This window comes from Lotus japonicus, chromosome 4 (assembly GCF_012489685.1).
Source record: "Lotus japonicus ecotype B-129 chromosome 4, LjGifu_v1.2".
NCBI lineage: Eukaryota > Viridiplantae > Streptophyta > Magnoliopsida > Fabales > Fabaceae > Lotus > Lotus japonicus.
The window spans coordinates 64,799,674-64,863,278 of record NC_080044.1 but is presented as its reverse complement, the minus strand read 5'-3'; the positions used below and the strand labels follow the sequence as shown (position 1 = coordinate 64,863,278).

Sequence of the window (63,605 nt, the reverse complement as noted above, 5' to 3'; positions counted from 1 at the left end):
CTGGGTGCAGTCTCCCTGATATATAATACTAGATTAAAAGTGAAGTCCAAGGTTAACTCTTAACATAACCCTGTCTCCTAACAACACTTAACATAACCCTAATCTCCTAACACTAACCAATCTGTAAAAAGAGGAGTTGCCTTGTTGCAGATTGTTGGGGAGACAGGGGAGCTCATGGGCCGAAGAGCAAGACACTTAGAGATATCGACGTCACATCTTAACCCAAAACTTTAAGACATTGGTTTTATGAGTCACATCTCTCATAAAGTCTTCACCTCATTCATGCTTAACTAATGTGTTGGTGCTAGTTGTATAGTTTGGTCTTGGGGCTTGCTTGAGAGCTTTTATTGTGTTGCCTTTATTTAGCTGTTGTTCCCCTCTTTTTGGTTGGTGGTTTGTGTATTTCTTACTATATTATCTTATATATCATTTTGCTTTCGAAAAAAAAACTAATGTGAGACTCCTACTCACACTTGAATTCTCTAATGTAATAAATTTGTGAAAAAAAGTTCTTTCTACCAAAAGGACCACATTTCAATTTTAGTTGGGACCATTTATGAAATTTCACAATCATGCATTTCTCTTCCTCTCACTTTCCACACAATCAAACAAGAGGTGAGATGAGTTTTAACTTTCTTCCTTCCATTTTATCTCCTACCAGACCCTTTTGACCATATATTATAGGATTTCTCACCTGCCCACTATTCTTGCTATCTTCTTGGATCTTCAAGGGCTTGTCAAGCTTCGACCACACATATTTTACTTTACCAGGTTGAAGTCCACTAAGCTGTATCTTAGCACAACCAGCAAATTTAGATGACGGGAAATGCTTAGATTTATAAACTTCAACAATCAAGTGTTTAGTGGACACGTCTTCGACGTTAAATTCAAATCTTTAATTCCAAATTGGATTAAAATCATTTTCCTGGAGAGAGAAAAAAAAATTAGTGTTATTTCTTCCACAATTGAGTACCAATTAAAAAAATGCTTGAGAAAGAAAGACAAACAATTAGGAAAAGGAAACTAACTTACAATTGTCTTGCTTTCTTTCTCTCTCTCACCTGAAGCTTGTATGTATAGTACAACAGATGGATCCGGTTTTCGAATAATATACTTCTTTCTTAATTCCTTTGCTTGCACAAGCTTTACTTGTAATATCCCCTTATCACTGAACAAGAAAATACAGTACGGTTCAAAATGACAAATCTGTTTTTAACCAGCCAAGACCGTGAAAGTAATCTTATGATCAACAAGAAGCTATAATATCAAGGAAATATCTCTTAATATCATTACATTTCATAATTACCCTTAATCAAGATTAGGAATAATAATAATATAAATAAGGGTTAGTATCATAGTAGTACAAGAAGAATAACCATGTGGAACAAAAAAAGAAATTTTATTGCTTAATAGTCTCAAAATTTTATCAGAAAAATGGCCCATACGGGCATGCCACAATGTTATTGGAATAAAAAACAGTGTTTACAAGTGGAGTTGAAACAGAAATAGAATTGTTAGAACATGTTGCCTTACATTTTGTCAAAACAACCGATTGTCGAAGCAGATGCCGTGACATCTGACCTCGTGAAGCTAGGGCATCAGTCCTCAGCTTGTGTTTCTGTTGTGGGCCCTCTGAAGATTTACTGAAGATATGTTTTTGAGTTACTTGAGGAGCAAGTAGCTATTCCAGAAGGGTTTATTTGTTGGGTTGTTATTTGTTGAAACAATCTTTGTTAAAAGATTGGTTTCTATCTTTACTTGTGCAATGAGAAACCGAATCTATCAAGATTGCGTTTTGAATTGCTGTTACTGCAATCTGTTTCTTCAGCCCGTGCCAACCCTAAAGCCCATGCCACCGTTGCTGAAGTCTATAAAAGGATGAAGACCTAAAACATGAAGGTGTCGAAGCTGATAGAGAGAGATCGAGTGTTTTAGGATTTGTTAATTGTGCTTTGTCCTTGTTAGTTGTGAATCTGTCTTTGCTCACTAATTCTATAATGCAAAGAGAGATTCTGTGTGTTTGATTGCGATCAAACTCTACTTGTTCATTGTGTTCACCAATCACTGTGGCAGTGATTGAGAGAAAGTGAGAGGGGCTCTCATACTTAGGTTGAGATTCTAAGTAGAAATACACTAGGTAGATTAGGAAGTGAACTATGAACTGAGTTGTTCATGAGTGTCTGTAATTCCTGAATCTTGAGATAGTGGATTTCCTTTCTTTGGGTGCAAACCCTCCAGACGTAGGTGAAAGTTTTTCACCGAACTGGGTCAACAATCACTGTGTGTTATTGTTTCTGTTGTTAAGCTTTGTTTTATTGTTAAGCGATTGTCTTACCTCTGGTCCCAGCATCGTGCAGGACAATCGTATCAGATGGAACCTGAATTACAATTGGCATCAGAGCAGACACCCTGTTCTGGTTGGGTGAGCTCCAGGGAGTTTTATTCAAGTTCTCATGGATAACAAGGATGGAGGATCAGTCAATAGGCCACCCATTCTGGATGGTACTAACTATGACTACTGGAAGGTTCGCATGACAGCCTTTCTCAAATCAATTGACAACAAGACTTGGAAAGCTATTGTCAAGGGTTGGAAGCACCCCACTAAGGCTGAGGTTGAAGGCACCTCTACTACTGTTGTGGAAAAACCTGAAGAAGAATGGACCAGTGTTGAATATGAAGCTGCTCTTGGAAATTCAAAGGCTCTAAATGCTATCTTTAATGGAGTTGACAAGAATATGTTTAGGCTGATCAATACGTGTACTGTGGCAAAGGATGCTTGGGAAATTCTGAAAACTGCACATGAAGGAACTACTCGAGTAAGGATGTCAAGGCTTCAGATGCTTACTACTCAATTTGAAAATTTGATGATGACTGAAGAAGAGACTATTTCAGAATTCCACATGCGTGTCCGTGACTTGTCTAATGCTTCATTTGCTTTGGGAGAACCTATGTCAGATGAGAAGCTTGTAAGGAAGATCTTGAGATCTCTTCCTCAGAAGTTTGTTATGAAATTCACTGCAATTGAGGAGGCTCAAGACATTGAGAACATGAAGGTTGATGAACTTATTGGCTCTTTGCAGACATTTGAGTTGAAACTGAGTGGAAAATCTGAGAAGAAGAATAAGAGTATTGCTTTTGTGTCAAACACTGATGAAGGTGATGATGAAGATTGTGAGGGTGAAAATCTTTCTGAGGCTCTGGCCATGCTAGCAAGAAAATTCAACAGAGCATTGAGAAAGATTGACAAAAGAACCAGGCCTAATGTCCAGGACATGAAGTTCGATAACAAACCCAAGTTGTCCAATTCACAGAGGAAGACCAAAGAAGAAGAAAGATCTGGTCAGAATAAAGGAGTGCAGTGTCATGAATGTGAAGGATATGGTCATATCAGGTCTGAATGCGCCACCTATCTAAAGAAGCAGAAGAAAGGTATGATGGTAACTTGGTCAGATGAAGACACTGAAGATGAGGAGGAGATATCTGTAAACAAAGTCAATGCTTTCTCTGGAACCATCTATGAGTCTGATACAAGTGATGAGGACATTACAGATGAGGAACTGGCTGAGACTTACAAGCTGCTACACATCAAGTGGGAAGAAGCATGTAAACTTGTGAGAGAAAAGCAAAGTGAGATAGAACAACTTGTCTCTCAGAATGAAAGGCTGAAAGAGCTCAGCACAAAGCTGAAGGAAGATCTGGAGGAATGACAAAGTAAGTTTAATAATGCTGATGTTATGGAAAAAGCTAATCTAGTGTTGATTAATGCAGGACTTCAAGAGGAAGTGGCAACTCTGACAAGAAAGCTTGAAGCTACTCACAAATCTTTTAGAATGTTGAACAGTGGTTCTGATATGCTTGATGAAATTCTGAAAGAGACTAGCAAGCAAGGAGGGAGTTTGAAGGGAATTGGCTTTGACTATAGAACAGCAAACAAAGAAAATCAGAAGGGTTCAAAGAAATTTGTGTCCGCTGCAAAACAAACTGAGTTCAAGAAGCTCAGAAATTATCAGTTGTCAGATTCATTGCCTCGACATGTACCTCTGCATGTGAAACCCCAACTTAAGCTTGACAAAACTGTACCTTGGAAGTGTCACTACTGTGTTAAGAATGGTCATATTAAGCCTTACTGTTACAGGTTATATGGTTATCCTCAAATGTACGATAAAAAGCCTGTTCAGATGAGGAAGCAATGGAAGCCCAAGGGTGAAGTCAAATGTCAGGTAGCCTACACGTCTTTCAGAGCATCATCAAAGGAAGATTGGTATTTTGATAGTGGCTGCTCAAAGCACATGACAGGAAACAAGAGCTTCTTGCAAGACATCAGAAGTCACTCCACCAACTATGTTACTTTTGGAGATGGAGCTAAAGGAAAGATCAAGGGAGTAGGAAAACTTGTTAGCACAGAATCTCCTAACTTGAACAATGTGCTACTTGTAAATGGTTTAACAGCCAACCTAATCAGCATAAGTCAACTGTGTGATCAAGGATATGATGTGAAGTTCAATAAGATAGAATGTGTTGTGACCACTGATGATGAGAGAGTTGTGATGAGAGGAATCAGATCAAAAGACAACTGTTATATGTGGACATCAGAAGAAAAATGCCATGTTTCCAGATGTTTGTTAACTAAGGAAGATGAGGTGAATGTATGGCATCAAAGACTAGGACATCTCAACTACAAAAGCATGCAAAAGATTCTTGCAGATGAAGCAATAAGGGGGCTGCCAAATTTGAGCTTGGGAGAAGGAAAGCTATGTGGAGAATGTCAGATTGGTAAGCAAACCAAGGTGCTACACAAGATGCTCCAGAATCAGACCACGACAAAGGTTCTGGAATTGCTTCACATGGATCTCATGGGTCCTATGCAGGTCGAAAGCTTGGGAGGAAAAAGGTATGTGTTTGTCTGTGTAGATGATTTTTCAAGGTATACATGGGTTGAATTTATGAGAGAAAAATCAGAAACTTTTGAAATATTCAAGAATCTATGTATGAGACTTCAGAATGAGAAGGACTGTGTGATTGTGAGAATCAGAAGTGATCATGGAAGGGAGTTTGAGAATTCAAAATTCTTGGAGTTCTGTGGAACAGAAGGTATTAGCCATGAATTTTCTGCCCCCATCACTCCACAGCAGAATGGAATAGTAGAAAGGAAAAATAGAACTCTCCAGGAATCAGCTAGAGTAATGTTACATGCTAAGAAGATTCCACACCAGTTCTGGGCTGAAGCTATGAGTACTGCCTGTTACATACATAATAGAGTCACCATCAGAGCAGGGACATCCTCCACACAGTATGAGCTATGGAAAGGTAGAAAACCGTCTGTAAAATACTTTCACATATTTGGAAGTAAATGTTATATCCTTGCAGATCGTGATCATAAGAGGAAGCTTGATCCTAGAAGTGATGAAGGAATTTTCATGGGATATTCTATGAATAGCAGAGCGTATAGAGTTTTTAACTCTCGCACAAGGACCATGATGGAATCTGTAAATGTGACTGTGGATGATGAACCAAGCAGGAAGGAAGAAGCAGGTTTGAATGAAGATGATGATGGTGCTGATGTTCCAGCAACTTCCCTCGACAATGAGTCAGAAACAAGTGCTGATGAAAAGGAAGACAAAGATATCACATCAAACAAAGCTCCATCAATCAGGGTTCAGAAGAATCATCCTCAAGAAAACATTATCGGTAATCTTCAAGAAGGGGTGACTACCAGATATAGAAGTATAATTGCTCACAGTTGTTTCATCTCTAAGATAGAACCCAAGAATGTCAATGAAGCTCTCACTGATGAATACTGGATAAATGCTATGCAAGAGGAACTAGAGCAGTTCAGAAGAAATGAAGTGTGGGAGTTAGTGCCTAGACCAGAAGGAGTAAACATCATTGGTACTAAGTGGATCTTCAAGAACAAATCAGATGAAACTGGAACAGTCACAAGGAATAAAGCAAGGCTAGTTGCTCAAGGATATACTCAGATAGAAGGAGTTGATTTTGATGAAACCTTTGCTCCAGTAGCTAGACTGGAATCTATAAGACTCTTATTAGGTGTTGCTTGTCTCTTGAAGTTCAGACTTTATCAGATGGATGTGAAGAGTGCTTTTCTGAATGGCTATTTGAGTGAAGAAGTTTATGTTGAACAGCCTAAAGGATTTACTGATCCACATCATCCAGATCATGTGTACAAGTTGAGGAAGGCCTTGTATGGCTTGAAGCAAGCACCTAGGGCTTGGTATGAAAGGTTAACTGAATTCCTTGTAAGCAATGGTTACAGTAAGGGTGGAATTGATAAAACTCTGTTTGTGAAGAATGACAAAGGTAAGCTCTTGATAGCACAGATTTATGTGGATGACATTGTTTTTGGAGGAATGTCGAACTCAATGGTGGAGCATTTCGTCCGACAAATGAAATCTAAATTTGAGATGAGCCTAGTTGGTGAATTGAACTATTTTCTAGGACTACAAGTGAAACAAATGGAGGATTCTATGTTCATATCACAGAGTAAGTATGCTAAAGGGTTAGTCAAGAAGTTTGGCCTTGAAAAGGCTGGTCACAAGAAAACTCCTGCTGCTACACACATCAAACTTTCCAAGGATGAACAGGGGGAAGATGTTGATCAAAGTCTCTATAGAAGCATGATTGGAAGCTTGTTGTATCTCACTGCTAGCAGACCTGACATCACATTTGCTGTCGGAGTTTGTGCTAGGTATCAGGCAGCTTCTAAAGCCAGTCATCTGCTACAAGTCAAGAGAATTATCAAGTACATCAATGGCACAAGTGACTATGGTATTCTCTATACTCATGATACAAACTCCTCTTTAGTTGGATTCTGTGATGCCGATTGGGCAGGAAGTGCAGATGATCGAAAGAGCACATCTGGTGGATGTTTCTTCCTAGGGAATAATTTGATTTCATGGTTTAGCAAGAAACAGAATTGTGTCTCATTGTCTACAGCTGAAGCAGAATATATTGCAGCAGGAAGTAGTTGTACACAACTCATGTGGATGAAGCAAATGCTAAAAGAGTATGATGTTGAACAGGATGTCATGACATTGTACTGCGACAATCTCAGTGCAATTAATATTTCTAAGAATCCCATACAACATAGCAGGACCAAGCATATTGACATTAGACATCATTTTTTTAGAGACTTGGTGGAAGATAAAATTGTTAATTTGGATCATGTTACAACTGACAAGCAATTGACTGATATTTTCACAAAACCCCTTGATGCAATCACTTTTGAAAAATTAAGAGGAAATCTAGGGATTTGTCTTTCTGATGCATAGCAATTAGCGTGCCCCAGTGTGTTAACGGCTAGTTTATTCTTGGTCATCATTAACTGCCGTTGTGACATCAGCAAAGAGAAAGTTTCTTCATGGTTCACTTATCCTATAACTACCTCTAACGGGCAAATTGTGTTCTCTCAACCGCCTGTGCATCTATCTACTTCCAGTCGTATCATCTCTCATTTGCAATTCTGTTTCGTTGTTCTGTACTCTGTTTGTAATTGCTTTCGATTCATCATGTCTCAAAGTTCAGGAAAGAAGGAATCTGTCAAGGCCAAGATTGAAAGAACTGCTAAAGGAGTCAAGTGTATGGGTTTGAAGAGTGATTCTTCTCAACCATCTTCTGTGTCCAAGAAAGCTCCCAAGAAGATGAGATCAAGAAACCCAACGTGTAAGGTCTACAAATCACAGGTCAAGAACAGCAAAACCCCAAATGTTCTTATCCTTGAGGATGTTCCTGACGAAGAGGACATCAATGATGAAGATTCTCCTGTGAAATCTCCCCCTGATGTTGTGCCTGATGTTGAGACATCTGGGTCTAAGAAAAGTTCTGGTCAAGAAAATTCTGGAAAGGATTCCACTTCTCATGAAGATTCAGGTGGTGCTACCCAGCCTGATATCTCTGTATCATCCTCTTCAAAGGATGCTGATCCAAAGAATGATAAATCTGCGGGTATCAATTCTGAAGAGCCAATCCAGGATCCAGCCTCTGTTCAGAACATCTCTGATGATGCTTCTGATGATGTTCCTCTGACTGAGACCTTTGCTGATAGTGTTGCTGCGAGGATAAAGAAGAAAAGAAGGATTTCTTCTCCTGAAGTCACTCCTACTCCTTCAAAGAGATCCAAGTCTTCACCTATAACCTACAAGTCCCGACAGGCCAGTATGAAGAGTAAGGGAAAGCAAAAGGAAGACAAGACTCCAACTGAGAAGAAGAAGAGGAAGATTCCAGTTGAAGTTGAAGACTCTGAGTCAGATGTTGAAGTCGGTGTTCAGGACATTCGATCTTCTGATAAAAAGAAGTTTTCTGGTAAGCGTATTCCTCTGAATGTTCCTGCTGTTCCTATTGATAGAGTGTCTTTCCACTTAGAAGAGAATGTTCAGAAGTGGAAGTTTGTTTGCAAGAGGAGAATGGCTAAGGAAAGGGAAGTTGGTTCTAATGTTCTTGAATGCAGAGATGTAATTGCACTAATTAAAAAAACAGGTCTGATGAAGACTATTCAAAATGTTGGAAGGTGCTATGAGAAGCTTGTGAGAGAGTTCTTGGTGAATCTCTCTATTGATGTAGGACTTCCTGATAGTACAGAATTCAGGAAAGTCTATGTCCGTGCTGAGTGTGTGATGTTCTCACCTACTGTGATCAATCAAGCACTTGGCAGAAGTGCTATTGAATTTGTTGATGAAGAAGTGTCCATGGATGATGTTGCCAAGGAGCTTACTGCAGGTCATGTGAAGAAGTGGCCCAGCAAGAAGTTGTTGTCTACTGGAAATCTCAGTGTGAAGTATGCTATCCTTAACAGGATTGGTGCTGTGAATTGGGTTCCTACTCAGCATACCTCTAGTGTTTCTGCAACTCTTGCCAAGTTGATCTACAGGATTGGCAAGTCTATTGCTTTTGATTTTGGAACTTTCGTGTTTGAGCAGACATTGAAGCATGCTGATACTTGTGCTGTGAAGCTGCCTGTTTCATTTCCTTTACTTCTTACTGAGATCATTCTGAAGCAACATCCTTGGATTCTCAGGGCTGATGATGTGGCTATGTCTCGTGGTGTTCCAATCACGTTGGATCAACGTTTGTTTATGGAGCCACATGTTCAAGACATTGCCTTACCAACCAGCAGAACATCTGCTCCTCCTGTGACTGAATCTGGTACTAAGGCCATCATTGCTGAATTACTGGAAGTCTCCAAGACTTTGGAGAAGACAATCAGGGTGAGCACTGTTAGGAAGCTCAAAGTTGATGCGTTGCTACACAAGCTTCAAGAAGAAGAACGTCAAGGTGGTGAACATAGTGCTGCTGCTACAACTGCTCAGAAAGCGAGTAATGAAGAGTGTAAGATCAAGTTTTGATCTAGTAGTACAACTCTATGTTTTGATGATTACAAGTTAACCTTTTGATATGAACAATTGTGGTACTCTAACGTGATTTTTTGAGTGTGCTATTTACAGGCTCTGACCTCAATTCAATCCCACACAAATCAGAAGCACTATGCATAAAGAGTGACCCAAGAAACGCTTTCGCATTCACCATGTTCAATATGAACAGTGGAAAAGCTTCAGAAGTTATGAAGCTACACAAACTCTGATGTGGACTCAGTCACTAGAAGCTCTGAAGATCCAGAAGTTCTGATAACCAAGAAACACTGAAGGTTCAGATGTTCTGATGGTGTAGAAGACTTTGAAGATCCAGAAGCTGAAAAGTGGAAACTCTGATGTCCAGAAGCAAGAAACTCTGAAGACCATGTACTTCCCTATGAGTTCAGAATCAGAAGATACAACGGTCAGAGGATCTGTGCTTTCCCTCTGACTCTAATCAACCACCTTCACAAGTTCCAACATGAAGCTTTCTCCTGATCAGAAGTCTCCTAGGTTTAAAGGTCAAGTCACTATCCAAGTACAAAAGCAACTGTACCTTCCTGACGACCTACCTAACGTTCTCAGCCACAGCAGAAGCTGGAATTTCCAGAACTGCCCTCCAACGGTAGCATTTCCCATGCAACGTTCAACCCTAATCCTTGGAGTATATATAGAGGCTGAAGATTGAAAGAAGCGGCTAGAAGCAATACATACGCGCAAGACATATTCAAATTATTCTAAGCTTTCTTTCATCTGAAATTCATTGTGTTTACTATTAGCTTTTTAGAAGCAAATCTCTTGTAAACAATTCTTTGATAAACAGTTTGTTTAGTTCCTTTAGGAGATCAAGGTTGATCGGATCCTAGAGAAGACTAAGAGAGTGAATCTTAGTGTGAGCTAAGTCAGTGTAATTGTTAGTCACTTGTAGGTTTCAAGTGCAGTTGTAACACTTTACCTGATTAGTGGATTGCCTTCATTCTAAGAAGGAAGAAATCACCTTAACGGGTGGACTGGAGTAGCTTGAGTGATTTATCAAGTGAACCGGGATAAAAATCCTTGTGTGCTTCTCTATCTCTTCATCTTAAGCACTTAAGTTCTCGAAAGATTTGTCTAAATCTTTAAGGTGGAAGTTTTATCTTGAAAACGTTATTCAAACCCCCCCCCTTTCTACCGTTTTTCATACCTTCAATTGGTATCAGAGCGCAAGTTCTGATTACCACACCTAACAATGTTCAGTGATCCGGGCCGGTGTGAAAAACAATGGGTACCACCAGTGAAACACAGAAAGATGGATACAACGCAAAGCCTCCTATGTTCGACGGTCAAAGGTTCGAGTATTGGAAAGATAGACTCGAAAGTTTCTTTCTGGGTTTTGATGCAGATCTCTGGGATATTATCATGGATGGCTATGAGCGTCCAGTTGATGCAGATGGCAAGAAAATCCCAAGGTCAGAGATTACTGCAGATCAAAAGAAGCTGTACTCACAACATCACAAAGCAAGAGCAATTCTTCTAAGTGCTATTTCTTATGAAGAGTACTAGAAGATCACAGATCGTGAGTTTGCAAAAGGCATTTTTGAATCTCTGAAGATGTCTCATGAAGGAAACAAGAAAGTCAAAGAATCAAAGGCATTGTCTTTGATCCAAAAGTATGAATCCTTCATCATGGAGCCAAATGAGTCCATTGAAGAAATGTTCTCCAGGTTTCAATTGCTTGTAGCTGGCATACGACCCCTCAACAAGAGCTACACAACAAAAGATCATGTCATAAGGGTCATCAGGTGTCTTCCTGAAAGCTGGATGCCTTTAATGACATCAATTGAGCTCACAAGAGATGTCGAGAATATGAGTTTAGAGGAACTCATTAGCATTCTGAAGTGCCATGAGCTGAAGCGTTCTGAGATGCAAGATATGAGGAAAAAGTCTATAGCCTTGAAATCCAAATCTGAAAAGGCTAAGACTGAGAAGTCAAAAGCTCTCCAAGCTGAAGAAGAAGAATCTGAAGAAGCATCAGAAGATTCTGATGAAGATGAGCTGACTCTGATCTCCAAGAGACTCAACCGCATTTGGAAGCACAGGCAGAGCAAGTACAAAGGCTCTGGAAAGGCAAAAGGAAAGTCTGAATCCTTAGGCCAGAAGAAGTCATCAATTAAGGAAGTCACATGCTTTGAGTGCAAAGAATCAGGACACTACAAAAGTGATTGTCCAAAGTTGAAGAAGGACAAAAAGCCAAAGAAGCACTTCAAGACAAAGAAGAGTCTGATGGTGACTTTTGATGAATCAGAGTCAGAGGATGTTGACTCTGATGGTGAAGTCCAAGGACTCATGGCTATTGTCAAAGACAAAGGAGCAGAGTCAAAGGAAGCTGTTGACTCTGACTCAGAATCAGAAGGAGATCCTAAGTTAGACGATGAAAATGAGGTATTCGCTTCTTTCTCTACCTCTGAACTGAAACATGCCTTGTCTGATATTATGGATAAGTATAACTCTTTGTTGTCTAAGCATAAGAAACTGAAAAGAAACTTATCTGCTGTTTCTAACACTCCTTCTAAACATGTGAAAATTATTTCTGATTTGAAAAATGATAATCATGCCTTGTTGAACTTCAACTCTGTGCTTAAGAACCAGATTGCTAAGTTAGAAGAAATAATTGCCTGCGATGCCTCTGATAGTAAGCATGAATCTAAGTATGAAAAGTCTTTTCAAAGATTCCTGGCTAAAAGCGTAGATAGAAGCTTGATGGCTTCATTGATCTATGGCGTAAGCAGAAATGGAATGCGTGACATTGGGTATTCTAAACCAATTAGAAATGAACCCTCTGTACCTAAAGTTAAATCCTTGTATGAATGCTTTGTTCCCTCTGGTACCATTTTGCCTGACCCTTTACCTGTTAAAGTTGCTAAAACCCCTCTTAAAAAGGGATCTTTCTCTATGTCTAAATATCATGCAAATATTCCTTTAAAATATCATGTTGAGACAGCCAAGGTGATCAGAACCTCTAGGGTAACTAACAAGAAAGGACCCAGAAAGTGGGTACCTAAGGACAAGATTATCTATGTTGCAGATATCCTTGATAGCTCCACTGAAACACCAATCATGGTATCTGGACAGTGGATGCTCGCGTCACATGACGGGAGAAAGGCGTATGTTCCAAGAGCTAAAACTTAGGCCTGGTGGCGAAGTTGGCTTTGGAGGAAATGAAAAGGGTAAAATTGTTGGTACTGATACTATTTGTGTAGATAGTAGTCCATGCATTGATAATGTGCTATTGGTAGACGGCTTAACACATAACTTATTGTGTATAAGTCAATTAGCTGACAAGGGTTATGATGTTATATTCTATCAAAAGTCCTGCCGGGCTGTAAGTCAGATCGATGGCTCTGTTCTGTTTAACAGCAAGAGGAAGAACAACATTTATAAGATCAGATTATCTGAGTTGGAGGCTCAGAATGTGAAGTGCCTTCTTTCTGTTAATGAAGAGCAGTGGGTATGGCATAGACGGTTAGGGCATGCCAGTATGAGAAAGATCTCTCAGCTGAGCAAGCTAAACCTTGTCAGGGGCTTACCCAATCTGAAGTTCGCTTCAGACGCTCTTTGTGAAGCATGTCAGAAAGGCAAATTCACTAAAGTCCCTTTCAAGGCAAAGAATGTTGTCTCAACCTCAAGGCCGTTGGAACTTCTGCATATCGACCTTTTTGGACCAGTGAAAACTGAGTCTATAGGTGGCAAGAGATATGGGATGGTTATCGTTGATGATTATAGCCGCTGGACATGGGTAAAGTTTCTAACCCGCAAGGATGAGTCTCATGCTGTGTTCTCTACCTTCATTGCCCAAGTGCAAAATGAGAAGGCTTGTAGGATTGTGCGTGTCAGAAGTGACCATGGTGGAGAGTTTGAGAATGACAAGTTTGAGAGTCTGTTTGATTCCTATGGAATTGCACATGATTTCTCTTGTCCCAGAACTCCTCAACAAAATGGTGTTGTTGAGAGGAAGAACAGAACTCTTCAGGAGATGGCTAGAACCATGCTCCAAGAAACTGGCATGGCTAAGCACTTTTGGGCAGAGGCAGTAAATACAGCATGTTACATTCAGAACAGAATCTCTGTGAGACCAATTCTGAATAAGACTCCCTATGAATTGTGGAAGAACATAAAACCCAACATTTCTTATTTTCATCCTTTTGGTTGTGTTTGCTATGTTCTTAATACTAAGGATAGATTGCATAAATTTGATGCTAAGTATTCTAAATGTCTATTACTTGGTTACTCTGAAAGATCTAAAGGTTTAGATTTTACAACACTGATGCTAAGACTATTGAAGAATCTATTCATGTTAGATTTGACGATAAGCTTGACTCTGACCAGTCAAAGCTAGTTGAGAAGTTTGCAGATATGAGCATAAATGTTTCTGACAAAGGCAAAGCTCCAGAGGAAGCTGAGCCAGAGGAAGATGAACCAGAAGAAGAAGCTGGTCCCTCTGATTCACAAACTCTGAAGAAGAGCAGAATCACTGCAGCTCATCCTAAGGAATTGATTCTGGGAAACAAAGATGAACCAGTCAGAACCAGATCAGCCTTCAGACCCTCTGAAGAGACATTGCTTAGTCTGAAAGGATTGGTGTCCTTAATTGAACCCAAGTCCATAGATGAAGCTCTTCAGGACAAGGATTGGATTCTGGCCATGGAAGAAGAATTGAATCAATTCTCCAAGAACGATGTTTGGAGCTTAGTGAAGGAGCCTGAGAGTGTCCATGTAATTGGAACAAAGTGGGTGTTCAGAAACAAGCTAAATGAGAAAGGAGAAGTAGTCAGAAACAAGGCAAGGCTAGTTGCTCAAGGCTACAGTCAGCAGGAAGGAATAGACTACACAGAAACATTTGCTCCAGTAGCAAGACTAGAAGCAATCAGACTGTTGATCTCTTTCTCAGTAAATCACAACATAGTTCTTCATCAAATGGACGTAAAGAGTGCTTTCCTAAATGGCTATATTTCAGAGGAAGTTTATGTTCATCAACCCCCAGGTTTTGAAGATGAGAAGAAACCAGACCATGTGTTCAAATTGAAGAAGTCACTCTATGGTCTGAAGCAAGCTCCCAGAGCATGGTATGAGAGACTCAGCTCATTCCTTCTGGAAAATGAGTTCGTAAGGGGTAAAGTAGATACAACTCTCTTTTGCAAAACTTACAAAGATGATATCTTAATTGTGCAAATCTATGTTGATGATATAATATCTGGCTCTGCTAATCAATCTCTATGCAAAGAATTTTCTAAGATGATGCAGGCTGAATTTGAGATGAGTATGATGGGAGAATTAAAGTACTTTCTGGGAATACAAGTAGATCAAACACCAGAAGGAACATATATCCATCAAAGCAAGTACACTAAAGAACTTCTGAAGAAGTTCAACATGCTGGAATCTACAGTGGCCAAGACTCCAATGCATCCTACATGCATTTTGGAGAAAGAAGATGCTAGTGGTAAAGTATGTCAGAAGCTCTATCGTGGTATGATAGGATCTCTTCTATATTTAACTGCATCTAGGCCTGATATACTATTTAGTGTTCACTTATGTGCTCGTTTCCAATCAGACCCAAGGGAAACCCACTTAACTGCTGTTAAGAGGATCCTAAGGTATCTGAAAGGCACCACTAACCTTGGCTTGATGTATAAGAAAACATCATAGTATAAGCTTTCAGGTTATTGTGATGCTGATTATGCTGGAGATAGAACAGAGAGAAAAAGCACTTCTGGAAATTGTCAATTTCTAGGAAGTAATCTAGTCTCATGGGCAAGCAAGAGGCAATCAACCATTGCACTATCCACTGCAGAGGCAGAATATATCTCAGCAGCAATATGCAGCACTCAGATGCTCTGGATGAAACATCAGCTGGAGGATTATCAAATCCTTGAGAGCAATATCCCAATTTATTGTGATAACACTGCTGCAATCTCATTGAGTAAGAATCCTATCTTACATTCAAGGGCAAAACATATTGAGGTAAAGTATCACTTTATTAGAGATTATGTACAGAAGGGCGTACTTCTTCTGAAGTTTGTTGATACTGACCATTAATGGGCAGATATCTTTACAAAGCCCTTAGCAGATGATAGATTTAATTTTATTCTGAAAAATCTGAACATGGATTTTTGTCCAGAGTGAAGATGGATCAGAACCTCTGACTATGATACTTCTTGATCAGAAGATGTCTAGTCCAGAAGGTAACTCGATCAGAGTGTGTGTACCCATTGGTACTGACTCTGAGTCTGAGACAGTAACACGTGTGTCAGTTTCTCTGATGCATAGTTCCTTGTGCCCGTGTGATAGTCTGTCATGATGCGTGTAGATGTGCTTTTCTCCTATGTGTGATACGTGTATTTACTGTTACTATAATGTCTTTAATTTTAAACCGTTGATTTTAACATGCTTTTTGAATCAACAACGGTTATTTGATAAAACCCACTATACACACACGATCTCCTACACTTTCGGTTTTCATTCTCTCTCTTCTGTTTTTTAAAACCGCTTACTCTCGATTTCTCTCTCTCGCACTCTATTCATCCCAAACCTTCACCTTCTACCCTAAACCATCAACCTCTTCAACAATGGTGAGACCAACCAGAAGAACCACTGCAGATGCACCCCAGTTTCCTCACATGGTAGTAGGTCAAGCAACAGGCCAATTGGGCCCTGAAGCTCCGGTTCAAAATCATGCTCAAGAGCAGACTATTTCGATTGCAGAACGGGGTTGTGCCGTTCACTGCGTTTATGCTCCTGAGGATCTTCAAGTACTGGCTGAATGGAGATTTGACTTCGTTAATTTGGCTGCAAATGGGTATGATCTTCATCCTGAAGTCCAAGCTCAAGGGTGGGAAAATTACTTCAACAGGCTTCGAGGACCGGTGTACGACAAACTGATTAAGGAATTCTGGAAGCATGCAGACTGCGATGATACTCAGGTGGTTTCTCACATTCTTGGCAGGAAGATCATCATCACTGAGAAGTCTTTTGTGAATCTGATGGGTCCAGAATCTGCTCGTGGGTATCGTTTCATATTCTCTGAATCGAAGCTGAAAACCAAAACGAGAGAAGACACAAACAAGGCCCTGTACACCAACTACAAACCGGGCAAGACAAACTACAAAGTGATGGATCTTCATCCCAAGCTCAGAATCTGGCACAAGATTCTGCTGAACTGCATTAACCAGAGGCCAAAAGGCAGTTCCCCAGATTACATCAACTTCTACCAGAAGGCCATGCTGATCTTCATCCAAGACAAGAGGAAACTCTGCATCCCCTTCTTCTTGTTCTCTTACCTGAAGGAATGTATCAGGAAATCAAGGACTACTGCCTCCATCAAGTCTGCGATCAAGTATATCCCTTTTGGGAGATTACTGTCTGATCTCTTCATTGAGAGCGGCCTGATTCAGGATTTGGTCAATGCCGGTTGTGTAGAGGACTTGACCACCATTGTCAGTGATGTCTTCACTGCTAATTCTCTGAAGAAGATGAGTCTAGTCAAGAAGAAAATAGCTCCTGCTCATGAAGACACATCTTCTGACATCAGAAAAAGAAGAGTCCCTCTGAATGACTTCCCTATGTGGACCCAGGCTGATAACCCTGAAGCTATCAGGTGTTTCGTTGAAGATCTGAGGAGTCAAGGCTTTGAGATTGACATAGATGCATTCTTCAGCATGCTGCCTCCTGCACCAGAGTCTGATTCTCCTCTCAAGAAAAAGGTCAAGAGGAAGATAATCTTAGATGAATCCTCTGAGGAATCAGATGTCCCTCTGGACAAGAAGAAGAAGGCTGGTCACTCCAAGAGAACACATGATGAAACCAGTGAGCCTGATGATGGTGACGATGGTGATAATGATGATGGTCCTCCTTCTCCTAAGAAGCAGAAGAAGCAGGTCAGAATAGTGGTGAAGCCTACCCGGGTGGAACCAGCTGCTGAAGTGATCAGACGGACTGAAACTCCTGTCAGAGTGACTAGATCATCAGCACAATCAAGTAAGTCTGCAATTGCTTATGATGATGATGATTTGAATTTATTTGATGCACTCCCCATCTCTGCCTTTCTCAAACAATCTTCAAATCCACTCACTCTTATTCCTGAGTCCCAACCAGCTGCACAAACCACCTCTCCTCCACATTCCCCAAGGTCTTCATTTTTCCAACCTTCTCCCAATGAAGCACCTCTCTGGAATATGCTTCAGAACCAACCCACCGGACCCTCTGATCCAACCTCACCCATCACCATCCAGTATAACCCATTAACCTCTGAACCCATCATCCCTGACCAACCAGAGCCCAACCAAACAGAACCTGGACCCAGAACCTCTGATCCCTCTTTCCCAAGAGCATCAGAACGTCTGGCTCCCAGAACTACTGATACAGACTCTTCCACAGCCTATACACCTGTATCATTTCCAACCAATGTTGCTGACTCTTCTCCCTCCAATAACTCTGAAAACATGAGAAAATTCATGGAGGTTAGAAAAGAAAAGGTGTCTACCTTAGAAGAGTATTATCTCACTTGTCCAAGCCCTAGGAGATATCCTGGCCCTAGACCTGAACGTCTAGTAGATCCAGATGACCCTATCTTGGCCAATCCTTTACATGAGGCAGACCCTTTGGCTCAACAAGTTCAACCTATCCCTGATCAACAAGAGCCAGTTCAACTAGAACCTGAACCAGAACAATCTGTGTCTAACCACTCTTCGGTTAGATCACCCAATCCTCTGGTTGCAACTTCTGAACCACACCTTGGAGCCTCTGAACCTCCTGTCCAAACCTGTGACATTGGCTCTCCCCAAGGTGTCTCTGAAGCTCACAGCAGCAATCATCCAACCTCTCCTGAACCCAACTCTCTATAATTCCCTACACTCACCTCCGACCCACATCTCTCTCTGAGTGCATCAATATTTTTCATCATGAAGCATCATTGATGCTACGCAATGTGCAAGGTCAGACTGATCTCAGTGAAAATGCTGAATATGTGGCTGAAGAGTGGGAAAGTCTGAGCACTTGGCTAGTGGCCCAAGTTCCAGTTATGATGCAGCTCCTGCATGCGGAAGGAAGTCAGAGGATAGAGGCTGCTAAGCAAAGGTTTGCCAGAAGATTGACTCTTCATGAACAAGAACAGTGACATAAGCTTCTTGATTCTATTGAAGAGGCCAGAAGAAAGAAAGAACAAGAAGAAGAAGCTGCCCGTCAAGCAGCAGCTCTAGCTGAGCAAGCCAGACTTGAGGCAGATCGACTTGAAGCTGAGGCTGAAGCACTTCGATGCCAAGCACTTGCACCAGTGATTTTTACTCCTGCTGCTTCTGGTTCCATTCCAGCTCAAGCTGCTCAGAATGTTCCTTCCAGCTCTACTCAGTCAAGCTCGTCCAGACTCGACATCCTGGAACAACGTCTTAATTCTCATGAGTCTATGCTGTTGGATATGAAGCACATGATGATGGAACTTCTGCGTCGCTCTGATAAACCTTAGTTTTAGGATCTCTTCGCCTTTCTTTTACCTTGCTTTATTTTGTTAATTTCTGTTTCTTTAGTTATTTCTTTTTGACTTATTTACATTTACCTTTGCATATATATATATATATATATATATATATTTGACACTGTGTTTGCAAAATGATTTCTTTATTTATACGCTTTATTTTTTTTTTCATCATACATTTTCTTCCTAAATCTAGAATGGAGGATCTCTCCTCATTCTTCTGCACTCTTGGCGCTGCTCTGACCTCTTCCTCTCCAGACGATCCAGTGAATACTGGATGTTGTTCAGCTTGACGATCAGCTCATTCCTCTCCAGAACCTCTTCTGAAGTCTTGAGCCCTTCCTCTATGATCTCTTTCTCTTCCAGCAGCTTTAGTTCAAGCTGGCTGAGTTCTTGCACTTCCTCCACGAAGGCAAGGAATTCCCTCAAGTCATTCTTCAATTCTGGACGCAGGTCTTCCTTCAGCAGTGTCCGTGTTAGCTCTGAGATGGTTGTTGTACCCTCTGGATGCCTAATGTTGAGGAACAAGTCCTCCTCAAAGGCCTTTCTTCTCAGCTCTTCGAGTGTGATCATATATGATGCCATATTTCCTTTTGTGATATTGTTCGAGTTGTGAAGCTTACCCTTTCTCCATCGCTCTATATAGGCTTCACTTTCTCTATGAAAGTTAATGCTCTACAGTTTCTCGAGGTTAAGTTCTTGGTAACTGACCCTTTTCTTTACTCCCTTGGCCGGTGGTAAACGTTCTTCTCTTGCATTAACTCTTCTCTTTATTTCACCTAACTCTGTTTCATGCATCGTTTTATATTTCTTAAAACTTAGACCTTCTCTAAGGGGGAGTACCTTGTACTTCAAGCTAAGTTTTTCACACCCCAAGCTTTTTGCTTATGACAAAAAGGGGGAGTACACCTAGTTTTTGATGTGTAAGATGTGTTAGTGTGATTTATTTTTCTTCTGGAGAATTTAAGAGTTCCACCTTTATGACCATAGATGTGTCACTGGGCAAATACAAGGAATACATTTCACTTCTTCTGAAGTGATTTTAGTTTGACTCTGATACCTAAGACTCTGATACCTTGTCCGTTGACTCTGAATACTTATGCGCTCTGATTACTCTATTTCATCTATGTCATAAGTTTTTCACGCTGAACTCTTATATTATTTAGCTCAGAATCTAGACTCTACTAACGTTTTCATCAAGTATTAGATTCAGGGGGAGCTAAGCTCAGAATCAAGCAGTGACTTGAATTCAGAATGAGCAAGATAAACTATTCACATCAGGATAAGTCTTATTCTATATCCCTAAACTCTGAGTGAATTCAGTTTATTGCTTAAGAATTGTTCATCAAAAATCTTAGTTTTGTCATCATCAAAAAGGGGGAGATTGTAAGATCAAGTTTTGATCTAGTAGTACAACTCTATGTTTTGATGATTACAAGTTAACCTTTTGATATGAACAATTGTGGTACTCTAACGTGATTTTCTGAGTGTGCTATTTACAGGCTCTGACCTCAATTCAATCCCACACAAATCAGAAGCACTATGCATAAAGAGTGACCCAAGAAACGCTTTCGCATTCACCATGTTCAATATGAACAGTGGAAAAGCTTCAGAAGTTCTGAAGCTACACAAACTCTGATGTGGACTCAGTCACTAGAAGCTCTGAAGATCCAGAAGTTCTGATAACCAAGAAACACTGAAGGTTCAGATGTTCTGATGGTGTAGAAGACTCTGAAGATCCAGAAGCTGAAAAGTGGAAACTCTGATGTCCAGAAGCAAGAAACTCTGAAGACCATGTACTTCCCTCTGAGTTCAAAATCAGAAGATACAACGGTCAGAGGATCTGTGCTTTCCCTCTGACTCTGATCAACCGCCTTCACAAGTTCCAACATGAAGCTTTCTCCTGATCAGAAGTCTCCTAGGTTTAAAGGTCAAGTCACTATCCAAGTACAAAAGCAACTGTACCTTCCTGACGACCTACCTAACGTTCTCAGCCACAGCAGAAGCTGGAATTTCCAGAACTGCCCTCCAACGGTAGCATTTCCCATGCAACGTTCAACCCTAATCCTTGGAGTATATATAGAGGCTGAAGATTGAAAGAAGCGGCTAGAAGCAATACATACGCGCAAGACATATTCAAATTATTCTAAGCTTTCTTTCATCTGAAATTCATTGTGTTTACTATTAGCTTTTTAGAAGCAAATCTCTTGTAAACAATTCTTTGATAAACAGTTTGTTTAGTTCCTTTAGGAGATCAAGGTTGATCGGATCCTAGAGAAGACTAAGAGAGTGAATCTTAGTGTGAGCTAAGTCAGTGTAATTGTTAGTCACTTGTAGGTTTCAAGTGCAGTTGTAACACTTTACCTGATTAGTGGATTGCCTTCATTCTAAGAAGGAAGAAATCACCTTAACGGGTGGACTGGAGTAGCTTGAGTGATTTATCAAGTGAACCAGGATAAAAATCCTTGTGTGCTTCTCTATCTCTTCATCTTAAGCACTTAAGTTCTCGAAAGATTTGTCTAAATCTTTAAGGTGGAAGTTTTATCTTGAAAACGTTATTCAAACCCCCCCTTTCTACCGTTTTTCATACCTTCAAAGAGGAGGAAGGATATGAAGAAAGAGCAGAAGGGTCTGGGGAGGAGTCAAGTTCTGAAGACTAGTTTGCTCTGTTCTGGTGCTATTTTCTTTTGTTTTTGGCTGCACCCTTTGCAAATTTGTGCTAAAAAGGGGGAGTAGTTGAGATTGACGATTCTATCTCTTATGTGGTCTGTAATATTTTGTGGTACTGCTATGAAGACGTATATTTCTACTGTGAAGTTTCTTCTGCTATGTGTGTCTTGAAAGTGTTAGCTTTGGTCTGTTTAATATGAAGACAAGTTCAAGATCATGGCTATGTTTGTTTCAAGAGGAATTTTCTGTTAGCAGTATTTCTGATCTCTTATGTGTTGCTAACTTCTGATAGCAGTAGTTCTGAAACGTTGCATCTGATTAGCAGTATTTCTGACAGCTTATGTGTTGCCAACTTCTGAAGGCAGTATTTCTGAAACGTTGATGTTTTAAGCTGATCTATTTTGGTGTCATCATATGCTAAGGCCTGATTGTACTTCTGGTTGTGTGTTTGTGCTGCTAAGTGTTTTTGTTCCAACTATGTCTTCTGGAGAATGGTAGTTGGTTGTGTAGTTGCATCAGTTGAGGGGGAGATCTGACTAAGGGGGAGAATTGTTTCTCTAGTTTTTATCCTCTCTAATTGTGAGTTGTTTTAGACAAAATTTGACAAAAGGGGAGATTGTTAGAACATGTTGCCTTGCATTTTGTCAAAACAACCGATTGTCGAAGCAGATGCCATGACATCTGACCTCGTGAAGCTAGGGCATCAGTCCTCAGCTTGTGTTTCTGTTGTGGGCCCTCTGAAGATTTACTGAAGATATGTTTTTGAGTTACTTGAGGAGCAAGTAGCTATTCCAGAGGGTTTATTTGTTGGGTTGTTATTTGTTGAAACAATCTTTGTTAAAAGATTGGTTTCTATCTTTACTTGTGCAATAAGAAACCGAATCTATCAAGATTGCGTTTTGAATTGCTGTTACTGCAATCTGTTTCTTCAGCCCGTGCCAACCCTAAAGCCCATGCTACCGCTGCTGAAGTCTATAAAAGGATGAAGACCTAAAACATGAAGGTGTCGAAGCTGATAGAGAGAGATCGAGTGTTTTAGGATTTGTTAATTGTGCTTTGTCCTTGTTAGTTGTGAATCTGTCTTTGCTCACTGATTCTATAAAGCAAAGAGAGATTCTGTGTGTTTGATTGCGATCAAACTCTACTTGTTCATTGTGTTCACCAATCACTGTGGCAGTGATTGAGAGAAAGTGAGAGGGGCTCTCATACTTAGGTTGAGATTCTAAGTAGAAATACACTGGGTAGATTAGGAAGTGAACTATGAGCTGAGTTGTTCATGAGTGTCTGTAATTCCTGAATCTTGAGATAGTGGATTTCCTTTCTTTGGGTGCAAACCCTCCAGACGTAGGTGAAAGTTTTTCACCGAACTGGGTCAACAATCACTGTGTGTTATTATTTCTGTTGTTAAGCTTTGTTTTATTGTTAAGCGATTGTCGTACCTCTGGTCCCAGCATCGTGCAGGACAATCGTATCAGAGGGAACCTGAATTACAAGAATAACATTTGTGTGTTGTGTGGTCAATATAGTACAAGCCCTTGATCAGTCTACCCGTGCCAATCATCATGAAGCACAAGTTTGAGAGTAACTTCGATCCACACAACTTCAATCTTCATTGTCCGTTTGCATGTTAAATACATCTATGTGACTCGTATCTTCCTCATTCTTAAAAGTGAGTTTTTAGGCTAAGAATTAAGAAAAATGTTCTTAAGTATTGCTGACGTGCACTTCTTATTTCTTAAATCTAAAAACTACTCACTCCAATACAAAATTTAAGTTGTTTAAGATTATAAACATTGTTTGAGAGTTTATCAACTAAAAAAAATTATTATTTATTTTTTCATAATTTTCCACAAGTAGTGTAAAATGTGAACCCATACTTTTCAAAGATTCTTTTCTAGAATAAATAGTTGAATGAAAAAGCCAGAGAGGAGTAGACTAAAAATTATAACAAGTGATACGTCATATAGGTGACGTAATGTGAACCCGTCATATAGGTGACATAATGTGAGCTTACACGGACTCTAATAATTGCATATTGATTTCTTTCCTAAGATTCTTTTCTAAAATAAAATAAAAAAGTAGTTGCATATAATAATTGCATATTGATACTTTCCGAAGACATGGCGATTTCATGTGAACCCATGTAATAATTGCATATTGATACTTTCGTAAGATTTATACTAAAAGTAGTTGAATAGGGAGAGAAAATAAGATAAAAATAATTTAAAATATGAAAATATTATTTTAAAAATTGATTCAGAGGTCATTTTTAAATTAATTTTGTAATATATTATGAGGTGTCAGTTATAAATTTAGTTTATGAGCAAATAAGGTTGTTTTATTTGAAAATTAGGAGATAAATGTGAAAAATTAGAGGAGAGGTAAATTTTGAATCATATTCAAAGATAATAGTTTTAGATATTCTCTAAAATATAATTAAAAATTGTAATTATTTTATGATTTATTGGACGAAATTAGAATTATCTCTTATTTTAATTAATTAAATGAAGGTATATAGGTGAAAAAATTAGAGAAAAATGCATTAACTTTTTAAAAGAACAAACATTTTAAAATATTTGAAGAGTACATAAAACAACAATCGTTATGAAATAGAGTAAATAATAATGAATAAAATTCAAAAGGATAAAATATGAGAATATATTTCATTTTTATGAAAAAGAGGATGGCATGATGGCATTAAATGTCGTAAACGTCATTACTTTACGATTGAACGAACGATCAACCATATATTGTAATTGCCTCTAAAAAAAAAAAAGAGAATAAAAATGCTTTACGGGGCTGACGTTGAACTTTGAAGCATCATAAAAGAATTTTTTTTATTACAAGAGGAAAAGTCATAAAAGATATACATTTTTTGTTTTTTTGGCCACCAGTCTCCACGGGGGAAAGGATCTGGCTCGGAATATGGTAGTGATGTTCTTGGCCACAAATGTTTTTATTTTTTACCTCAGAGAGGATCGAACCCGGGCTAGAAGCCTAGGTGAAAATGCACATTTACCACTTATGTCACCCCTTGTGGTTCATAAAAGATATACATAAAATGCAATTTGTTAAATTCGTGAAAAATATTGTAAGTTCAACCAAACAATTCAACTGTAATAATGTGAATTCATTATTATTTATTTATTACAGTTTAGTGGACCTTTTTAGGTTTAAATAATTGTTAACAAGTCTTCTATAAAAAAAAATCTTTTTCTTAATAACTATTAATATTATGATTAACTAATTTTAAAAACTTAAATAATTGTTTGGTCAACTTAGCTCTTTAAATATTTATACTTATTTTTATCATTGTTCATGTTTTTAAAATTATTTAGTTTTTATAAATAGTGATAAAATTATAAATAGAGAAGAAAGATACTCATAATTATATTTGTATCAAAATGACTAAATTGTAATATATATATATATATATATATATATATATCATCTCTTAAGACTGAGTTTTAATAAATATATTTTAATACATACTCATTTATTTCCGTTATGAATAATGAGTTTAGTGATATTTTTACAAACTGAGTATTCTTGAAAGGGAGTTAGTTGTTATTCACACCTCCCAACAGTTATTTAGACACTGATAAATTCGTAAAATCTGAAAAATTCCTTTATAATTTTTTTCGTTCACACTTTAAAAGTGCGTTATCATAGCACTTTGAAACTGTGCTATAGTCACTCACTTTCAAAGTGCGTAAGTAACACACTTTCAAAGTGCGAGCGCAACACACAATTTTTTTTCAAGGAATTTTGGACTGTCACTTCTTAGTTAAGGTAATAGGACCATTCTGAGCTCAAATATGCAGTCAAAATCTCTAAATTCCTACACCTTCTATTAGTCTCATGATTTTTAAAAATCACCTAATATCATTTATGTACAAATTTGCAGCAAAATACTTCGCACGTTATAAAATTTATATTTATCTTTTTTTATTGTATTTAGTCATAATGGAACTTATATTTAGAATAGTAAAAGATGAAAGATCTCTAGTCTCTATGAGTTGACAACTAAGCTAAATATGTGATGTGACTAAAATAAAAGACACGTGCCATAGATTGAGAAATAGCAAAGATGAAACGTTTAGAGAAATAAATAGAAATTGAGAAATAGTATATATGACAGGTTAGAATGTGAGGAGACAAGAATTAATTTGAGGTAACTTAGCTCAATGGGTTAAGAATCACATCATTTGAAGAACATTGGAGATGAGTCGACACGTCTGATGTGGCGATCTAGGAGTAAGAATGAATAGATGTGTTGTCAGCGTTGCAATACGTGCATCAGGATTAATACATGTTACTCCCTCCGTTCCTAAATATAAGACCTAATACAAAAAATTGCGCTTAAGAAAACATTAAATGTGTCTAATTAGTGTATTGATTTTTTTAAAATGCATACATTCCTCCATATTACCCTTTGTCATTTTCTCTCACTAATTAATGGTAGGTGGTAATCAAAACTTGGGAATTGAAAACACACAATAAATGTGAGGGTATATATGAGAGAGTAGAATACTTTTTACTAGATTATTGTTAAAGGTCTTATATTTAGGAACATGAAAAATTTAAAACTAGGTCTTATAATTAGGAACGGAGAGAGTATAAAATAGACACGTGCCAACTTGTAAACTCAACTCGTCATATCTAAAACCCAATTTATACCACAATTCAAACACTCAGAGAGTAAGAGTGATTTAAAATCCAACGCGCTTTACATTTTCATTCCCAAAATCACATCATCTTCCCTAAACCTTTTATTTCAAATTTGCAACATAGAAACAATCTGGTTTGTTTATCACTTCCAAATTTGTTCCAGATATCAACACACATCATCCACATGGAAGAAAATATTAAGAAGCTCATTGTCACAACCTTGTGTCCACACAAATGTCAGAAGAATTCACAACAAATTCATGTCCTGTCAAAGCATTATAAACTTATCATATCAGATGCACATAAGCACACACAAAAATAAATATTTACATAACTCAACATCTTTAGAAACAATCAAAAGCTGGAATTGTATCATGCTGCATCAATCAATATGGAGATCATAGACACGCAATTCAAATTTTACAATCATTGAGTGCATGACTAGATTGAAGTAATAATAATATTTCCTTTTGTACCCAAAAAAAAGATTGAAGTAATAATGACCCAGCTAACCGGATGCAAACTATTATGAAGTTTAGAAACTCTTCTACAGTTTATTCTAAAGTAATAATCAAAGAAAGGTGGCGGTACAGCTCTAGATATCCATCCACAATTACTTAGAACCTCCACTTTTTTTTTTATAAGCCTTAGAACCTCCGCTTGAGATGGAGTTCCAAAGAACCAGATTTCGCACCAACTAAATCAAAACTGTCTGTGTATTCCCCCTCCAGTATTACCTTGGTAAGCGATAATATACATCTTCCTATATAATCCTGCATACACATGCAGAGAGAACAATCAGAATTTACCAAAAATTATCAAACTTAGGAAAACTAAGTCAGAGATAGTTTATTACTTTATTTGCAGTGTGTTTAAAACAAAGTATGTTGAGTATATAATATCTAAAACGTGGAAATTAATACTAATTTTTTGAACATAAAGACAAACATCAATTTGGATATGACAAATGCTAACAAGTTCCCTAAGAACATTGATTAATCAAAACTGGAAAATGTTTCTTGAGAAGTACAACTTTTAAGCTGCTAACGTATTAAATGTTGCATTTGTCAATAAATACTAGTAGAACTCAACATATGCTACAGATATACTCCCTCCGGTTCTATTTATAAGCAACAAAAAAAAAATTCACATAGTTTAAGTAATGTAGTTAAACTAGATAAAATGCATTAAATTTGTCTTAAATTAAAATGAACTTCCAAAATTACCCTTTGTTATTAGTGTTGGAAAGTGGAAAAGAGAGAGAATAATTAATGAGACACATTTTACAAGTTAGAATTAATAAGGGCATCATTGGAAGAAATTAATTAATATAGCTCAAACTTTCATTTGGTACTTATAAAAAGGACCAAGATTTTTCTTCTCTTTCATGCTTATAAATAGGACCGGAGGGAGTACATGATAGATACACTTAGTAAATGAAAAAATAAAAGTATTTAACATCTTAAAAACATTTAATATTTTTATTTAGGAATTAGAATGATTATAAGAAGAAGTAAGAGGATTCAGAATTTATTCTGCTGACAACCAATTCCAAAAATCCAACTTAGTAGTGATTATTAACTGTTCTGATACTGTTATACCAAATTTATAGTTTAGTGCCAATTGACTTCAGGTCATCAAGACACGAAAGAAAGACAATCTAGTAACCAATTCAACATAATGCAAAATGTATTAATACCTTTCCAAAAGTGTCCTTGTCCCAAACTTCAACAATTACCATATCATGTAAACCATCCTCTACATTAAAGGGAAATGTTTCAATCCAAACAGGATTCAAGCTCTGGTTCACAACCTGAGAACAAACTTTCAGGGTCAAGTAAGTTCATAACATGTTGATAATTAATTAATAAAGCCACAAAAATGGATAGCAGCATTAGACTTATAAAACACCATATAAATATCCTCCCCCAATGACCCTAACCCACCCAAGAACAAAGAAAAACAAGATCTCTCAAGAGATAATAAAGTTCATCAACAATAACAGCAGCAGGCCCATCTCTGATTCTCAAAATGGTTATAAAGTATATGCTACTTTTGGATATTGGTACATAAAAATCTTACCTTAGTTTTGTGTCTAATTTCTTCTTTTGATTTTGCTTTCCTCAAGGTCAGAACAACAAAGGGATCAGATTTTCCCATGAAATCCAATCCAGGCAAGTCTTCAGCAGATATCACAGTAACAGAAAGGATTCCTCTAATAATAACCTCTTTTTCCCTCTCTGTAACTGCATTCTCATTTCCATTAGCCTCTATTCCATTTGCTGATCCTTCACAAACCTCTTCCAAGGATGCCATTGAGCAGTTGGGAGCAAGTGGGTTGGTAAAGCTATTCTTCATACCATAAGGACAGTACAAAAGCTCCACGTGTACCTACGAAGAAAGAACAATTATTATGGCGTGTCTGAATTCACTTACCTAATAGGGTAATATTGTATATCAAAGAAAAATTTAACAGAAAGGCAAATATATTTATCATGATAGACACAATCATGTTTTTGACAACTGTTTAAACTAGAGTCAAAAACAAGGGTGAGTCCTCTTAGGATGACTAAAAGTTCAGTAAGAAGTATATCACCAACCCCCTCAAAGCTAGAAAAACCAGAAACCCAATCTTAATATAACCCTATCTCCTAACTACGCTTAACATAACCCTAGTCTCCTAACACTGACCAATTTGTAAACCAAAAAGAGGAGTTGCCTTGTTGCAGGCGTAATGAAAATCCCTGGTGAAGATGCTGTAGCGCACGACAGAAACTTCTCGAGCAGTTGGAAACAGAATTCTGAAGCTTATAATCTTTCAAAGGAGAACCACAAAGATACTTTGGTTTAGACACTTTCTCCAAAGAAATTAAATTCCAACTATGACCATAATTATAGCAGGACCAAATAAAATTCCGAATATGAGCATCTATGGCGTTATAGCTACTCTGAGGAATCCACATGGCCTGCATAGTGTAAATCATAAGAGATGATATAATAGACTAGTCCAAGCAAACTCTTCCTACCTTGTTAAGCAAGTTCTCATATTCTAGAAGAAGGCTATTGGAGGCCTCCTCCTCTCCCAATTTTCTACTATGAAATGGGCAGAAAAATCACAAAAGATCTTGGGCCAAATGTCTATAACATCCTTATCTCTAGACTATACGACTCTGTTCATTGTTTGTAATTTTGGCCATTTCATTAATCCACTCTTAGAATTTAGACTAAGCTTAACTCTTTCAAAAGCTAGCTCAGAGGTAAGGGCTGTTGTAACCTTTACAAATACTTATTTGGTCATAACTCTAGTCAATGTAGAACTTCTCAAGCATCCAGAAATCCACCTAATCCATTTTTCACCAAAATTCAACCTCCTCAGCATATAGAACAAAAAGTCCCATTCAACAGAATCGTAGGCCTTTTCATAATCAATTTTCATGACAAAGGTTGGCTTCTTCCGTCTCTTAGCGTCATGAATTGCCTCGTTTGTTATCAGTACACCATCTAGCAAATTTCTCCCTCCAATGAAAGCGGATTGACAATCATCAATCACAGAGGAAATCACGTTCCGGATTCTATTAGCCAGCAGTTTAGAGACAATTTTATACATGCAGTTAATAAGTGAGATAGGACGAAAATCATGCAGGCCATGGGGGGAAGCAATCTTTGGAATCAGTGTAATAAAGGAAGCATTTGAGCCTCGTGGCCATACCCCAGAGTCTTGAAAGTCCACTGCCATCTTAAAAAAATCATCCTGTAAAATCTCCCAGAAGGACTTAATAAATCTGAAATTTATACCATCAGGACCCGGACTCTTGTCCCCGGCACAACTCCAAACTGCTTCCTTCAATTCAGCAGCAGAGAAATTTTCCTCTAGTAATTTTGAAGACGAAACAGACAAAGAACAGAATGGGACTCCATCCAGTTTTGGACGCCATCTTTCCATTGATTTGAACTTGCAAGCAAAGAATTCCTTAGCCTGAAATTTTACAGCACTTGGGTCGTCGACCCACACATCTTCCACCCATAGCCCAGGTAAAGCATTTACCTTTCTTCTAAAATTCACAATTGCATGAAAATAACGTGAATTTTGATCCCCTTCCCGAATCCAATTGATTCTAGATTTTTGATAAGCAAGTGAATCAATTCTCTTTGAGCACTGCCAAAATTCTGCCCCTAATTCCTGACGCTGTCTGAGTTCAACTTCCTGTAAGTCACTTTCCTCAGCCTTTTTCTCAATATCATTTAACTGGTCCACTATCTCCTTTTTCCTCCTATGCAGATTACCAAAGACTTCAAGATTCCACTATTTAAGCTTCAGTTTCAAAGTTTTTAATTTTTCTTTCAAAGCTATAATACCTCTTCCTTCAACCTGTATCTCTCTCCAAGAATCACCAACAAAAGCTTGAAACCTTGGGTCATCAAACCAGCAGTTAACAACGCGGAAGGGTTTCGGACCCCAATTTTGATTTACCCTCTTAAAAAGAAGCGGACAATGATCTGATATGTCTCTTTGCAGCACCTCTTGGACATAATCCGGCCACCTGTTTAACCAACCCGGAGAGATAAGAAATCTGTCCAATCTACTCATTTGCAAACCATTAGGACGCACCCAAGTAAATTTTCTACCCAACAGAGGAATGTCAAGTAGTTCCATCTCATCAATAAAATCATTGAACTCCACAGATTCAGACCTATGTTGTTGAGAGTTAGCACCAACTCCTCTTCTTTCTGACGAAGACCGAACAACAATGAAGTCCCCCGCGACACACCATAGGTCATAATGGATGTTGATCTTCAGTTCTACTAATCTGCTCCATAATTGTCTCTTACCAACTCTATCACAGGGCGCATAGACGTTCAGCATAGCACAATCTGCAGCATCCACACCAAAAGAACCAACAATACAAATAAAATTTGACTCAATTATGGACCTTTCTACCTGCAAATTCGAAATTTTCATTCCAAATTGGATTTAAATCAGTGTTCTGGAGAGAAAAAAATAAAATTAGTGTTATTTCTTCCACAATTGAAAACCAAAAAATGCTTGAGAAAGAAAGAAACAGTAAGGAAAAGAAACTAACTTACAATTGTCTCGCTTTCTTTCCCTGTCTCACCTGAAGCCTGCATGTGGAGTACAACAAATAGATCCGGTTTTCGGAAAGTATGCCCATTTGTTAATTCCTTTGCTTGCATAAGCTTTACTTTTAATATCCCAACAGGCTTCAACTCCAAATCACTGAATAAGAAAATACAGTACGGTTCAAAATGGCAAATCTGTTTTTAAGCAGTTAAGATAGTGAAAGTAATCTTGTGATCAACAAGCCGCTAGAATATCAAGGAAATGTCTCATAATATCATTACATTTCATAATTACCCTTAATCAGCTGGATTAGGATTAATAGTACTATAAATAAGGATTAGTATCATAGTAGTCAAAATCAGGATTATGAGCTTAATTGGAGAGGGGGAAATTAATCATAAATCACATAATCGTAAGATTAATGCGTAAGATATAGGAAATTTACTATTTATATATTTATGTGCATATAACTTTATATACATACATATAAAAATTATACTCAGAACTAAAAAGTAATAAAATACAATTCATAACTCATAAGAATGTCACTCCAAAGTCCAAACACCACCAACCTATAAAGCAACATAATAAAAGATAGAACATATGGGCTAAGAGGCTGAAACAGAGAACCAGCCCCAACACCAGTACACCACCAACATTTGACCCAGGACCACTGTGAATGACTAAGAAGCCATTTTTAAGCAGGAAGCAGCCTCAAAAAAGAATAAAAGATAGAACAGAGGAGCTACGAGGACGACCCGAAACAAAGAAAAGGAGGGAAGAAAACAAACTCAAGTCAGAAATGGTCATCACAGCCGTCGCCGTTGCAGGTAAGAAGGTTGCAGATACAAAGTCTGTGTATTATGACTCACTATTTCATAGAAAATACTTGGTATAACCATAACCAGTATCATGAAACTAGTTGCAGAATCTCGTTTATAGTTCATTGATACTCACTACATACATAATTAACAGATTTTATGCAAATTTGGATCAACACATTTTGAGTCTCTTTATACAGCTTGCTGATAGATCTTTGAAAAAATAACTAATTTCCTAAGATTAAGAAAGAATAAACATGTATTATCTTCCATTGATTTAAGCCCTAAAATAAGTAAACTGTTTATGATTTCAAAATAGAAACTAGTTTTTTTTTATCAGAATATAATATAAAACAATTCGTTTGACCTTTCCCTTACCCAAACTTTTGTGAGAATTAGTTGTTTAACATGGTATCTGAGTCACTATGACCAAATGGTCAATAGTTCGATCCCTGCTACCCTCAATTCTTCTAATAAAAAGTTGAATTTAAGTCCATGATAGATAGACATGTGCATTGTCCACGTTTCAAGCCCAAAAGGCTCTTACGTGAGTGAGCGTCTTAAAATATAATATAAAATTATTCATTTAGCCTTTACTTGCTGAAGGACGGTAGAAAGTTTGAATCACTGTGAGTTGGTTGATGCATCCACTTGAGATGCAACTTCAAATAGCTAGATTCAGCACCAAAACGTTCAGCACAAACTAGCTTAAAACGTCCTTCGTATTCCTCCTCATGTATTACCCTCTTAAGCGACAATGTGCATCTCCCCATAAAATCATCCTGCATGCATTACAGAGAGAATGAACATAAATTCAAACAACAATTTGGACATGACAATTGATAGGGACTTAAGAAAAAGGGCTGAACATGTATGGAAGGTGCATACTAGAAGGAACAAAAAGGGCAATGAGTAACCATACGTTCATAGATTCCTAACCTACATTCAGCTGTTCTGATACTGTTAATACAAAATCGGCACTCCACGTAATTTGTGTTTGAAGTTCAGTGCCAATTGAATTCAAGTCAACAAGACATGAAAAGAAGGTGATCTTGTAAACAACTAATTCAACATAATACAATATGTATCACCTTTCCAATAGTGTCGTGGTCCCAAACTTCAACAATTAGCTCATCATGTAATCCATCCTCCACTACAAAGTCAAATGCTTGATTCCAAGAAGGATTCAAGCAGTTGTTCACAACCTGAGAACAAACTTTGAGGGTCAATTAAGTTCATAACATGTTGATAATTAACAAAGACACATAATTGGAAAGAAGCAACAAATTTATAATATGCCTTATATATAAAAATCCTTCCCCACCCCAATAACAAAGAAAAAAAAAGATCTTGCATGAGATAATAAAGTTCATTAGCAATAACAGATGTAGGCTTATCATCTCTGATTCTCAAAATGGTAATAAAGTATATGCTAGTTTTGGCTCTTGGTCCATCAAAATCTTACCTTGGTTTGGCATATTGTTTCGACTTTTGATTTTGCTTTCCTCAAGGTCAGAACAACATAGGGATCAGATTTTCTCATGAAATCCAATGCAGGTAAGTTTTCAGCAGATATAACAGTAACAGTAAGATTTCCTCTAACAATAACCTCTTTTATCTTGTGTGTAGCTGCATTAGCATCTATTCCATTTGTTGAACTTTTTTCCAAGGATGTCATTGAGTCGTTGGGAGCCGATAGCAAAAGCTCTGGTTGTTCCTAAGAAGAAAGAACAATATAATAATTATGGCATGTCTGAATTCACTTATCTATTTAGCAGAAAAGCAAATATACTCCAAATGAAAATATGTTTTTGAGTTTTCTCAAGTGGATTACAAACTAAGAAATACATATAATTAAAAGTAAAATATAACCTCTTGTTCTGATTCATTGACAACTTCAAGCACAGGGGTAGACATAGAATGAGAAGATGAAGCTGTTGCGTTTTCTTTTGCCTTTCCACTGCAAAATTTACTGAGAAGACTCAGGGTTTTTCTGTTGAGATGCAAGGATTCTTTTTGATCTATAGCCATCTGAACTTGCAAATCAATGGTGATAAACCTCTCGAGCGATTTTATCAGTGGTTGAAGCTTTCTCTCGTAATATGGCCTGGTCAGATTACTCAGATACTTGAAGTGGGTTTGTGAACATTGGAGAACGAGTTGCTTACGTACCGTCTCTCATTGTACTAATTAACTGCGACTCAAGCTCCTCTTTGGGGCGACCCAACTCATTGTTTAGCTTCTGTATCTCTTGGATTTTTGGACCTAATCGTGTTAGAGTGGTTGAGAGGTGAGTTAAGGTTCCTTTGAAGTTAACGCACCTTTGTATTGCTTCCGAAACAGCCTTCAGCAGTTCACCAAACACAGCACCCAGTGCAGCTCCTGCTAGTAGTTCCGCCATTGTTTCTTTCCGACCTCCCTCCGAAATATGACGCTGAACGTGGGGGAGCTCTGCTAAATACTGGTAGAATATCCCAGAATCAACCGTGGCGGCGCCGGCATCGATACAACTTCCAACACGACTTCAGTTGTAAGTCTCCTCCGTTTGCGTGTTAATATTAGTAAGCTTGGACCACATGCAAGTGGGTGGGACGACTAATGAAAAAAAAAGGCAAGCGGGAAAATACTCGTTTACAAAATTAGCTATATGTCCTGCAAAGAAAAAACGATGAAGTATTGAATAATTACTTTAGTTTCTTGGTGGATTACAAAATCTGATTTTCTTTGATTGTGGTGCACAACTTGTGGGCATATGAGACAATTGAGAAGCAGTTAACCTTTTACTTTATGTTTTCACTAGTATTTTCGTGGGCGCACGAGATTATTCATTTTTTGTTTATTGTGTATATTTTTTTTTTTTTTCTAAATGAGTGTTTTTTTATATTTATTAAAAGAAAATTCATTATAAATAAAAAGAACAAAATTAATTTTAGACATAAGCATACATAAATTTGTATTTTTTTCAAGTGATGAATGTATTGTCTTAACTCTTTCATTTCTTCATGTGCAGCAGCGGTGGTAAAGATACTAGGAATAAGCGCACAAATAGGAACCATTTCTTTGATAAAAAATTTGAGAAGTACAACCGTGCACTTCAGTTAAATAGTCTGAAAGGTTATCCAGTTCGAGTCGTCAGGTGTGATAAGCTTGATCATCTACTTAGGTTTGCAACTTCTTTTCTTTCAAATACTTTATTTGACTTCAATTTACTAACAAGTACTGAGCTATAATGATGCATATGCTATTTAAAAGTATAAGCTTGCAGTAGTAAGATCAGAGTTGTAGTGTACTATAAATACCTTGTTAAGGAAGTACATTGTAGTATTAGATGTTAGAATATAATATAAAACCATTAAAGTAACCCTTACCTAAAAGCTTAAGCTGTTAGGTAAGGGCTATGACCGAGAGGTCTAGAGTTCGATCCTTACTCCCCTCACTTTCTAATTAAAAAAGTGGAATTTAACTAAGCACATGGTAGGTGAGTCTGTGCATTTATCCACGCTTCAAGCCCAAAAGGCTCTTGCATGAGAGAGCGTGTTAGAATATAATATAAAACCATTAAAGTGGCCCTTACCTAACAGCTTAAGTTTTTGGGATAAGTTGTTTGACAGTGTATTTGATGGTAAGTCATTTGTGAAAGAGAGAAGCAGGGGTGGGAGAACACTTCGCGCCCAGAAAGTTGTCATGAAATGTTCTGGATGCACTGTTGACATCTCTGATTATCTTTAGAACCTTCAGGTGTGTAATGGATTGGTCTTGATATCTGAGATGTTATGGTTTCCTGCTTAAAATTGTGGTTTTTAAATTTGTCTGGTTGGGTGGGTGGTTGTTTGACGGGTTGATATAGATTTGAAGGGTGCGATTGAATCACTGAAAGCCAAGGCTGAAGAAAATGGAGAGCCGCGGGGAGGAGTTAAGTGGTTCAACTGGGACCAACAAGGCTGTTGAAAATGGAGAACCATTGGTCTTAAGTGAAGATGTCGATGCTTACAAGGATGAAGATACTGGCTCAGTGAAAGAAAACTCTGTGGAGGAGTTAAATAGTTCAACTGAGAGCAAAAAGGCGCCGGATCAAGCAATGAAGCGCAATGTAAAGAGAAAGAAAAATGATTCTGGAGAACAATTGGTTGATAAGGGCGATGGTCAATGTAAGACCCCGAAATAGATATTAGATTATTTATTTAATTTCATTATATTAATTAATTGAGTGTTTAAATTCTATTATTTTAAAGTTATTTTTCTGACTTGATTTTAATTACGAATCAAGGAAATCATTTAAATGATAATTAAATTCAAAATATTTTATTTTCTATAGTTTCATTGAAAATAGAAATAATATCATTAGTCTTCTTATTTTTAATAAGCCATAACTTTTGTTTTATTCAATAAGCTCAATTCAACGCTCTGTGAGCTATCTGACAGTTGTCTTTTCCTCTCAAATGATGATAAGTACTATTTTCATTTTCTTATAATTTATACTTAGCTAGACGCATAATATGACAACGTCATATTTGTTCTAATTGTCTCACAATTATTCTTTAGCTCAGTTCTTACTAAGTTTCTTGTCCATGGATCATTTTATTTTGCTCAAAGTGATTCAAATTTATATTCCATTATTCCATAGAGGTCTCATAATTTTTGATATAATAATATATCATCCTTATATTTTTCTCTTAACTTTATAAGTTAAATAATTCAGTGTCTAAAACAATTCGTACCGATTTTAAAAATATCTTGAACAAATATCTTACCGCTTGTTCTCCCACTTGCAATTCACGTTCCTCTCCATTTTTATATTCCCTTCACTTTTTCATTTTCTGCAGCATCCTCACGTTCTCCTCAACATCACTTTCTCCTTACTAAAACCCACTTCTTCCTCTTCCTTAGTTGCAGCACCATCTTCCTCTTTTCTTCCTCTCCATGGCAGCACCTCACCATCACCAACGCCCCTCCTCCTCACCATGGCTGTTATGTCCAGCCAAGAGGCCACCACAATCACGTTCTTCTTCTTTCTCTCCTTGGCCACCACGAGTAGGCCAGCACCACAAGGAACACGTACAGCCCCATTCATCATATGGTATTGTTCAAGCTTCATCATCCAAGGAGACACCATCACCATGCCACTTTACTTCCTCATGTGGTAAAACCTTTTTCTTTGCTATCTCTGATTGATAAACTTCATTTACATGCTTCAAAATTCTTAGAACAAAGATCTGATCATCATTTCATGAAATAGGGATTTAAGCTCCTTCACCATCATCTTCTCATTTTCCTTGGTAAAAGCCTTATCTCTTGATTAGTACGTCTGTATATTTAATTTCTAAATTTATCTGGGGTTTAGATGAATCAAAATGGTTTGAGATAGTGTTATGGTGCTGAGAACATGTTGGAAATTTCAAAACCACGTTCTGTTATGAATTCCGTCACAAACATCAGTTTTTCCGTCACAAAGCTCAGTTTTCCGTCACTAACAGAACCTGCAGGGGACAATTTCCTGTTTCGGTTCTCCAACTTGAAAATTGCATAACTCTCTCATCTTTTATCCGTTTTAGGCATATGACCACTTTTTAGAAAGCCCCAAGAGTCTACTTTAACATAAAATATATTTGAAACTCCTTCTACTGCAGATTGGCTGAAGAATATATATATATATATATTTCTAATGTAGTATGTTTTACTAATCTCTTTACAAAGGTTGTTGTGGTTGAGTAGAGTTTCATGTTAATGTATTAAGTTTTCTAAAAAGTTGTTTTCTTTGAGTTAAGTGGTTTTAGGGTTTTAAGGATTTTGTTTTAAGCCTTAATTAGTTGTTTTAAGTGCTAAAACTAGCTTTGAAATAGATTTGGCGAAAAAGGAAAATTTGTGCATGGTTATGTAGGTGTGGCCGAGACTATGGTACGTGCTTTGGGTTTGGAAAATTACTTCTGAATTTTGGGTTAAACTTGAGTTTTAAAGGTCATGGGGTTTGTTTGATAAATTTATTAAAGATTGGGGGTTGAAAAAGAATACTCTTAGATGAGGACCTTTGCGTGATTATGTGTTTGTCAAGGGACTAGGGTTGAATTACTTTAAAGTTGAGGAGTTGTTTTCCTAATGGGCTTTTGAAGGACCGTTCTTTAACTCGCAAATATCTTCTCTTTGGACTTTAGTCCTTGAAACATAAAGCATATGCATTAACCTAAGTCAGTTAGAATGATTAGCTCAACATATTTTGGAACTTTAGATATGACCTAAGAGGCTAAGGTTTAGCATATGAACTTGTGAAGGGTACAAATGACGAAAGCTCTTTGCGGCAAAGCTAAAGAATAAAATGAAGCGAGCCGACACACGAAAGCAAGGATGTGATTGGATTGAAGTTGCAGTTTAGGAAGGAAATTGGCTAAGGTAAGGGTAACTTAGTTTTAGCGCGTCTTTGAGTCCTGCCTGCTTTTATCGCACTGCATGCGTTTGAGACGAAGATGTTTATATTGATTGCCATTTGATTTTGATTGTTGTACTGAACTGGGAAAATGTTTTTTGGAGGCTTCGACCGAGTGAACTTATTGAGACGTGTGTCTCCGTTTTCTGAGATGCTTCGGCCGTTTACTGGTTTCTGTCATTACTGCTTTCTAGTGGATAAGACATGGTTATTATTGATACTTGACTTGATTTTTGGATTTAGTATTGTTTATTGATTTTGGCATATAGGGCTGAAACTTAGTGGCAGTGCAGTGGTTGTCGTTCCACATGATTGTCCCGTCTTTCGAGGCGTTATTAAGTTGCATTCAGTGGTTGTCGTTCCATATGACTGTCCCGTCTTTCGAGGCGTTATTAAGTGGCATTCAGTGGTTGTCGTTCCACATGGTTGTCCCGTCTTTTGAGGCGTTATTAAGTGGCACTCGGTGGTTGTTGTTCCACATGGTTGTCCTGTCTTTTGAGGCGTTATTAAGTGGCATTCAGTGGTTGTCGTTCCACGTCTGTCCCGTCTTGCGAGACGATATTGATCGATCCATTTTGGTATAAGCATATAGTTGCATTATAGGACACTAACATCTGATTTTGTTAATACGTGATTTAATTCTAGGTTGATTGCTTATGTTTTTTATATATGATTAAATTCTATGTTGCTGATTTTGCTATATGCGTGATTGAATCATATCGTGGAGCCTGTGTGGCATACTGTGTGGGCCTTGTGCCGGTGTGTGGAGCCTGTGTGGCATATTGTGGGGCCTTCATGGCATATTAAGTGGCAGATCAATGGTTTTCGTTCCAGGTGATTGTCCCGGTTGCGAGACGCATTTGATTTGACATGTCTTGGCAGTAACACATAGTTGTACTACAGGGCATTTATATATTGGATTTGATCTGATTTGATGTATATTGTTGAAGTTGTTGATATCTGATTTGATGTTATATTTTTAAGGTTGTTGATATCTTATTTGAGGTTATGATGTTAAGTTGTTGATATCTGATTTGAGGATATGTTGTTAAGTTGTTGATATCTGCGTTGATCTATATTGTTGAGGTGGTTTATATCTGGTCTAAGTCTATGTTGCTCATTCTATTGATATCTATCTTGGATTATATTGTTAGATTATTTATTTGTGGTATCTATGCTATTAAGTTGTTGATATATGTTTTAAATCCCTAATATCGATTTCGTTGATATGTAATTCGATTTCATGATCGATAGGATGAGTTGTCATCTAATTTGAGTTAAATTGCTAGTTTATTTACCATGCTAAATAATCAAATTTGAATAACATGATTTTCTCTTTTATATGTGGTAGTTGTATGGAGTTAACCCTTTCTGTTTGCTATTTGTTGTTTGGGCGTTTAACGCTATTAGGCGATGAAAAATCTTCGATGGAGCTTGACCTTCGTACGAGTCGGAGAGGAGAACTTGAAGAATTGTGGAAGACTTGAAGAATAGAATCGGGTGTAGGGTTAGAGCCTTGGGTTAGAGAGCTAACTATTATTGGTTTAAGCTTGCATAATAATTTTAGAAATTTATATTTGGGGTTTCGGGTACTCGCCTTGTTCAAGGCTTGATGTAAATCCCTTTGTAGTTGGGAGTATGCATGACATGTTTTGGAAGTACATTTAAAAAGAAAAAAATATACTCGTGTTTATATAACCTTTTGGAAAACATTACATATTTATTTTATTAGATTGTTACCGTAACCCCTTGAAATTCGGGGCGTTACAGTCAAAAGGCTAAAAGAGGTAGAGAATCCAGAAAAGTTGAGAAAGCAGTGGATGAAGCAAATGATACTCCATCCAGTCCATTAGATCACCAGCAAGGAATTGTAAGGACTGGACCATCAGCTGGTTGGATTATGGTCAGGTGGTATGTTTAATATGTCTTTTTACTGTTTTGGCTATGTTTGGGGTATGTTTATATTGTTTAGTCTTTCCTGATAATAATCTGTATGATTTAGTATTATTGTTGGAATGGGTAAAAGGACTATTATTTTTAAGATGTACACAATTTAAAAACAAATTTACCTTTCCTAGTGAGCTGGTAATTTTACATCTCAAAATCAATGAAGCATTTAGTTCTATACAATCACAAGGCCAAACGATTGGAAAAGACAATCTGATTTAGAAAGTAGTATTTTATCTTTACCGACTTTGATGAGACAACAATTCACAAGGCTTGTTTAATGTAACTGTATCAAGGTACATGATGCACATGTAAGTGACATTGACGAAATAGTTGAGTAAAAAAAATTTAAGAACCGTTTTTCAAAGAAAAGAAAAAGAAATATTTGAATGAGATGTTTTTCAACGTTATGAAAACTGTAATTTGAAAACAAAAAATAGAAAGAAAAAAAACATGTCTAAACTGTTTTGATATTATAGTTTTAAAAGCTTAAAATAAGAATTGTTATCCACTCTTTCAATGTAAACACGTACTCACTTGTAAACTCAACTCGTCATATCTAAAACACAGTTTATACCACAAAACAACCTTCAAACACTCGCCGAGAGTAAGAGTGATTCAAAATCCACAATGCGTATTACCTTTTAAATAATTATTTTCATTCCGAAAATCACATCATCTTCCCTAAACCTTTCATTTTAAATTCGGAACATAGAAACAATTTGGTTTGTTTATCACTTCCAAACTAGTCTCAAATATCAACACATCATCCACATGAAAGCAAATACTAATGAACTCATTGTCACACAACTTTGTGTGCACACACAAGTGCCAGAAGAATTCACAACAAATTTTTGTCTTGTCAAAGCATTATGAACTTATCATACCATTACTCAGGTGCACATAAGCACTTACACAAAAACGAATTGTTTGCATAACTCAACATCTTTAGAAACAATCAAAAACTGGAATTGTATCATGCTGCATCAACCTGTATGGAGATCAGAGACACGTAATTCAAATTTTACAATCATCAAGTGCATGAATAGATACGTAATTCTAGATATCCATCCACAATTACTTGCGCCTCCACTTGAGATGGAGTTTCAAAGAGCCAGATTTCGCACCAACTAGTTCAAAACTTTCTGTGTAATCCCCCTCCAGTATTACCTTGGTAAGCGACAATATACATCTTCCTATATAATCCTGCATGCACATGGAGAGAGAACAATCAGAATTTACCAAAAATTATCAACTTAGGAAAACTAAGTCCGAGATAGATCATTCCTTTATTTGCAGTGTGTGTTGGGGTTGATTGTCAAGTCCCACATTGCCCAAGTTTCTAAAATAAAGAAGGAGGTTAAAAATTAGCTATTGGAGAAGTCCCACATCGCTTAGTGTGGTGAAGCAAGGGGAAGACCAAGACTATATATTGGACCTAGGTTCTTTGTTTTTAGATGCACCGGTCAGTAGCACTTTAAGCTTATATCTGACTTAGTTTAATATTTGCTTTGTGAGAGTGTGGTTGTACTGGGGCATTGGGGTGAGAGTGAGAGAAGTCTATGTGTTGTAACAATTTTCACATAGTGATATTTCTCTTGTTGTCGGTTTAGACAACGGTCGTGGTTTTTTCTCCGGTTTTGGAGTTTCCACGTAATTTTCTTGTGTTGTGATTGTGTTTTATTTTTCTTCAGCTCCGTTGTTTCCCAACAGTGGTATCAAGAGCTTCGGTTCGATGAGATATCACAATTCTTAGTATGCTCTGTGGTCGCAGAATTATCTGATCTTCCACACCAGAAAAGAAGTGTGATATTGTGGAGGTGCTGAAGAAGAAGTTTGCAGCTGCTATGTCTTACTCGAGCGCTATGAAGTTTGACATAGAGAAGTTTGATGGAAGAATCAACTTTGGCTTGTGGAAAGTACAAGTCAAGGATGTGCTGATACAATCAGGATTACACAAGGCGCTGAAAGGAAACACTTCCAACATGGAGGCCGACAAGTGGGAGGAACTAGATTTGAGGGCTGCAAGTGCAATTCGTCTGTGTTTGCAAAAGAATGTTCTTGCAAATGTGCAGAATTTGTCATCAGCCAAGGAGCTCTGGGAGAAGCTTGAAGGGTTATATCAGGCAAAGGGCATCTCAAATCGGTTGTTGCTGAAAGAGCAATTCCACAATCTACGCATGGATGAAGGTACGAAAATATCTGATCATCTGAGTACTTTGAATAATATTATCTCCGAGCTGGAATCTATCAAAGTAGAGATTGATGATGAAGATAAAGCGTTAAGGCTCATTTTGTCTCTTCCATCTTCCTATGTTCATCTAAAACCTGTTTTGATGTATGGGAAGGAAAGTTTGAGTTTTGAAGAAGTTGCAACTAAAATTATTTCGGAAGAAAGGAGAATGAAAAATGATGAAAGCACTTCAACAAGCTCAATATTGCTAACTGGAGGTGGGGCTAATGGGAAGAAGATCCTTGCAAAGAATCTGGCGTGTTGGAAATGTGGAAAGTCTGGGCATGTGAAGAGAAATTGTCCAGGTGGAGCAGTATCTGAAAAAGACTCTGAGGTAAGTGCTAGCAATGTCTCCCTTGTTCTGGGAGATGATGGTGATCTCATCTAGAAGATAAAGTTTGTTCTTATGGTATTTCCGCTATACCATGGAAAAGGACAAGTTATTGCTAGCGGATTCAGAAACAACACACGGGCATTGGTTGGCATTGATGCAAGGTGTGTGGTGAAAGGTGTCGATGGCTGAAGAACTTCCTGGAAGCCAACATGGGAGTTGCACCATAAAATTTCAGCAAGGTTTCGACATGTGGAAATTCTTGGAATGGTTTAGTTCCAAGTGAAGAAAATTCTTGGGATGGTTTGTTTCCAAGTAAAGTGTACTCTTTTATGGTGGAGTATGATTGTCAGTATAGACAATGCAAGCGGAAGATGTGTAACTCTTACAATCAAGGTGGAGATTGTTGGGGTTGATTGTCAAGTCCCACATTGCCCAAGTTTCTAAAATAAAGAAGGAGGTTAAAAATTAGCTATTGGAGAAGTCCCACATCGCTTAGTGTGGTGAAGCAAGGGGAAGACCAAGACTATATATTGGACCTAGGTTCTTTGTTTTTAGATGCACCAGTCAGTAGCACTTTAAGCTTATATCTGACTTAGTTTAATATTTGCTTTGTGAGAGTGTGGTTGTACTGGGGCATTGGGGTGAGAGTGAGAGAAGTCTATGTGTTGTAACAATTTTCACATAGTGATATTTCTCTGGTTGTCGGTTTAGACAACGGTCGTGGTTTTTTCTCCGGTTTTGGAGTTTCCACGTAATTTTCTTGTGTTGTGATTGTGTTTTATTTTTCTTCAGCTCCGTTGTTTCCCAACAGTGTGTTTAAAACAAAATATGTTGAGTATAACATCTCCAAAAGGTGGAAATTAATAATTTTTTGAACATAAAGACAAACATCAATTTAGATATGACAAATGCTAACAAGTTCTCTAAGAACATTGATTAATAAATCAAAATTGGAAAATGTTTCTTGAGAAGTACAACTTTTAAGTTGCTAACGTAATAAATGTTGCATTTGTCAATAAATATTAGTAGAACCCAACATATGATACAAATATACATGATAGATACACTTAATTAGTTAATGAAAAAATAAAAGTATTTAACATCTTAATAACATTTAATATTTTTATTTAGGAATTAGAATGGTTATTAGAAGAAGTAAGGGTGTGTAAGGGTTTAGAGTTTACGGGTTTTAGTCGATTATAGGATTCTGAGCTGATTTTAAGTCGAGTTTTTTTATTATAATTATTCAAATAATATTATAATAATTATCATCATGAAATAAAAAATTAAATAAAATAAATTCAATTACATTACCCAAACAAAGAATTTTACAATTGAGGGAATTCCATTACTTTATCCAAACAATTGAATTTGAAAATCAAGAAAATTCCCCAAACATTTAAAATCCCTTGAATTTTACAATCCCCCGTCCAAACACAATCTTAGAGGATTCAAAATTATTTTGCTGACAACCAATTCCAACAATCCAACTTTAGTAGTGATAGTTAAGACCCATACATTCTAACCTCCATTCAGTTGTTCTGATATTATTATACCAAATTTGTAGTTCAATGCCAATTTTTTTATTTATAGATAAGGGTAGTTCAATGCCAATTGACTTCAGGTCATCAAGACATGAAAGAAAGACAATCTAGTAACCAATTCAACATAATGCAAAATGTAATATTACCTTTCCAAAAGTGTTCTTGTCCCAAACTTCAACAATTACCATATCATGTAATCCATCCTCGACATCAAAGCCAAATGTTTGATCCCAATTAGGATTCAAGTTCTTGTTCACAACCTGAGAACAAATTTCAGGGTCAAGTAAGTTCATATTTCATAACATGTTGATAATTAAATTAATAAAGCCATAAAATTGGATAGTAGCAACAAACTTATAAAACACCATATAAATATCCTACCTCAATGCCCCTAACCCACCCTAAGAACAAAGAAAAACAAGATCTTACAAGAGATAATAAAGTTCTCAACAATAACAGCAGCAGGCCCATCTCTGATTCTCAAAATGGTTTTAAAGTATATGCTACTTTTGGATCTTTGTACATCAAAATCTTACCCTGGTTTTGTTTTTTATTTTAGCTTTTGATTTTGCTTTCCTCAAGGTCAGAACAACAAATGGATCAGGGTTTCCCATGAAATGTGATGCAGGCAAGTTTTCAGCAGATATCACAGTAACATAAAGGACTCCTGAGTAGTTGGGAGCAAATGGCGTGTCTAAAGGACAGTACAAAAGCTCCACGTGTACCTAAGAAGAAAGAACAATAATTATGGCGTGTCTGAATTCACTTAACTATTAGGGTAATATTGTTTATCCAAAAAATTTAACAGATAGGCAAATATATATCATGTTAGACACAATTATGTTTTTGACAACTGTTTAAAAACTACGAAATAAATATAATTAGGCTTAAATCAACTGTCTAATTCTCATGTCCACAACAAGGGTGAGTCCTCTTAGGATGGCTAAAAGTTCAGCAAGAAGCGTATCACCAACCCCCTCAAAGCTAGAAAAACCAGAAGCCCAAGCTCTATTCTCATCTCTTATAACTCCACAATAACACATAACAGACTGTTGAATTGAGTAGCCTCCATCTACATTTAACTTCATCCATCCTAAAGGGGGAAAACTGTTGGCCTGAAGGACCCGGAAGAAGATATATATGATGAATAATATTTGGGGGTTTAGAGATGTTGGAAAGACGAAGCACCCTCTGCCAAAACATCAGAGATTCGAAGGCCCAAATCATTAACATGAAAAAAATCAATCTTGTCTGAAAAAAAAAGACAAGATTAAGAGAGATACTGTAACAGGATGATCGACAAGGTTCACTCTCCCTAATATATATTAATAGGTTAAAAGTGAAGTCCAACATTAACTCTGAACATAACCCTATCTCCTAACAACCCTTAACATAACCTTATCTCCTAACAACACTTAACATAACCTTAATCTCCTAACACTGACCAATCTGTCAAAAGAGGAGTTGCCTTGGTGTAGGTTGTAGGGGGAGACAGGGGAGCCTAATCCCCATGGGCCAAATAGCAAGACACCTACAGATATCGACGCCACATCTAACCCAAAACTTTAAGGCATTAGGTTTATGGGTCACATCTCTCATAAAGTTTTCACCTCACCCATACTTAACTAATGTGAGACTCCAACTCATACTTGAATTCTCAACAATTTCCCTCTCAAATGCGAGTCACCTCCACATTATCATGGTCTCCCTCCGTGAAAGCTTGTTCACCCTTGTACCACCGTTCGCACCATGGTCCAACCATGTGCAACAAATACACCACTTTGACCACACCGTCAAGGAGACTTTCGATACAAGGAGACGTACTAATATCACTTGTTGGGGGAGACAGGAGAGCCCATGAGCTGAGGAGCAAGACACTAAAAGAAATCGACGCCACATCTTAACCCAAAACCTTAAGGCATTAGGTTTATAAGTCACATCTCTTATAAAATATTTTCCTTACCCATACTTAACCAATGTGAGACTCCAACTCATACTTAAATTCTCAATACGAGCGGAATGAAAATCCTTAGTGAAGATATTGTAGCGCACGACACAAACTTCTCTAAGTTGGAAACATAATTCTAAAGCTTATAATCTGTCAAAGGAGAACCACAAAGATATTTTGCTTTATACACTTTCTCCAAAGAAACAAAATTCCAGCTACAACCAAAATTATTGTTGGACCAAATAAAATTCCAAATATGAGAATCTATGGCGTTATGGCGGCTTTGAGGAATCCACATTGCCTGCATAGTGTAAATCGGAAGAGATGATATAACAGATTAGGCCAACCAAACCCTTCCTACCTTGTTAAGCAAGTTATTTTTCCAAGCTGAGATGAATTTTAATTTAATCTTGTCCAAAATGAAGTTGAAGCTCATTTTGGTCAGTTTTCCACAAATAAGAGGGAAACCAAGATATTTTCCAAGATCATTAGTGTGCCTCTTTTTGACAAGGTATTTTCTTGTTCTGCCTTGATTTCTAAAATCACAAGAGTTCTTCCTAAATTAAAATATTCTCATATTTTAGAAGAAGGTATTTCTCCATAAGCAGAAGGCTACTAGAGGCCTCGTCCTCTCCCAATTTTCTACTATGAAATAGGCAGAAAGAGCACAAAAGATCTTGAGCTAAATGTCTATAACATCCTTATCTCTAGACTATACGACTCTGCTCATTGTTTGTAATTTTGGCTATTTCATTAATCCACTCTTAGAATTCAAACCATTTCATATCTGTAGTCAATGTAGAACTTCTCAACATACTTAATTTTGGTCATTGATTTGTTTCCACTCAATAATCTGCAAAGAACTTTGGTCATTTCACCCTTTCTACAATACCCTTCAATCTCCCTATTTCAGATCTTATAATAAAACAACAACAAAAGCCTTATTTCATATCTCATAATAATAATAGATAATGATAATAATAATAACAACAGTAATGATGATGATATAAATAATAACTTTGTAAAACAAAAGTTCTTTCTACCAAAAGGACCACATTTGTTGGGACTATTTATGAAATTTCACAATCATGCATTTCTCTTCCTTTCACTTTCTACATAATCAAACAAGAGGTGAGATGAGTTTTAACTTTCTTTCCTTCCATTTTATCTCCTACCAGACTCTTTTGACCATATATTATAATATATTATAGTATTTCTCACCTGCCCTCTATTCTTGTTATCTCTTCGGGGCTTCCCAAGCTTCGACCACACATATTTTACTTTACCAGATTCAAGTCCACTAAGCTGTATCTGAGCATCACCAGCAAATTTAGATGACGACAAACGCTTAGATTTATAAACTCCAACAATCAAGTGTTTAGTGGACACATTTTCGACGCTAAATTCAAATCTTTCATTCCAAATTGGATTAAAATCATTTTCCTGGAGAGAGAAAACAAAATTAGTGTTATTTCTTCCACAATTGAGTACCAAAAAATGCTTGAGAAAGAAAGACAAACAGTTAGGAAAAGGAAACTAACTTACAATTGTCTTGCTTTTTTTATCTCTGTCACCTGAATGTTGTATGTATAGTACAGCAGATGGATCCGGTTTTTGAATAGTATACTTCTTTCTTAATTCCTTTGCTTGCACAAGCTTTACTTTTAATATCCCTACAGGCTTCAACTTCTGATAACTGAACAAGAAAATACAGTACGGTTCAAAATGGCAAATCTGTTTTTTACTAGCCAAGACAGTGAAAGTAATCTTATGATCAACAAGCAACTATAATATCAAGCAAATATCTATAATATCATTACATTTCATAATTAGCCTTAATCAAGATTAGGAATAATAATAATATAAATAAGGGTTAGTATCATAGTAGTCAAAATCGGGATTAATGGCTTAATTGGAGAGGGGGAAATTAATCGTTAATCACATAATCATAAGATTAATGCCTTAAGATTTTGCAAATTTACTATTTATATATTTATTGTGCACATAAAGTTAATAACATAAATTATAAACTTTATCTAAATAACTGAAAACGCATAAATAAAATTATACTCAGAACTCAAAAATAACAAAAACAATTCATAAGAATGTCACTCCAAAGTCCACATACCATCAACTTACAAAGCAACAATATAAAAGATAGAACATATGGGCTAAGAGGCTGAAACAGAGAACAGACCCCAGCAGCACCTCCAAGGCTCCAACATTTGACCCAGGACCAATGTGATTGACTGAGAAGCCATTTTCAAGATAGAACAGGGGAGCTAAGAGGACGAAACAGAGAAAAGGAGGGAAAAAAAGAAGTCAGAAATGGTCATTGTTGCAGGTGAGAAGGTTGAATCCAAAGTCTGTGTATTATATATGGCATAGTATTTCATAGAAGATACTTGGTATTACAACTAAGAGTAGTAACAGAGTAGCTACAATCAGTTAGAAATTAGTTATGATTGTTAGACCTGATTAGTTGACAGTTAGTAGGCAGTTAGATTAGCGGTTGAAGTAGTTAGGGATTAGTTATTTAATCCTTTGAGATTCACAGTGTATATAAGGGCACTTTTGACTGGAAGAGAAGAGCTCGTGCCACAATAAGGAGGTGCTGATGCTTCTGTTCAACCACTGTGTTTTGTTGTGGTTTGTAGGGACAGCTGAACTGATGATGTGTGCCTTCTATCTTGATGAAGAAAATCAGTCAATTGCAACTCAGGTGCATTATCAGTTCGCAGGCACTTGATTTTCTTACCAAACTGCGTATGAATCATAGCAAAAAAACCTCTGGACACAAGTACTAGGAGCCTCAGACTTGTTTTTGAGTAAGTATACCCAAGTGTGTCGACTATAGTCATCAACTATAGTCAAGAAAAAACGATGATCAGCATACGTGCATGGGGCGATGATAAGGAACTAGACATATGATGATTAGAAACAAAAGACAACTTTCGAAATTTGGCTAAAGGACAGATTGCACAAGTACAAGAAGAATAACAATGTGGAACAGAAAAAGAAATTTTATCAGACAAATGGATCATACGAGCATGCCACAATTTTGCACACTTAATTATTGGAATCAAAAGCAGTGTTTACAAGTGGAGTTGAAACATAAACAGAAACAGAATAACATTTGTGTGTTGTGTGGTCAATATCTAAGTAGTATAAGCCTTTGATCAGTCTACCCGTGCCAATCATCATGAAGCACAAGTTTGTAAGGATATTGAGCTAACAAAGCACTAACAGACATTAAGTTTGAAGTGAAAGTAGGAACACAAAGCACATTATGCAATTTTAGGGAAGAATTCAAACACACAGTACCTATGGCTACTTGTGTTGTGTGTGATTGGGTAAAAGAACAAATCTATTGGACAAAAGAGTATAAGAATCAAACAGATTTAAGGAACAAGCAATGTGTGATGTGGCACCAGAATCTACTAACCAAAAATTGACCAAATCTATTCCATTTGTTGACTTTGAGTCGTTGGGAGCAGATGGGTTGGTAAATCTATTCTTATGGCCAAGTGTCGAACGCTCCAATTCTTCCTAAAAAGAAAGAACAATAATTATGGCATATATGTCTGAGTTCACTTAACTATTTAGCAGAAAAGCAAATATACAAATATAAGTTGTTCTACACATTCAAAACAGAACAACTTTAAATAGAGTATTTCAATCAAAATATTTATCAAGTGATGAGTTCTTAAATGCATTACCTTAAACAACCTATATTTTGGAACAGATGAGAGTATTAATCATGTAAGTTTGACACAAATGAAAATATGTTTTTGAGTTTTGACGAGTGGATTACAACAAACTAAGAAATACATATAAAAGTAAATTATAACCTCTTGTCTTCTCATACGACACAGGATTTCTTTTGAATCTCTGGCGCTCTGAGCTTGCAAACAATTGGTGATAAACCTGTCGATCGATTTTATCAGTCGTTGAAGCTTTTCCTCGTGAAATTTCCTGGCCACAAGATTGAACCGGCTGATTTTTGAACAGTCTTCAACGAGTCGCTTACCCTCTCTCATTGTACTTAACAGCGACTCAAGCTCCACTTTCGGGCGGCCCAACTCATTGTTTAGCTCCTCTATGTCTTGGATTACTGGACATAAGCCTTCTAGAGTGGCTGAGAGGTCAGCTGAGGTTTCTTTGAAGTTAACTGCTTGCGAAACAAACTTCGACAGTTCTATAGTAGCAGTCAAAAGAACTCCAGTTGTAATTAGATGAGGTTCCGGCATTTCTTTCCGATCTCCCTCTGAAACATGACGCTGAACATGGGTGGGGGAGATCTGCTAAATACGGGTTGTTTAGAAGCAATAGTATTCAACGTGGAATTAATGATTACAGTTGCAGATTCAAAGCTGAAAGCTGAATAGTCAACATGGTGCATCGCTGCCACTTGAGAGTTGAGAGTAACTTAAGTAAGTTCCACACAACTGCTGTCTTCAGAGTCCATTTACGTGTTAAATACATCACTGTGACTCGGTCTCTTTGTGATTCTTAGAAGGTTTTTTTTTTTTTTTTTTTATGGTTGAGAGTAACTTAAGTAAGTTCCACACAACTTCTGTCTTCAGAGTCCATTTACGTGTTAAATACATCACTTTGACTCGGTCTCTTTGTGATTCTTAGAAGTTAGTTTTTAGGCTAAGAATTAAAAATCTATTTTTAAGTATTGTTGATGTGCACCTCTTAATTCTTAAATCTAATAACTACTCATTCTGATATAAAATATAAGTTGTTTAAAATTATGTATATTGTCTGACAGCTCATCATTTAATAAAATTATTATTATTATTTATGTTTTCATAATTTTCTACATGCAGTGCAAAATGTGAACCCACACGAACTCTAATAATTTCATATTGATGATTTTCAAAGATTCTTTTCTAAAATAAAACAAAAATATAGTTAAATGAAAAAGACATGGAGTGGGGAAGTAGACTAGAAATTATAACAAGTGATACGTCATATAGGTGACATAATGTGAACTCATACGGACTGTAATAATTGCATATTGATACTTTCTTCAAGATTCTTTTCTAAAATAAAATAAACATGGAAAATACATAGAGAGAGAAAGTAGACTAGGAATTAATTGGTCAAATTATTCATTTTTCACATAAAACTTATATCAAGTTCCTTAAATCTATTTCGTCAAGTTTACCAATCATGTGATGACACATGTGCAACTATTTCTAAAAATAGATGTCATGTATTAAGAATTTATTATCAAAAATTGAAAAATTACACATAAACTTGATGAAATGAAGGTAAGAAACTTGATCTAAGTTTTATCCATTATTTTTATGTTTGTTTTTTTTTGTGCGGAGCTTGTAACCTATAATTTACACATAAATAAATATAAACTTTATATGAATTAATATTTTTTAATATATACAAGATATTTTTTGATCGTCAATAATTTCATATATACTTCTAAAATTAGTTGAAAAAGCTAAGAAAGTTAAAACAAATTTTTAAATTAGATATAAAATAAAATTATTTATATGTAAAATGTTCCTCCTGTGAAAGCTATTTACTTGTAATTTATATAAAAAAAAGTTAAAGTAGAATATATTTTTAAGTAGTATTAACCAGTGTTGTTAATGACGGATAGCGTAGCGTAGCGGCGAGCCCAAATAAGGCTATAGCGCTATAGCGAGTAGCGCTACGACCGCTACACAGGTTATATATATATATATATATATATATATATATATATATATATATATACATACATGTATGACTGCTCAAAATGTTAAATAGAACTGAAGTCTGGAATTATATTTCACTCATAGTCAGCTACAAAAAGACATGAGTGATTAAAACAAAGCTTTCTAGCTTGTCAGTAGACATTAGTATTCTACTTCTATCTTCTAAAACTATGAACATCAAATGAAAGCTCGTAAAACTAGCTGCTAGTATTCAAAAGGCAGCAATGCCCTAACCTATGCAAACATAAATCATCAAGTGAAGGCTTCTTAATCAATCATCCTCTAGATAGGTCTTCCTCTTTATCACTTCCTCTCCTCCATCATTTTTTATTTCTGCGTGTAAAACAAAAGGTATAGTGAAAATAGGAAAGAAATTCGTACGGTTTTACTGAGAACACAACTGTAGAGAGAGATATTTCATTAACTTAGGGGAAGACAAGTTTGCCCTCATTTTTTTAACATAAGTGGGGGCAAAATAGGAGATTCGACTTCATCTCCTTCCCAGAAACAAATCGCGCCGCTATAGTTGTGTTCAGGCCGCGATTGCGCCGCTACAACCACCGGCGTCGCTCCGCCACATAACGTCGCGATAGCGGCGTTATAGCCCGCTATTGACAACACTGGTATTAACATTAAATTATATTGTAAAATACATAAATTTTATCAAAACTTATATTTGTATTAATTTTTACATTGATCATTTCAAAAAAAATAAAATTCACATTGAAAATACTTTCATGTTCAAACTTATATTCGTATTCATTATAATTTTATTTATATTTACTCGTAAATGTTTTTAAAAAATACTTTAATTATATTTACTCTATTAATTGGTCGAAATATATAGACTTGCATTTAACACATTGGACAGTTAGATAGATTATGCATGTTAGCTAGTGTAAAATAATGTGCTTTTAGCCACGAATTCGTGTAAAGATATATACTTGTCTCATTCTTTTAGCTTTTAGTTGCAAGTTGCATTACGTTTTTTTTTTTTTTTTTTTGAAAAGTGCATTACGTTAGTACTACATTGATTTAGAAGGCGTTAGGGACAACTGTCATTCAATTAGGATAGTGGTGATGATAGGGACTTAGGAAAAAGGGCTGAACATGCATGATGCATGTATCATGCATGATCATGCATGATGCATGTATCATGCATGGAAGGTGTATACAGTAAGGATATTTTCCTAGTGCTGACAGCCCTCGGTTATGGCATGCCCCAATCAAGACTAATATTGATGATGCTTTTGTTCTGAACAAAAGGGGCTCGATCGGGACATTATTCAATGAGGACCAGGTAGTGAAGAATTTCACGAGCTTAAGTGTCGAAAGGCTGGACCTGTCACTTTTTCCAGCAAGAGGATGACTCAACTAGGGACCATTAAGTTACGGAGAATGATTGGAAATACCTCTATCTTGGTGGTGATTGATAGTGAGGCGAGCCATAATTTTGCTGTTCAGGAGATTTTGAAGCAATTGGGTTTAAGAGTGATACCAAGACCTACTTTTGGAGTCCAATTAGGCAATGGGGTTTGTAAGGAGTTGCAGGGTTGCGGCAAGAATGTGAAATTCAATATAGCCAACTATGAGTTTTCATGAGATTGCTCTGTTCTTGGCTTGAAAAGAGTGGATGCCATTTTGGGGATTGCAGGGTTGAAAATGTTAGGAGAAGCTAGAGTGAATTGGAACAATTTGTCTATGTCTTTTATGCAACATGGAAGGTGATTTCCTTCCTATAAAACCTTGATTAAAGAACGAGAGGTTGAATTTGCTTCTGCTTTGCTGATTTTATCATCCATGTCCACCGCAGTTTTTTTTTATAGACAAATGTTAAATGTTAGTAAATTAGTTTTCCTCAGGGTTAGAACTTTGGACCCTTTACCCTTCATCCCACCCAACCCTTATGTCTCTAGCTTTTACCACTTGAGCTATCCTTCGGGGATTGTCCACCGCTGTTGAAGGAGGTTCTAGGGCGAAAACTAGTGAGGACGAAGATGCGATTACGGCACAAGGCAACTTCAATGTTTGCTAAATAAGTTCCACCAGGTTTTCTCACAGACACAAAGCGACCACAAAATCCCTATTAAGGCTAGAACTGATCCTGTTAATGACTTAATGTGAGTGTTAGAGATAAATAGGCCCAATATCCTACAGGATATTTCTTTGTTTCTTTGTTGACTTATTTTGTAATATTCCTCAGAATATTCCTAGCATATTCTGTACCTTATTATTATAAATAACATTGTCTACCTCATACACAATTTGTGGTGAGAGAATCCAATCTTACAATGGGACCCTACAGGTATGAGGTATCCTCCTCATATTCAGTAAAATGAAATTGAAAAAATGATTGCAGAAATGTTAGCTGCAGGAATTAGCCATTCAAATGCAATTCCCAGATTTCAACCTTGAGGACAAGGTTGGTCTTGCAAGGGGAGGTATTGATAGGGACTTAGGAAAAAAAGGGCTGAAAATGTGTGAAAGTTTTAAATGAGAAGGAACAAAAAGGGCAATGAGTAGCTAACAGTTAGGAGGGAAGTTAGGCAGCTAGAAGGGTTGTGAAGGGGGAGATGTTAAATACCAGACTTGTTCGGGGGAATAGGCATTGCTAGTTCATAGATTTCTATAACCTACATTCAGCTTTTCTGACACTGTTAGTATTAATACAAAATCGGCACTCCATGTAATTTGTGTTTGAAGTTCAGTGCCATGAATTCAAGTCAACAAGACATGAAAAGAAGGTGATCTAGTAACCAATTAATTCAACATAATGCAAAATGTATTATTACCTTTCCAATAGTGTCGTGGTCCCAAACTTCAACAATTAGCATATCATGTAATCCATCCTCAACAACAAAGTCAAGTGTTTGATTCCAAACAGGGTTCAAGCTGTAGTTCACAACCTGAGAACAAACTTTCACGGTCAAGTAAGTTGATAACAGTTGATAATTAACTAACAAAGCTACAAAATTGGAAAGAATTGAAGACTTATTTAATAAATTAAATATCCTCTCTTGCTGCTTCAAAATCTTACCCTGGTTTGTTTTTCAACTTTAGCTTCTGATTTTTCTTTCGCCAATGTGAGAACAACAAAGGGGTCCGATTTTCCCATGAAATCTAATGCAGGCAGATTAATTTTCAGCAGACATCACAGTAACAGAAAGGGCTCCTCCCATCATAACCTGTTTCGCCAAGGTGAGAACAACATACTGGTGATCAACTTCATTCTCATTTGCATTTGTTGAACTTTCAAGAACTTCTGCGGCCGAGGATGTCATTGAGTAGTTGGAAGCAAATGGGTTGGTAAAGCTGTTGCCAATACCAAAACGACAGAACAAATGCTCCAACCGTTTGTTCATGTTTGGCTTAGCAGTAGCAGAACTATCCCCAGTTGCAGGGGTAGTAGTAGAATCATCATGAGAAGATGAAGAAGTTGTTGCGTCGTGAGCCATTACACAGGCAAGTTTTTCAAACATGCTATGCATTTTCCTGACAAGAAGCAGGGTTTCTTTTTTATCTCTGGCGCTCTGAACCGGCAAAACAATGGTGATAAACCTCTCGAGCGAGTTTATCAGAACTTCAAGCTGTTTCTCGTAAAGAGTCTTGGCTAAACAATTGAACTAGCGGGTTTGTCCCATTAAACTTATCAGAGACTGAAGCTCCCCTTTCCGGTGGCCCAACTCATTGTTTTGCTTCTTTATCTCTTCGATTACTGGACGTAATGCTTCTAGAGTGTCTGAGAGGCGATCTAAGGTTTCTTTGAAGTTAACGCACCTGGCTATTGCTTCCGAAACAGTTTTCACCAGTTCTCCAAACACAACACCCAAAGCAGGCAATGGGGTGCTCACTTTGTGCATGTTGGTGGCATTGCTGGACAATCTGATATGGGAGCACAATCTGTTGTGCTTTCTGGAGGATATGTTGATGATCAGGACCATGGAGAATGGTTTCTCTATACTGGAAGGTTGGTTTCTGCTGTCTACTTCCCTTTATTCCTCTTCTCTTTTCTTAACTCTTTCATATCTTTATGTGCAGTGGTGGTAAAGATCTTACTGGGAATAAGCGCACAAATAAGAACCATTCCTTTGATAAAAAATTTGAGAAGTACAACCGGGCACTTCAGTTAAGTTGTCTGAAAGGTTATCCAGTTCGAGTCTTCAGGTGTGATAAGCTTGACCATCTACTTGGATTTGCAACTTGTATTCTTTCAAATACTTTATGTGACTTCAGTTTACTAACAAGTACTGGGCTAGAATGATGCATATGCTATTTCAAAGTATAGGCTTGCAGTAGTAAGATCAGAGTTGTAGTGTACTATAAATACCTTGTTAAGGAAGTACATTGTAGTATTAGTGACAGTTACTTTTGAAATGCAGCTCTAAAAGCTTTACTGGTTCTGAGAGTATTCCCATCAAACTAAATTAAAGGATGTGTAGAGAAACTTGGTTTCAAACTGCACTTTAGAATTAGGAGAGCTGAACTGCATCCTGTTATTTTTTCAAGACTCACAACAAGAGTTTAGCGTCTGCCCCAATTGGAAAAAGCAATATGGCTATTATTACTAATTCATAGTAAAAATATATAGGTGATATTAGATTGCAGAAAACTAATGTCATTAAACTTTTAATAGAGATTAAATTTCATTCAATGTCTAATGCGCATGTGTTTGTCAGTGTTATGACTAAGGTAGGGTGTTATTTGATAAAATTGATATTTTGAGTCAATAACCTTGGTATTTTTGGTTGGGGCTGTGTTAAATTTATTGTTATATGATTGACTTACTCAATTAAGATGTGATTAAGCATTAGAGTTTCAACTAATTCATCAAATGTTTGCTCTAATATTCCAAACTTACATCAATAAGCAGATCTCACAAAGAGAAGCGATCCTCATATGCCCCCGAGAAAGGAGTGCGGTATGATGGAATTTAAAGAATTGAAAAATGTTGGCAGATAGCAGGAGTGCAGGTAAATATGTGCAATTTCAGGATAATTTGATTGCCTCTGTCTTGTTCTAGATTTCATGCAATGCATCTGATGACATTAATTATTCCGTAACTAGGGTTTCAAAGTCTGCCGGTTTTTATTTGTTAGATGTGACAATGAACCTGGTATTCTTCTTTGTCTTCCTGTTGAGTCGATCAGTTTGACACTAACCCTTTTTGACATTCCATTTACTAAACTATGTGGAAACACAGTGATGATCACGGGGACAGACCAAGGCCTTTACCAGCTGTCCGTGAGCTGAATAAGGCCGCAAGCATACATGAAAGAACATAAGCACCTGCTTGGGATTTTGATGTGAGTCATTGTTGAAAGTTTTTTTTTCTTTTTTTAAATTTAGTGCTCTCTGCAAGTTTTAAAACAATTTCATTTTTTCTCAGCAACGTGCACATGATTATATTGTCTGAAATATAGATCATATAATTAGAACATTTTAAATACGAGTAATTAATATTTAGGAGGAGAATTTTTGCTAGAAATGGATGAAACCACCCCCTCCGAGTAGGAAAAAGATACAAACCGAGGAACCCACACCCACACAAATAACTATATCAGCTAAAGAGGCTAAAAGGTTCCAATACATGTCGATCAAGGAACAATTGCGTAAAGGTACAATGTTTGACATAGCTTTAGTCAGGGTTAAAAGGTTGATGTTGTTAGCCATATCCATTAATACAATCTTATTGACATGTGCACTGTTTCTTTTCTCGCAAATGCAGGATTCTCGTGCCTCATATGTAGTGAGGTTATGGTCTAACCAGTGACAACTCCATGTGCTCATAATTTCTGCAAGCCATGCTTAGAGGGTGTATTTGCTGGTAAGTCTTCTGTGAAAGAGAGAAGCAGGGGTGGGAGAACACTTCAGGCCCAGAAAGTTGTGATGAAATGTCATGGATGCACTGTTGACATATCTGATTATCTTCAGAACCTTCATGTGTGTAATGGCTTGCTCTTGATATCTGAGATTTTACGGTTTCCAGCTTAAAATTGTGGTTTCTAAATTTGTCTGGTTGGGTGGGTGGTTGTTTGACAGGTTGATATAGATTTGAAGGGAGTGATTGAATCACTAAAAGCCAAGGCTTAAGAAAATGGAGAATCACTGGAGTCAAGTGAAGATGCAGATGCTTGCATGGATGAAGATACTGGCTTAGTGAAAGTAAACTCTGGGGAGGAGTTAAGTGGTTCAACTGGGACCAACAAGGCTGTTGAAAATGGAGAACCATTGGTCTCAAGTGAAGATGTCGATGCTTGCAAGGATGAAGGTACTGGCTCAGTGAAAGAAAACTCTGTGAGAAAGTGCAATGCAAAGAGAAAGAAAAAAGATTCTGGAGAACAATTGGCTGATAAGGGTGATGGTCAAAAGGCTAAAAGAGGTAGAAAATCCAGAAAGGTTGAGAAAGCAGTGGATGAAGCAAATGATTCTCCATCCAGTCCATTAGATCACCAGTAAGGAATTGTAAGGACTGGACCATCATCTGGTTGGATTATGGTCGGGTGGTCTCTTTAATATGTCTTTTTACTGTTTTGGCTATGTTTGGGGACTGTTTATATTGGTTAGTTTTTCCTGATTATAATCTGGATGATTCAGTATTATTGTTGGAACGGGTACAAGGACTTTTTTTTGTAAGATGTACACAATTTAGAAGCAAATTTACCTATTTTATCTTTACCAAGTTTGATGAGACAACAATTTATGATGCTTGTTTAATGTAGGTTTAATTAAGTTTTTGGTCTCTATCATACACTATATTTGGTTTTCGTCCCTCGTCGGTGTAAGTGTGGGGAGTGGTCCCTAACCTTTGTATTAATGTTTAGTTTTAGTCCCTCCGGCCGCCTTGGTCAACGTCGGAGCTCCGGAAAGCTCATGTGGCATGGGCACGTCATTTAATGAGTCCACGTGGATTTTTCTTTTTCATTTTAAAAATATAAAATAAAAACACAATTAACCCTACTAATTAATTTAGAGTTTAATTGCTATGCACTGACGGTGTAAAGTTTTTTTACACCTGTTGAATATCTGTTAAGATTTAGTTTTTTATTAGTCTTATCTAATAGAGATATAGTTAAGATTTGTTTATCTATTTTAGATTAGTATCTATTTAAATAGAGATGATCTCTATTTAATTAGAGATAGGTTTAGATAGATTTAGTTTCTTTTTATCTCTTTGTTAGTCTATATATATTGTAGTTTTCAGTCAAGTATTAATCAATGAAATATACACAATAATTATTTCATTAAATTCAAGTTGGTATCAGAGCGGGGGCTCCTCCCCCGTGAGCCCCTTCACGGGGGCTTTCCAAATCTCTTTGGATTCAATTTTCCTTGTACTTTGCTTCTGCTTGTTAGTTCTAACCGTTTTCTTACGGCCTCATTTCTTTCTGATTATGGTCTCCTTTGTCTTGGAACCCTAGTGATCCTTGTCACGTTCTTGGGCGTCACCATTGACGTTCAACCATTATCAACGTTCCTCCACCGCCGTTTTCCGAAGTTGCTCAGAACGGATCGGAGTCACCTCCAACTTTTCCCTGAAGCGTCGTCGCCTGTATCTTGAGCAAGGTTGTTCCTTGAGTGTGCGAGTCTCATTGATTAGTGAATACTCAGAGTCTGTGGTCGGAATTGATTCAACAATTGTTGATTCAAGAATTCTTGATTGGAATAACATAATAATTCTTCACTGCCAGCAACAGTATTGATTAAATAAAGTGGAATGTCAATGGTGCCTTGCATGATCATCAATTCCTATATTCTGTGGGTTTTATGAATTATTGATTCATCACGCCCCTGGTTGTTGTCCTTGTCAGTTGGGCTGGAATGTGATTTCAGATGCTGAATTTTCGATATGGAAACCCCAAAAAGATCCTTACATCTGTGGTGATTTCTCAAAATCATTTTTTCATAATTCATGTGTTCACATTGATGAAGTATTCGACCAGAGTAAGCGGTGAAGGGCAAGTTCAAGTCTCTACAATTTCTGATTACCGCATTGCATTGTGTGGCAGTAGCTTCTCTTCTTGAGTTAATCATATTTGTTACAAGCTATGCATATGACATATATGCTCTAGCTTGAGGGGAAGATCTGGATATTGTTAAATATCTCAATAGAGACTACGGTCAACCATCGCTTTCCTCTACACGTCATTGGTTCGGTGGAGGTTGTATCCAAGAATGATGCTTATATGTTGATTGTTTAATAGCACCGTGTTTTGGAGTATCCAACAATCTGAATCAGATTGTTGTGTTCCTTTGCTTTCCTATTTCTCCATAATCCAGTTTGTGCTAATATTTTTGGGAGAGGCAGAAGCATCAGGTTGAATCTAATTGTATTGATCCGCTGCATTATTCTCGCTTGTCCTATATTTGTGTTTCAGCCAGGTTTGGTTTTTAAGGTGACATGTGTTGTAGCGCCACCGTTAATGGTCGTCCGGTCTTCCTCTTCCAGTTTGGTTCGTGGGTCTGCTGTGTTTTCTCATCTGCGATGTTTCTAGCTGTTTGAGATCTTAGTTTGCGTCTCACGGTTCGAGATGCTCTTATTACATTGATCTTGGCTGACTTTATGCAATTTGGTTTTGAAGGTGACAGTGTCACCTTCGTTTGTTTTGTCTTGATTGTTTGGTTTTCTGGTTTTAGGGCTTCAGCTGCGAGTTGCGCTGACCCACTCTCTAATGTTTGAGAGTTTTCTGTGTCAAAGTTGACACCATTGTTTGTCTTAGAAGTCATCAATCGATCGACCTCAAGTATGTTTTATTTATGTGTGGTTGTTGTTGGTGAGTTGTTGCTTCAGCCTTGTTTTGTTTTCGGGCGTATTGTTGCTGGTTTTTCGCCCTTGTTTGCTGGCTCAGCTACCCTACGACACTCCAGAAGAATTGGTTTTTGTCTTGCATCAATTTCAGCCGGATCAAGTATGAGAAGTTGTCTTTTGTCGGCCCATAGATTTACTAGAAGTTTGAAAGGTCAATTCAAAGATTCGCGAAGACCGTCATTATTAAGGGACATCTATTAAGATAATTTTCTTCTTGGGTTAGATTTGTTACAAGCTTAAAGCTAAGTAAGCTTTAGCTTGAGGGGGAGTGTTGAATATCTATTAAGATTTAGTTTATTATTAGTCTTATCTCATAGAGATATAGTTGAGATTTGTTTATCTATTTTAGGTTAGTATATATTTAAATAGAGATGATATATATTTAATTAGAGATAAGTTTAGATATATTTAGTTTCTTTTTATCTCTTTGTTAGTCTATATATATTGTAGTTTTTAGTCAAGTATTACCCAATGAAATATACACAATAATTATTTCATCAAATTCAAGTACACCGTAAACCAATCAGATTTTAAGATGTGAACAAATCTCTCTTTTTATTTAATTTCATTAATTGACGTGACACATCCTTGAAATCTGATTGGTTGACAGTGTAAAAAAGTTTTACACCGTCGGTGCATCATCCTTTTTCTCATTAATAAAATAACTAATAATTTTACTTAAATTATTAATATTAAATCATCTTCATCATTGTTCTTTTTCTCCATCATCATCTTTCCTCTTCTTTAAGCCAAAATCAAACCTTTCAAATTCAATTTCATGCACCCACTTCAGACCTATTTATAAAAGTAAAAACAACACCCAACAAAAATAAAGCCTAAACCTTCAATATTCCTTCTACTTCTGGCGCCATTTACAGACTCTTCACACCCCTATATCCTTTCAAAAAACACACATAACCTCTTCTTCTACACCTGTCTTCAAACACCTTCCGTTCATGGAAGAACCTGCAAACAACAATAATATTCTTTCAGCGCCACCACAACCACTGATGATTAACATAAACGTCGTGGCCAACACCACTAATATCATGACGACACCGACAACAACGTTTCCTCCACTCTCTTGTTCCTTCTCGCTGTGTCAAACTTGTTCCTTTACCCAAAATATTGCGGATCTGGATCTATTCTCCTTCGTTCCATAAATGAATTTGTGGACCCCTTCCTTCCCTGGATGGATTTGTGGATTTGTCAAAAAAATTGTGGATTTGAGTATCCGTGTCAACCTTCACCCAAAATTTCATGGATCCGGGTCCAGGGCATTCGTTCGAGGATGTGTTGAACTTGAAACAAGTATTCGATTTTGGTCCTCTTCCTTCCATGGATGGGTTCTGGTGTGTGATTGAAGAGGAGAGGAACAAAGGGGTGTTGTTAGATTGTCTTGGGTTGTTAACTGTTCTAGTTTAGGGTTTAGGGTTTGAGGTTGGGTTTTTGTTGTTGGAATGTTCTGGGTTGTTTGATTTGTAGACCTATGATGTGAAGATCAAGATAAATCTGGAACAATTGATGAAAAACTTGTTCGCTCATGTTGAAACAATTGATGATAAATTTGGAACAATTAATGATTTTAATAAAAATTATTTTTCAATTTTATTTTTTTAATGAAAAAAGCCACTTGGACCTCATTAAATGATGTGGGCATGTCACATGAGCTTCCTGGAGTTTCGACGTTGAACAAGGCGGCCAGATGGACTAAAACCATGGTACCGTAAAAAAAAAATACAATGTTTAATGAATTAATAAGTAAATTTTAGAGTAAAATTCATTTTAATCTTCCAAAATATACTACCTCTCTTTCAAAATGTGTTATTTAAGATTATACGCATACTTAAAAATGTCATTTATTGATTTATAGTTTGAGAAAAATATATTTACTTATATTTATTTATGTCATTTATCCTTCTTAGTTTTCCAAAACCAACTCACATCAATACTGACATATTAATTAATAAAAGAATAATGATTGATTAAACTAGGAGAAGATATGAGAAAACAGGGTCCGGATCCTCTCCAGTGAAATTCTCTCAATTTTTCTCCAGTGGACATTTGTGGCGGCTTCGAACAACCACAAAATGTTTCCAGCTGCCACAAAGTTTGTCAATTTTTTGCAGTAGCATTTTGTGGCAGCTTTCAAAATTTTATGGCGGACAAATGTCCATTGGAGAAAAATTGAGAGAATAGGATCCCAGCCCAAGAAAACATGCATTCCTAATTGGCACGTCATTCAACTACTTGACCAACAAGTTCAAGAACTACAAATTGCTGATTCAATTATAGACCTTATTATGCATAATTGTTTTTTCTACTCCAAAGACAATGCACCAGCTTTCAATGTAAACTAGATATTATACCCGCGCGTTGCGCAGACATATATTAATTTTTTTTAGTAAAATTATATATATTTTAAAACATAATAGAACATAAAATAGTAAGTTAAAATATTAACTGTGTCAAAACTGATAGGGTTTACTACTACCTCCGTTCCTTATTATGTGTCCCCCTTGGAAAAAAAATTGTTTCTA

The 63,605-nt window shown here is 36.9% G+C and overlaps 3 protein-coding genes and 1 pseudogene across 8 annotated transcripts; 2 read left to right on the top strand and 2 right to left on the bottom strand.

The window, feature by feature from the left end:
• Nucleotides 1-26,513: 26,513 nt before the first annotated feature.
• LOC130715485 (synaptotagmin-5-like) lies at nt 26,514-34,751 on the bottom strand. 2 transcript variants are annotated; one of them, XM_057565591.1, is made up of 8 exons: nt 33,982-34,743; nt 33,575-33,826; nt 33,201-33,314; nt 32,707-32,891; nt 31,294-31,444; nt 28,291-28,599; nt 27,908-28,021; nt 26,514-26,981 (listed from the first exon to the last, which is right to left on the bottom strand). In XM_057565591.1, the coding sequence occupies exons 1-8, from the start codon at nt 34,138-34,140 to the stop codon at nt 26,856-26,858; spliced, it is 1,410 nt and encodes a 469-aa protein (XP_057421574.1). In that variant the 5' UTR covers nt 34,141-34,743; the 3' UTR covers nt 26,514-26,855. The 2 variants fall into 2 exon arrangements, with proteins under 2 accessions (XP_057421574.1, XP_057421573.1); XM_057565590.1 differs by lacking the exons at nt 26,514-26,981; nt 27,908-28,021; nt 28,291-28,599 and adding an exon at nt 29,481-31,147 and having other exon boundaries at nt 33,982-34,751.
• A 2,190-nt stretch (nt 34,752-36,941) lies between these two features.
• On the top strand, nt 36,942-40,501 carry LOC130715489 (uncharacterized). 4 transcript variants are annotated; one of them, XR_009011677.1, is made up of 3 exons: nt 36,942-37,249; nt 38,376-39,361; nt 39,938-40,495. XR_009011677.1 is itself a non-coding variant. In XM_057565596.1 (3 exons), exons 1-3 carry the CDS (start codon nt 37,071-37,073, stop codon nt 40,012-40,014), a joined length of 363 nt encoding a protein of 120 aa, XP_057421579.1. In that variant the 5' UTR covers nt 36,942-37,070; the 3' UTR covers nt 40,015-40,493. The 4 variants fall into 4 exon arrangements, 1 of the variants encoding a protein (XP_057421579.1); XM_057565596.1 differs by having other exon boundaries at nt 39,255-39,361; nt 39,938-40,493; XR_009011678.1 differs by lacking the exon at nt 38,376-39,361 and having other exon boundaries at nt 39,938-40,501.
• Nucleotides 40,502-41,249: 748 nt separating this feature from the next.
• LOC130715486 (synaptotagmin-5-like) lies at nt 41,250-50,990 on the bottom strand. Of its 2 annotated transcripts, XM_057565592.1 has the most exons (7): nt 50,385-50,988; nt 49,979-50,082; nt 48,079-48,229; nt 47,755-47,976; nt 45,122-45,310; nt 44,732-44,845; nt 41,250-41,680 (listed from the first exon to the last, which is right to left on the bottom strand). In XM_057565592.1, the coding sequence occupies exons 1-7, from the start codon at nt 50,781-50,783 to the stop codon at nt 41,552-41,554; spliced, it is 1,308 nt and encodes a 435-aa protein (XP_057421575.1). In that variant the 5' UTR covers nt 50,784-50,988; the 3' UTR covers nt 41,250-41,551. The 2 variants fall into 2 exon arrangements, with proteins under 2 accessions (XP_057421575.1, XP_057421576.1); XM_057565593.1 differs by lacking the exon at nt 45,122-45,310 and having other exon boundaries at nt 50,385-50,990.
• Nucleotides 50,991-55,805: 4,815 nt separating this feature from the next.
• LOC130713155 (E3 ubiquitin-protein ligase ORTHRUS 2-like) lies at nt 55,806-57,573 on the top strand (annotated as a pseudogene).
• Nucleotides 57,574-63,605: the final 6,032 nt, after the last annotated feature.

Excerpts from the sequence above, each read along its gene's own strand:
- LOC130715485 (XM_057565590.1), bottom strand. The coding sequence starts at position 34,140 with ATGGCTATAGATCAAAAAGAATCCTTGCATCTCAACAGAAAAACCCTG. Across the intron at positions 33,827-33,981 it reads TCAATGAATCAGAACAAGAG|GAACAACCAGAGCTTTTGCT; the intron begins GTTATATTTTAC and ends CTTTCTTCTTAG. Across the intron at positions 33,315-33,574 it reads AAACAATATGCCAAACCAAG|GTTGTGAACAACTGCTTGAA; the intron begins GTAAGATTTTGA and ends GTTTGTTCTCAG.
- LOC130715489 (XM_057565596.1), top strand. The coding sequence starts at position 37,071 with ATGGCTGTTATGTCCAGCCAAGAGGCCACCACAATCACGTTCTTCTTC. Across the intron at positions 37,250-39,254 it reads CCACTTTACTTCCTCATGTG|CCTGTGTGGCATACTGTGTG; the intron begins GTAAAACCTTTT and ends CATATCGTGGAG. Across the intron at positions 39,362-39,937 it reads ATCAATGGTTTTCGTTCCAG|GCGATGAAAAATCTTCGATG; the intron begins GTGATTGTCCCG and ends TAACGCTATTAG.
- LOC130715486 (XM_057565592.1), bottom strand. The coding sequence starts at position 50,783 with ATGCCGGAACCTCATCTAATTACAACTGGAGTTCTTTTGACTGCTACT. Across the intron at positions 50,083-50,384 it reads GTCGTATGAGAAGACAAGAG|GAAGAATTGGAGCGTTCGAC; the intron begins GTTATAATTTAC and ends CTTTCTTTTTAG. Across the intron at positions 44,846-45,121 it reads AAATAAAAAACAAAACCAGG|GTTGTGAACAAGAACTTGAA; the intron begins GTAAGATTTTGA and ends ATTTGTTCTCAG.